This window comes from Camellia sinensis, chromosome 11 (assembly GCF_055761805.1).
Source record: "Camellia sinensis isolate YWXY chromosome 11, ASM5576180v1, whole genome shotgun sequence".
NCBI classification, from domain to species: domain Eukaryota; kingdom Viridiplantae; phylum Streptophyta; class Magnoliopsida; order Ericales; family Theaceae; genus Camellia; species Camellia sinensis.
The window spans coordinates 14002910-14074998 of record NC_138971.1 but is presented as its reverse complement, the minus strand read 5'-3'; the positions used below and the strand labels follow the sequence as shown (position 1 = coordinate 14074998).

At 42.9% G+C, this 72089-nt stretch overlaps 1 protein-coding gene across 1 annotated transcript; it reads left to right on the top strand.

Annotated features, from left to right (window-relative positions):
• Positions 1–38293: 38293 nt before the first annotated feature.
• Positions 38294–68114, top strand: LOC145802163 (protein ACCELERATED CELL DEATH 6-like). Its single transcript, XM_082894830.1, has 5 exons — positions 38294–38648; positions 38825–39437; positions 40676–41091; positions 41577–42106; positions 67389–68114. Exons 1-5 carry the CDS (start codon positions 38294–38296, stop codon positions 67713–67715), a joined length of 2241 nt encoding a protein of 746 aa, XP_082750956.1. The 3' UTR covers positions 67716–68114.
• The last annotated feature ends 3975 nt before the right edge of the window (positions 68115–72089 follow it).

Below are 72089 nucleotides of genomic sequence, written 5' to 3'. Positions count from 1 at the left end.
ACTGGTAGCTCTTCAATTCATGGCTCATCACCAATGCCCACTTCCAGCCCCTCTTCACTTGATTTGCTGGTGGCCAAGACCATAGAGGCTGCCAAAGATGCTCCATCCGTTTCTCCCATCCCTATGCAGCCCTTTGTGTCTTCCACCACAACACTCTCTATGCCCTTCATGTCAAGGGATGAGGTAGACATCTTTGAAGGAAGACTAGCTAGTCTCTTTGACATACCTTCTACCTCTCCCACCTCTACTGCTGAAGCTGAGCCATTAGCCTTGGCTGACTCCCTACTGGAAATCTTCAAGAGTTCTTCCTCCTCCAGCAACAAGCCTTTTGCACCTTCAGTAGATTTAGACACATGCTTGCAACTGTTGACTTCTTTTTCAAGGATCCCCTTCGAGGCTTTACAAAGGCCTATCATCAGGAATGGGTTCCTTCAATGCTGTAACATTGCTGAGCAGTCTGCCATGAGTGTCTCAAGTCATCTATCTCAGGCTGCAGCTACTATTGATTTTTATCTCAACATTTGCCATGCTGCTAAGACTGCGGATGAGAAGCTGGCTAAGGACCAGAGTTTTGTTTCTCAAGTGCATACTGAAGTATCAACTCTGAAAGAACAACACTCTTTTGCCTCCCACTTTCGAGTCCAACTTCTGGAGAAGAAAGCTCAGCTTGAAGAGGAGTTAGCCGCAGTAAACCAAGCCTTGGTTCGAACTGATAAGAAACTGCACATCACCAATCAAGGGCTGGCTGATCGAAAAGAAGACCTGGCTGTAGCTATTCAATTATTTCCTTCCCTTAGCAATAGGAAAGCTATTGTACAAAAACAATTAAAGCATTGTAATGATTTTTGGGCCAATTTGTGGCACAATGTACTTGATTCTTTATGAAAGCACAATATTTTGTATATCATTTGAGTAAGCTTGTGTTTTTGCATATGGTGTTCACTCTATCCCTTGTGTTTCCCAAATGGTTGGAAAATAAGGTTTTAAATATCTGCCATTAATCTTTTTGGGATGTACATAACCATTCAAATTTCTTAAATGGTATGCTCCAAAAGGCAGAACCCTATGAATTTGATATGGTCCTTCCCAGTTCGGTGACCATTTGCCAAACTTATGGCTTTTAATCCCAATTGGGAGTATTGTCTTCCATACCAAATCACCTTCATCAAAGCCAATGTGTTTGACTTTCTTATTATAATTCTTGGCTGCTTTCTTCTTTTGGAAAAGAATGCTATTTAATGCCAAAATTCTGGCTTCATCTATGCCTTCTAATTCTAAGCACATACTTTGATGGTATTGTTCAGGATTCAATTGATCTTGACATCTTACTCTCAAAGATTTAACATTAATCTCTACTGGTAAGACTGCATCATGTCCATACACCAAGGCATAGGGAGTGACTCCTGTGCTTGACCTCGGTGAGGTTCTATATGCCCACAGAACATCCAATAATAGGTTATGCCAATCCCTGGGATTGTCATCCACAACCTTTTGTATTCCTTTTTTCAAAGACTTATTGGATGACTCAGCTTGACCATTAGCTTGTACATAATAGGGTGTGGAATTAACAAGACTAATTCCAAATTCTGCCACAAAAGATTTCACCATCTTCCCATCAAACACAGTTCCATTATCAACTGTTATGGTTTGCGGGATGCCAAATCTATGGATCAAATCTTTAATAAAACCAATAACCTCTGTTTGGTCTACAGCCTTGTATGGCTTAGCTTCGACCCATTTAGTGAAGTAGTCAGTGGCCACTAGAATGAAACAATGATGTTTCGAAGAAGGTGGGTGTATTTTTCCCATCATATCCATGGCCCATCCTCTGAATGGCCAAGGCTTCACTACTGCATGTAGGTCAGTTATGGGCACGTGCCTTATTGTGCCATACTTTTGACATGCCTGACACCCCTTTGCATATTCTATGCAGTCTTTAACGATGGTTGGCCAATAATAGGAATGCCTTCGAAGCAACCACCTCATTTTTACACCAGGTTGATGAGCACCACAGATGCCTTCATGAACCTCAGCCATGGCTGTTAATGCTTCTTTCGGGCCTAGACATTCTAACAATAAGCCATCTTCCCCCCTTTTGTAGAGAGCATTACCATATATCATATATTGCATAGACTGCAATTTGACTTTTCTACTGGCCTTCGAAGATGGACCAGCCAAGTACTGCATTATTGGATGCCTCCAATCTTGTTCTTGTAAGTCATTATGATTGACTTCCAAGATCACATTCCTTTTATTCAAAGGTTGTATTAATCTCTGATGTGTTGTTTGGCTTATGTCCCTTTGGGTATTATCCCTTCTCTTGAAGTTCGAAGCTTTCTGAGCCACATCATTGGCTTTATTGTTCAAGAATCTTGGAACATGGGTTACATTTGCTATTTGAAACTGAGAAAGCAAATGTAATGCAACAACATAATATGGCAAGATACTTATGCTTTGACACTTGAAAATTCCTTTCACTTGGTTAACCACCAATTGAGAATCTCCGAATATGTCAACTGCATGTACTTGTAATCCAATAAGAATCTCTAGTCCCGCAATTAAGGCTTCATATTCAGCTTGGTTATTGGAACAGGTAGCTTCATCTACTCTGAAACCATGTGTGGTTTCTACCCCTTGTGGAGATCTTATTACAACACCAATTCCAATTAAACCATTGGCTTTCGACCCATCAAACCACATCTGCCATGGCTCAACATTAGCCATACCAAGCTCCATTATCTCCTGGCTCTCTGTGTGAGATGGATGATCTGCCAAAAAATTGGCTAAAACCTGCCCTTTTACTGCCCTTTGAGGGACATATTCTAGATGAAATTCTGACAAGGCAAGTATCCACTTGCCAATTCTTCTCCTCAACATTGGTCTAGATAACATATATTTAACCAAATCTGTGGTTGCAATTACCAAAACAGTTGTAGGCAAAAGATAATATCTTAATTTTATTGCAGCAAAATACAAAGCAAGACATAGCTTTTCAACAGCTGAATATTTACATTCACAAGAATTTAAAAACCTACTAAGGTAATAAATAGCTTGCTCCTTGCCTTCTTCGTTGTCTTGGGCCAAGAAAGCTCCCAATGAATCCTCTGCTGCAGCTATGTACAACTTCAAGGGCTTGTTCCCCTTTGGTGGCATCAGCACTGGAGGGTTAGCCAAGTAGGCTTTGATACCTTCGAAAGCAATTTGATGCTCTGCTGACCACACGAATTCTTCTTCAGCTTTCAGCCTTAACAAGGAAGAAAATACTTTAGTTTTTCCTGCAGTGTTAGAAATAAACCTTCGAAGAAAGTTAACCTGTCCAAGGAACTTCTGCAATTCTTTCTTACTTGATGGAGGCCTGGCTGCAATGATAGCTTTGGCTTTGTTCTGGTCAATCTGTATTCCTTTCTTGTGTACCACATAACCCAAGAAGTTTCCAGATGATACGCCAAAGGCACATTTAAGAGGGTTGAGCTTTAATTTGAACCTTCTCATTCTTTCAAAGGCTGCTTCTAAGTGAAACAGGTGCTCTTCCATGGATTGGGATTTAACCACAATGTCATCAATATAACATTCTAAATACCCTCCAATGAGGTCATGAAAGATAGTGTTCATGGCTCTTTGATATGTAGCTCCAGCATTCTTTAGACCAAATGGCATTTTAACCCATTCAAAGGTGCCAATATTCCCAAGACATCTGAATGCTATCTTGTGGATATCTTCCTCTGCAATGCAGATTTGGTTATAGCCGGAATGCCCATTCATCATTGACAAGACTTGGTGACCTGCTGAACTATCTACCAGCAAGTCCACTATAGGCATAGGGTACTCATCTTTGGGAGTTGCCAGATTTAAGTTTCTGAAATCGATACATACCCTCATTTTGCCATTCTTCTTGACTATAGGCACAATATTAGATAGCCACTCGACATACCTGGCTGTTCTAATAAAACCTGCCTTGAGGAGTCTAAGGATCTCTTCCTTTACCTTCTGAATTACTTTTGGACTCATCCTCCTTGGTTTCTGCTTGTAAGGCTTGAAATTAGGCTTCATGGGGAGCCTATGTTCCACTAATGACCTATCCAATCCTGGTAGTTCATTATAAGACCATGCAAAGCAATCTTTGTATTTCTTCAGAACAACCAATAGCTGGTTTCTGTCCAGAGCATTCAAACAAGCACTTATATAAGTGGGCTGTTGTACAGAACCTTCCCCTAGATTTACTTCTTCTAAAGGGTCTTGTGCCTGAGGACTTACCAAATCTTCTTCCTTGATTTCTTCAACCTTCGAAGTAGCCTTCTTGCTTTGTTCTGCTCCTAGGTTCTTTAGTTCAACATCCTTGCCCTCCTCCTCATAGACAAAATCTGTCCATAAGGCATCCTCCTCCTGTATCTCCTGGACTTTTGTCTCAATGTCCAATGCACAATATTTCTCAAGGGTCAAAATTCTGACCTGTTGCTGTTTCTGCTTGCAGCCGAGTATCATGGCCTCCCTTTCTTGCTCCTGTACTCTCTGGACTATAGCTTCTACATCCAATGTTGAGAATTTAATCAGAGCCAAGGATGTGGCTTCTTGCTTTTCACTTTTTTGCCTATAACCAGGCATCATTGTCATCCTTTAGAACGACCTCTTCACCAGCACTTTCTTGGACTAAGTGCTTCAAGTGTGTCACTTCCTCATCAGCCGTCACTTCGGCTAAACCGTCATCTTTCATCAGTATACTGAGCGGTGTCACTCCCTCAATATACAATTTAGCCTCCGCAATGTCTGCACAGGCTATGAAGGGTTGAGGATCTGCATCGATTTCCTCTGTCTCTCCATTGCCTAAAGCCATCATGATTTTCTGATGGAGAGAAGAAGGCACACATTTGTTAGTGTGGATCCAATCCCTTCCAAGTAAAGCATTATATTTAGCATTACTATCGATTACGAAGAATGCTGTCATGCAATCCCTGGTCCCCACACTTAAATTAATGGGTAGAATCCCCTGAGCCATTTGCTTATCTCCAGCAAAACCAGCGATGGTTGTGCTGGTTGGGATCAACCTGGGATTCTTTTTTCCCAGTTTCTTCAAAGAAGATTTTGGCAACAAGTTTACTGCTGCCCCATTGTCTATTAGGACTCGATTCAGTTGTATCCCATCGAAGAAAGCCTTGATGTACAAAGGCTTAACATATTGTGTCATGGAATTCGAGGGATACTCGAATGGATACGATAGGTTGATGCTTACCACTTCCTCACTCTCATATTCATCTTCCATCGGGGTAACCATTTCGAAATTATCTTGCACCATACTTGCTTGTGAGTCTTCACTAGAGATCTGAACTGGATTAGCTTCCTGCCCCTCTTGATTCTCATCTCCAGCTTGGAATTCCTGTGGTAGTATGTGTACCATGTTCACTGATACTGGGGGAAACGAGCCAAACTGGATTGCTGGCTGTACCTGCTTCCCCTCTTGGTCACTTTGATCCACTTCCTCAGAAACATCCTGCATGATGCATTCTGGTATTTCATTGCTAACTGATCCCTTCGAAGGATCTTTCTCAACTGGCTCTTTAGTCAGAAACGTTTGTTCAGCCATGAAGGCTTCGAACATCTCTTCTTCCATCATTTCTTTCTTTTGGCTTGTGCCAATCTCTTCTTCTGTCTCACTATCACTCTCCATCAGAGCCTTCTCCAATCCAGCTAAATTAGCCTTTTCTCTGGCTGTTAGTTCGGCATGAACCTTAGCCAATTGTTCTCGGCTGCAAACCACTTTGCTCTGTGGAATCGGTTTTGGAGCATGGTCTGACTTTGGGTTCTTCCTTCCTTCCGTTTTGACTGGTGAAGAATTTCCTCCACTTTCCTTCAGATCTTTCTGGTACTGGGTGTACCTGCGCTGAATTTTTCTCCTCTGTGATCTTGAGATGACTGGGACCATGTCTGGTTCCCTCGTCTTTGGGTGTTTAAGCAACACCCAGTTATTCGGAGCCACCATAAGAGGCTTGATCATCCTGCCTTGGTTTACAGCATCTCCATAAGCAAGCACTCCCCTAGGTTTGTTTTGCATTACAAACCAGTCTGGGACTCCAGGCACCCACGAACCTACTGATCCAGATGTGGAACTGTTTCTTTCTACCTTCGAAACCGCCTTCGAAACTGGTTGTGAAGGTAGATGCTTGTTCCTGACTTCATGTCTCGAGTCTGTTTCTGGCCTTTGATGAAAGGGGCCACTTTCAGTTCTGCGTGAGGTTAGTCTAGGAGGCCAATCCCTGGCTGTAATCCCGTAACCTGAACTCTTCCCCAATCTTCTTTCAGAATGGTTGCTTTCTACTCTGTAGTAGTTAGGTGGTCTAGACTCATACAAGGACCTCTTGCCTTTAGCATGCATTCTGTCCACTGCAGGTTCAACCATTGATGGTCGCTGCCTATCACTACCCGGATACGGCCTTTTGTTGTAAGCATTGGTTGGCTTAGAATGTCTTTGAACATCTCTGTAGTATTGCTTTCCATCAATTGGAAGTCCCCTCAACCATTTATGATTCAGTCTGCACCTGGGACACATCCTCTGCATCACAGCTGCTTCCAAGGAATTGTCATCTAGTGCTTCTTCGTCAGATTGCTCCTTCTGATGTGAGAAACCTTGTCCAATAGCTGGTGGGTTTCTAGTCTCCTTCTTAGCAGTTGTCTGGTTGGCAGTATGCATTTGCACGTTGACCTCTTCCAACTCCTGCAGAGATAGATTCTGGAAGTTTGGTACAACCACATTAACTGTGCCTTCTCCAACTTCTGGAAACGGGTTACTATCAATCCCCATGATCTTTTCTGTTTTGGTTGGGAATTTCAGACTTCCTTTCCGAATCTGCTCCTGGATCCTGTCTCGAAAAACAATGCAGTTTTTAGTCAAGTGAGACCAAGAGTTATGCCATTTACAATATATTTTCCCTTTAAGTTCATCTGGAGATGGCAATTTTACTCCCTTTGGTAACTTAAGGAAATTGGCTGCAAGCAGATGGTCAAAAATGTCATCTGCTTTTGCCAGATCGAAAGAATACTTTCTGTGGAAATCTTTCTTTTTAAACTGCTGGTCGATGGTGGTGTCTTTATGAATCAATGCTTCACAAATTACAGGTTCTTTGCCCACAATCTCTGCTGCATCGATTTCATAATTGGGATCTCTATAATATGTCTTATACAAGGCATTATTTCGATCTTGTTCTTCTTCTAATAATGCTTCATATCTAGACACCTTATAGGTTAATTCGACCAAATCCCTGAACTCAGTTGAATCAAACTTCTTTCGAAGCCTAAACTCTAAACCGTTTTGAGCCAATCTTACAAACTCTGGCTCTGGGAGAATGACTCTACATTTATTACGAGCCCTTTTAAATCTGGCAATAAACTGAGTAACCTTTTCCTCAGGCCTTTGACTCAATCTAGCCAAGTCTGCCATGGAAACTTCTGGCTCTGATTGGAAGAATTGGGCATGGAATGCCTCTTCCATCTGTTGCCAATTTTGAATGGACCCAGGTGTAAGGTTGATATACCATACGAATGCTCCTCCAGTTAGAGAATTTGGAAATAATCTCAATTTCATATAATCATGATTAGTGAATTTACCGCATTGAGCAGCAAATCTAGCAATATGTTCTACAGTTGACTGATTTCCAGTTCCATAAAATAGAGTAAAATCTGGTATTCTGAATCCTCTTGGGTATTCATGTACCCTATCTACCCATTCTGGGTATGGTTTTCTGTATATAGGAGTCTGGACCCCCCGAGCCATTGGTCCACATATCTCCCTAACAATATCAGCAATCTGGTCTCTAGGAACCAAATTTTGTGCCTGCTGAACCACTACTGGAGGGACAAACACAGGATTTGGTGGACAAACTTGTGCTTGTGGTCCTCTTGGTCCATAAGGTGGTAAATTTGGGGCTGGTTGTCCTTGCGGTGCAGGTTGCTGTTGAGGGTATGCGTAACCTCTTTGAGCATGACCTGCGAAAGGACCTGCAAAAGGTGCTGGAACAAGTGTTGTGTCTCTGCCATTTGTAGGAAAACCCTCCAACCCCCCGGGTATAAATTCGAATAAGGGATTAGTGTACCCCCTTGTGCCAGGTATGGCTTCGAACATGGGATTTGTAACCATTCTTATGCCAGTTTCTTGTTGTAGACGCGCCCGTGGGCCTCATGCTACAGTTCGGACTCGATTTGTGTCACAGTTCTTAATCTGAACCAAAGAGTCCAAATCCGGCAAATCGTTTTGAGAAAAACAGATTTTTTTGAAAGAAGTGCCAAACATGGACTGCTTTGCCAGATACAGAGTCGCCACCTAAATATTTTTTATGGGAGAATTTAGGAAACCCTGACTCGGTGCCGAAGGCCACATGTCCGTCATCACCGGAGTTGTCTCGGCTCGGGAGCTTGGGTACGATCGGGGAAGGTCAGCTATGAGCACCTCCTTTCGCCCGGTCCGAAGACCGGCCTCTACTAACCGTGATATCTTGTTTTGAAAACGTTATGTGTTCTTATCCCGATTATTAGCCTAGAATTACTATGTTATGCGCGCAGCAAACAAGTATAGACCAAATTGCCCAAATTGGAACAAAACATTTCATGTTTGTTTTGAAAATGGTTTGCTACTCGCAAGTAGGCTAAAATGCAGATTTTGCCACCCTCAAGTGGGCTTTTAGAAAAGATGATTTTGCCACTATCTAGTGGGCTTAAAACTCACAGTTTTAATGCATTATTCCAATTTAGGTAATTCAACCTCCATCCACAGGCATTCAAGCAGTTATATCACATAAGCAGCTAGCCTCATGGTAATCATACTGTCATGGCAACACTCACAAGCATGCGATATGCTAAAGCACGAAAGCTTACCTAGTACTCCGAGCCAAAACAGAAACTAGTCAGTAATCATATGCATGATCCTAGTTCATGTTAAAAATGGCTAATGCAACACATGCAAAGATGCAATCTAAACAAGCTCGGCTAACCCTAAAATGGCATATGAAATGCTACAAGTAACATGTATTCAATTTGGAATTGAAAAGTACAATGTAGTTTGTATGATGTACCGAGCCCGGTGCATGTCAACAAATGCATGAATGCACGCATGCATAGCATAAGGTATGCTAAAATAAATGTGCCCTAATCTACCATCATAAGCAGGTAAATAAAAGGGAAGAAAGAAGTGGAGGTTGGAAGACATGCACACCACGCACACACACTTATTACAGACACGCCCTCACTCGGAGGGACCAAAATAATAATACAAATTAATTAACTACGCAAGCTAATTAAATATCACAAATTGCTTAATTAATTAACAAATTAACTAAACTAAAGAAAAACAGTAAACCGCCTCGGGGCGAGGGCCAGATGCAACACATGCTCGGGACTGGCTCGGAATCGCACTGCCATGCGTAGTTTGCCTCTATTTTCCCTGCTCTGCTCTTCTGAAAACTGCCAAAGTCTCAGGGATGCCTCTCAGGACACTGGGGGATATCATCGGCTGACCAGAATTTCCACCGGCAGTAGCATTTAGTCACCGGCATAAAATAGATCCACCGGCCATCTATTGACTGCCGGTCGGCACTAAATACTGCCGGCCGGCAATCAATTCCTGCAGAACCTGCAACTCACAGCAGCAGAGGGCAAAATCTTGCATGGCAATGCAATTCAAACAATTTATGCACCAATCACATTCCTTATCATGTTAATGACTCAAAGGAGGATGTGCCCCGATTCTCGGACCACTAATCACGCATTTCCATGCATGATGGCCCAAAGAATCAAGTGTGCAACTTCAATTTCAAAATGCATGCAAGCCAAATAAACACACAAGGAGGCCTAACCTCTATCATACTCATCTCAAGAGGCAAGGTGATGCATGCAAGATGCAATGCAACTTAGGCATACGAGCTAAGGATGCAACATGCCGATACAAGCAAACATGCAAGGTGAGCATGCAAATAAGCAAAGGATGGTCTTAAACATGAATTAGGCAGCTCTAGTTAGGCCCAAAACAGTGGCCAAAATGCTAAGTGCATGGAGGCAAATGACATGCAAACATGCATAGATACATGGTCCAAGACTTAAGCATAATGAAGCGACTTTTCGACGCATTTGAAAGGCACAAACATGGACAATTCGCATGCAAATTTCAGAGGCGATAGGTGATGCAAAACAGCCCTGAAACATAACAAAACAACACTCACCGCATGGAATGAATCCTGAAATGCGAAATTAGGCACATGAAATGGCTTACAGCTATACAAAGCATGCATGGAGTTCCAAAACCAACTTAAAATCATGTTATATCATGGATATATAAGCATGAAAAACAAACCAAACATGCTCATCACACACTCAAGCATAGGCTTCCTTAAGAGGCCAAAACATGCCCTTTTCAAGGACAACAAGGAGAGGGGGTGGCCCTCTCCTTCTTGGGACTTCAAGGCATCATCTTCACCACTGAAATCCCTCAAGATTTCAGTGGTGAAGAGACCCCAACACCAAAATCCCGGAGCTAGCACAAAATGGTCCAAAATGAGGCCTTTCAAGGCCTAAGGGTGGTCAACAACCCTCAAACAACAAAACACTCTTAATAAACAACAAAGAGGGTCTAAGAACAGAAATTTTTTATGTTATACAATAAGCACAAAAACAGCTCTAAGATGGGAATAAAATCAATGCAAAAAAGGGGGAAAATGGGACTAGATTCTCACCCTTGAAGCCTCCTTCACAAATGATGCTCCAATGGCCTCCTTTGGCTCCAAACCAGTCAAGAAACTCAAGAACAAGCCTTTAGAACCCTAGTTTCAAGAGGAAGGTGAAACACTAGGTTCTTGTGTGCAATAGTATGGACTAAAACACACACAAGAGCAAATATAGAGATAGGATATGTATGCAACTCAAACCCTAAAACCAGAGCTTCTCTCTGTGTTTTTCCCTCTCTAAAATGTCTAAAGTCTCTCTCCTTAGCCCCAAAGAGAGAGCCTCTATCTATCCCCCTCACCAAACTTGCAAAACTTACAAGTTAAGCAAAACTAGAGGGCCATCCCTCCATACACGTGTATGGAGGGAAAGTCACTGCAATACAGCTGCCTAAAAATATCTCAAAAAGCAACTGCACAGTAATCGGCCGGCCAAAAATGCCATCTTGGCCAAAAAGAGTGCCGACCGGCACAAAATAGTGCTGACCGGCAACAAATAGTGCCGGCCGGCAATAAACATTGCCGGTGGCAGCAAACACCAGCCGGTGGCCTCTAGCCACTGCCGGTGGTGGGTGGGGATGGTCTACAAGCCTCACCCTACCTCTCAAAGGCAAAATACAAGTGTTTGGTGCAAAACCAGACACTAAACGGTCGAGTTCGGGGATCCTGAGGCAAGGCGCGCGAGCCGAGGCCTCCGAGAACTCCAAACGAACACAAACATGGATAATCACCGAGTGTTCAAACGGTGACGTCCAAGTCTTGAGGACGGTCAAAAATGGGGTGTCTACAGTTGCCCCTCTTTGACAGAACTCGAAAGTCATAACAATGACGGGAGTGAATGTCAAAGCCCAGAGACGACCCATTTTTGACAAGGCCGAAGACTTAGACAAACATGCAAGACAATCAAGATATGCGCCCGAAGGCAGGGGCAAAATGCAAGACAATGCAGAGAGCCGGACATAACTTTTGATCATGCAAAGAAAGTTGTAATGAAGCAAACATGCGACAGTTTTAAGCTAGCATACCAAACTACACTACAATGCAGAAAGGATGTAAGAGAATTATGGAATTCTCAATACGTCTCACTCGGAGGATACAATACCTGTGCGGCTTGTCTGGTTGCACCAGCCTCAAATGAACCGTACATACAATATTGTGCCTGAAAAGAAAACATACTTAACAGGTACAATATCGTTAGCAACATGTATAGTAGTATACTCGAAATGCGTGACAGCGCAAAGCAAGTGGGGAGCATAACAATGTTGTGGGAATACAAACATGTAAGTGGAGCATGCGGTCTACGCCGGCAACGAAATTGATCATAAGCATGCGGTCTACGCAGGTAATGAAATCAACAAATTATGCGGTCTACACAAGCAATACATGCGGTTTACGCAAGCAATGAAATTAATATGGGGTCTACCCAAACAAAACATGCGGTCTACACAGGTAATGATATTAAACAATCATGCGGTCTACGCAAGCAAAACATGCGGTCTACGCAAGTAATGAAATTGAACAATGATGCGGTCTACGCAATCAAAGCATGCGGTCTACGCAAGTAAAGAAATTGATCAATTATGCGGTCTACGCAAGCAATACATGCGGTCTACGCAGGTAATGAAATTAATAAAGATGCGGTCTACGTAATCAAAACATGCGGTCTACGCAGGTAATGAAAATAATGCGGTCTACGCAATCAAAACATGCAGTCTACGCAAGTAATGAAATTGAACAATTATGCGGTCTACGCAAGCAATACATGCGGTCTACGCAGGTAATGAAATTAATAAAGATGCGGTCTACGCAATCAAAACATGCGGTCTACGCAGGTAATGAAAATAGTAATGCGGTCTACGCAATCAAAACATGCGGTCTACGCAGGTAATGAAAATAGTAATGCGGTGTACGCAATCAAAACATGCGGTCTACGCAGGTAATGAAATTGAACAATTATGCGGTCTACGCAAGCAATACATGTGGTCTACGCAGGTAATGAAATTAATAAAGATGCGGTCTACGCAATCAAAACATGCGGTCTACGCAGGTAATGAAAATAGTAATGCGGTCTACGCAATCAAAACATGCGGTCTACGCAGGTAATGAAATTGAGCAATTATGCGGTCTACGCAGGTAATGAAATTAATAAAGATGCGGTCTACGCAATCAAAACATGCGGTCTACGCAGGTAATGAAAATAGTAATGCGGTCTACGCAATCAAAACATGCGGTCTACGCAGGTAATGAATTGAACAATTATGCGGTCTACGCAAGCAATGTAATTAACATGCGGTCTACGCAAGTAAAGAATGATTACAAACATGCGGTCTACGCAAGTATTGAAATTAAACATGCGGTCTACGCAATCAAAACATGCGGTCTACGCAGGTAATGAAAATAGTAATGCGGTCTACGCAATCAAAACATGCGGTCTACGCAAGTAATGAAATTAAACATGCGGTCTACGCGATCAAAACATGCGGTCTACGCAGGTAATGAAATTGAACAATTATGCGGTCTACGCAAGCAATACATGCGGTCTACGCAGGTAAAGAAATTGAATGATAAATATGCGGTCTACGCAAGGAAAGAAATTGAACAATTATGCGGTCTACGCAAGCAATACATGCGGTCTACGCAGGTAAAGAAATTGAATAATAAATATGCGGTCTACGCAAGGAAAGAATTTGAACAATTATGCGGTCTACGCAAGCAATACATGCGGTCTACGCAGGTATTGAAATTAAACATGCGGTCTACGCAGGTAAAGAATGATTACAAACATGCGGTCTACGCAAGTATTGAAATTAGCATGCGGTCTACGCAAGGAAAGAAATGATTACAAACATGCGGTCTACGCAAGGAAAGAAATGATTACAAACATGCGGTCTACGCAGGTAATGTAATTAACATGCGGTCTACGCAAGGAAAGAAATGATTACAAACATGCGGTCTACGCAGGTAATGTAATTAACATGCGGTCTATGCAAGGAAAGAAATGATTACAAACATGCGGTCTACGCAGGTAATGTAATTAACATGCGGTCTACGCAAGGAAAGAAATGATTACAAACATGCGGTCTACGCAGGTAATGTAATTAACATGCGTTCTACGCAAGGAAAGAAATGATTACAAACATGCGGTCTACGCAGGTAATGTAATTAACATGCGGTCTACGCAAGGAAAGAAATGATTACAAACATGCGGTCTACGCAGGTAATGTAATGAGATGCACAAAACCGCGCAACGGAATGCAATGCACAAAACAGCGTGACGGTTTTAAATGCACAAAACAGTGCGATGGTTTGAAATGCACAAAACAGTGCGACGACAAGTGTGACACGCATGCCACACAGAATGTAAACGGGCTTAAATGCGCAACAACGCACGTATTCCAGAATGCATGACAATGCGTGGAATGGAAATGCAATGATGATGCATGAGAAATGTGCACGACAATGCAGAGGGGTGCGCGTTGTAATGCGTGTAACACGTGCATAACAATGCAAATGTGTGGCGCATGACAGCGCGATGTAATGCACCGAAGTAGTATGGTGAACTCGTGCAACACACATGGGGCAACTTCGAATTTAAAAGGATACAAAAAGGATACACCTTGCACGAATTCGAGCGCCACACACTGAAGCCATGGTCTGCGGTCAGAACGGAGGCTGGTTGAGCGTCGGAGATGCACTTTCTTGCACTTTCTTGAGCTATGAAGACCCAAAACAACTCAAATGGCCTAAACAAGGCTGTGGGAACCCCACCGGCCGAAAGGGGAGGCCACCGGCCGGCCATCGGCATAAAAACAATTCTATCGGCACAAAAAAAAGTGCCGGCCGGCACAAAACATTGCCGACCGGCAAACAATTGCTGATGCGGGGCAGTTTTGACTTTTCACCTTGGGTGTTTTAAAATAGGGCTTCAAGCCCTATTTCTTCACTTCTCCACCGCCGAAATCCCTTGCTCTCTCTCTCTAGAGTGTTTCTCTCTCATTTTTCGCCCGTTTCTTCGCGTTCTACGCTCGTTTCGTCGTCGGATTCACGATTTCCTTCGCGTTTCGAACATTTTCCACCGATCGCATTTTCGTTTCGGTGTCTCGTTTGGCATTCCCGTCTTTTCGGGGTTTGTTCCCCTCACTTTCCTCTTCATTCCCGTGCCTTTTCACATTCCGGCCTTCCCAGCCATTTCCGACCCTCTCAGGAGTTGACTTTCCGGTTGACTCTTCGTATTCCGGTCCGATTTTCCTTTTCCGGGCCATTTTCACATCATTCTCTACATGGCGGACGACATTCCACGTGGCGGGACTCCTCCGGACCACGAGATGGATCCCGGGGTCGAGCTCTTACCACTGAGCGAGCGCCCGTTCGACCCGGCGACCTACCGGCCGGCGATCCATGTTCTGCCCCCCGACGGCCTGCGTCAGTTCCGGAGCTTCGAGAGGCATGTGGCGCCTGAGCTACTGCTGCGTGAGCCTACCTCCCACCTTTCATTCGGCACTTCTGAGGTAATTCTCTGTCTTCTGTTTTACTTTTCGCAATGTAGGATACAAAAACTGTCATAGTTAGTTGTACTCTTTAACTGCTCGAATCTGATATACCGTAGACCGTAGTTGACTGTAAACATACATACAACTGATATCTGCTTGAGACTGACACATGCACATACACTGCACTAGCCCTGAATCATTCAAACACACTGCACTCACTGTATTCTACTGCATACACACTGGCAACCAGTATTTGTCTGAATCTGTTAAATTTGCACACAATGCTATATCTGTTCTGAAACACCCAAACACGCTGACACATCACACGCATTTCATTGTAAGCACACCGGCACCCGGTATTTGCCTGAATCTGACAAACTTGCATACATGCTATTTCTGTCCTTTCAAAACTGTATTTTGAATGTTGTCTTGCAATTGTTATTTTCTGTTTACAGGAGGGTTCCCATACCATTCGCGGGTATGGGAATACTGGTGCACGGGAGTGGTATGATGAGCTCCCTGATGCGGTCCGACGCATCGTGGACCGAGCGGGCTTCGGCACCTTCTGCCGAGGGCTCTCCAGGTTGTCCACATGCAGACCTCTCTTGGCCGCTCTGGCGGAGAGGTGGTGGGACACCACTGATTCTTTCCATTTTTCTGCTGTAGGGGACATGACGATGACCCCTCATGACTTCTCGATGCTCACAGGCATCGGGGTAGGGGGGATCCGATCCCTTTTGACACAGACATGGATAAGTGGACCGCCGCTCAAGTCCATCTACTGGGGAGGCGCCACCCCTAGCTCGCCCAGGTTTCGTCCGATACTCCTGGTTCGAGGTCCAGTTTCGAGTCCAGCCCGTGTTGGAGGAGGAGGCGCGGATGACCCCGGAGGACGAGGAAAGGTATGCTCGCGGCTTCCTCATGTTCTTGTTCGGGACTACCATCTTCGCCGACCGGGCGAACACCGTGCCTCTTTGTCTTCTCAGCGCACTGGTGGACGTCCGGGATATTCTGCACTACGATTGGGGCGGCGCTGCTCTGGCCACCCTCTATGGATACATGAGCTCGGCTTCTCGCGGCAGCGGCCAGCTACTCGGAGGCTACTGGCGGGCTTGGGAGGTACACTTCTTCTCCGCTTTTTTGCATTTCTGTCTCGTACTTTCTGTACTCTGTACACTGCACACACTGTAGTCTGCTTTACACTTGTTGTATACTGTACACACGGCACACACATACATTCTGCTTTACACTGACTGTACACTGCTCACACTGTACACTGTAAACAATACACTACACAACACACGGCTCTGCTATTTCTGCTTTATCTGACGGTCATACTGACATCTGTTTTGCAGTTGTGGGTTTACGCCTACTTTCCTAGGCTTGCCCCCGTGCCAGTTGCGGAGACTCCCCTGGCTGTCCCCTTTTCGAGTCGCTTCGACGGGAGATGCACCCGGCAACCACGAGAGACATTCGGCTTCTTCCGCCAATATTTCGACACCATCACCCCCGCGGAGGTATGCTGTACTTTCAGTTCATTTAAGCTTCGTTTTTCAACTGTATATTTCAATAACAGTAGATAACAAACTGTCTGTCATTTTCAGATCACATGGCGGCCGTGGGCTCCTATGCCGGCGGCGATGCGGGGTCGGTTCCCTGGTGCGGAGGAGACCTCGCGTTTCCGGATTTTGCTTGAGGGCCCAGTCTGTCGGGCTTGGTACCTGGGGGAGCGTTTTCTACGCCAGACCCTAGGGTTACCTAAGCAGATAGTCCCGGTTCCCCCTCCTGCAGACATGAGGGAGACCGAGGGGCTCACTACTGAGCAGCTGGATGATTACTCCATCGGCTGGGAGGAGGCCGGCTTCCGAGGCACTGGAGACTATCAAGAGTACGTGCGGACGTACCTGATGCGCCCTCTGAGCGGCCGTCGAGCAGAGGAGGCCAGGCCTGTGGCATCGGCGACTGGGGCCGGAGCGGGAGCAGGGGCTGGATCTTCGAGGACGGCCCGGGTCCGTGGTAGGGGCAGAGTGCAGGGAGGACGAGGAGCTGGCTGGCCTGCCCTGCCCGCTGTACTGACTTTCCAGGGGCAGGGTGGGTCGACCTATCAGATCCCCTTCGCCCCTCCACCGGCTGGTCACGAGTTCATTGATGTCCCCGATTTACCTCTGGTATGTATCACTGCATTTTTGTATAGTCATTCATCTCAGTTTACTTGATATTCCACAGAATATTGATGCATCTGATACTTTTGCAAGCTTCTTCTGGGTACACCCGTCAGTCGTTGGCGATGAATGCCTCGATGATGGGGATGCTCCAGCGGACATTTGATCTCCTAGCCCTCTACAGCATACCGGTATGTTCTTCTGACATTGGCCTCAAACCATTCATACACTGCTTTACATAATCTGATTCGTGGCACCACACCTGATACACTGATCTCACAGTATCTGAACACTGCATACACTGCATTCTGCACTGTTAAACTGCCCACGACATTCATACACTGTACTCACACACTGCATTTTGCACTGATAGACTGCTCACGGCATTCTCACACTGTACTCATACACTGTATTCTGTACTGATAAACTGTCTACAGTATACTGATGCGTTTTCCTTTTGTGTGCTTTTTCAGCCTCCTTTCCAGATTCCCACGGCAGGAGGTGCTCCAGCTGGGCCTTCTGTCCCTGCCCGGGGGAGAGATGAGGAGGGCCGGATATTTCCCCGTACCAGGGGAGGGCGTACTCACGTCGGGAGCAGCTCGCGAGCTCTAGTCCCGGATGATGACGACGACGAGGAGTCAGAGGCGGAGGCAGAGGCGGAGTCCGAGTCATCGGAGGAGGAGACCGGAGACGGTTCTAGCTCGGGCTTTGACGACGATGCTGATGATGCTCCTGGACCCTCGTCCAGGAAGAGGACTAGGACGGACTGACGACCCCCCGGAGTCGCTGGACATAGATGCAGATTTTTGCTATCTTTTCTTTCTTTCTTGTACTTTTCTTTTTGTTGGTAGATAGATTACCTTGTACTTCCGCGGGCAGATTTTGTTTCCAAAACTTGTACATTTGAAAAGATAATGAAATGAAACGGACTTTTCATCTGAAAAAGTGTTTACATTTACACATTTCATGCATTGTATCACATCTCATCGTGTTACACCTCAATGTAAATTAAATTGATTGGTTGTTTGAAAATTAAACACTCGCACTGTAACAATCAGATAACTTAAAACAGCCAACGGCGAAATAACCCAAGCAATCCACTGCCTGATTCTTGGACACACAGCCCTTACTCTACTGGGGATTAATCTGCATACAGCCCATAACACAGCATTCGGTTCATCCTGCACACAGCAAATTCTGAACAAACGGCCCAATCTAACAGGACGGACCTCAAAGATGGAACCGGTTGGAGTCGAAACACGCTCAAATGTAGAGAATGGCACAGCATTCTTGAGCATAAATGATTTTTGAAATCAAATGAGGGTTTTTCAAACCAGGATGTCGAGCCTACAACTGAACACAGCGGGGCGGACTCAAATATAGGTGCACGACCTAAACACAACGAGACACGCTCGGGAAAGACCTAAAACAAAGGTTGAGGTAAACAAAACCAAAGACACGACATACAGACGCGTTAGCGAAGATGGGGGACCTTGGACCACGAGGAGCCAGTTTCTCTAGGCATTGTTTCCCACCTTTTCTGATTTGTGATTCTCACATCACTCGGCTCTCGAGCTCGGATTTTTTTCTCAAAAACCCTTTTCCTCACTTTTCTCTCAACTTACACCTCTCTATTCTTCAATCTCTCATTTTCCATCCCTCCCCGGGGTGATTGATGGATAAATAGAACGGTGTGGGTTCATGCTCAATACCGTTAGCTCACAGCTATTTCTTCTGGCGGGCAGAGCGCTTTTCTGGCAAGTACGTCGATGACGGGGGAAAGACAGAACGCCTGGCTCGACTGTGCCCCTAGTTCATCATTTTAACCATTCTTTGTTTTTGCTTTCTACTAAAACAATTTTGATCAAAATGAGAGTCGGATTAACGTACTTGTTCGATTTTTGATTTGAAAAGCATGCAAGTCAGGCAGCAAGCACTGAAAATTTTCCTTTTTGGGTCCAAGACAATGGTCCAGTTTTGGAAAATGAAATAGTTTACGAGAAAATAGTCAACCTCAGTAAAAATTTTCAAAAACTATTTTTCAAACAGCTGATGCTCAACAAGCATGGAACTTACTCTTTGAGATGCGCAACCTCGGATCGGAGGCAATGGAAAATTGCCCCTGGTTTGAAGGGAGTGGGAGGCAACGGAAAGTTGCCCCTGGTTTGAATGGCGGCTCATGGCGGCTCGTGGCAACGGAAAGTTGCCCCTTGTTTGGGTGGTGCCGCAGCAATCCGCAGACAGTCTTCATTGGCGGCAGTCGAGCTCTTGGACACAGCGATGACGAAGACGGTCACAACACATATATGGACACAATCACCTTGAAGGGTGTCGGCCACTGGACTTCGAGATGAAATCGAAACCATTGTATGGACTGAGACGCTATGAAAGCGTTGGGGGCTGGACTTCATGATGAAGTTGCCTACGTATCCCAAACATGGGAATCAAGCCTTACGTAGTTCCGGTTAAGGTACACTCGGGTATTTTAACCTTCACTTTTTAGGCTTTCACTTTTGCCAAGGTGCCCGATGCGGGTTTTCGACCTTGCGAGCTTCTTTCATTTTCTATTTCTTTTTTCTTTCTTTTTTTGCTCTTCTTTTTTTCTTTTTTTTTTCATTTCTTTTCTTTTCTTCTTTTTTGTATTTTTCTCTTGCTCTAACTTTTGCCTGGGTCGCCCTTCCGGGTTTTCGGCCCAGCGAGCCTCTCAAGGGTAAAAGTGTAGCAAGTCCATGCCAAATGGTTCCTGAAATTGAAGCCCCTCTGTGTCTAGGAGAACGGTTGTTGCACTGATTTGCGGAGAATCTATCTCGGTTACTCCACAAGCTTCTTCCGGCGAGATACACTCCTTCTGATTTGGCTTTGGCGCCTCTTGCTCGAGGGCTGCTTCAAAACTGGCCACACGGGCCTCCTCCAACGGTTGACTGTTGAATGTTCCGGATGAGTTCGAGGTTCAAGACAACAGGTCGAATCTTGAGGCTGAGAGCGATCATAGGCTGCGCAGTCTCAAGAGCAATTCCACACAGGTCTTCGCAGGGCTGCGTAAAACATTTGTTTTTGAAAGTTTTTAAGAAAGCGACAAATCGCTCGCGCCGAAGATAGTGTGGAACCAATCTGGATTAGGCCAGGATCCTTCTCAGTACTCACGCCGACAAGCATGATTTCATTCATAAAAAGGCTTAGCACGCCTTTCCTTCTCTCAAAATGATCAAAATTTTGCAAAACCCGAGGAATTCCTTCCTCTTCGTTTTCATCACCGCAGTGTTTAAAAAGTTTGTTTTTGGAAAACTTAGGTTAATGCAATGGGTTTGGCGCGCAGGAGAGCAGGCGAGATGTACTGTCAGCCCAATCAAATTCTCTGGTCCTTATGCTGGAAGCAAGCATGAAGTTGAGATAGCAACAGCTGTTTCAATCAGCTCTGTTGGTGCAACTGGCCCCTTGGCAGAAACAGACTCAAAACAAAAACAGATAATAACAAAACGGCGTTCGGGACAACAACCCCAGAATCACCTGGTATTATATACAACGGGGACTGACTCGATACAACCAGACAGACCCTCAAGCAAAAAAAGACTGACTCAAGACAAAGAGACAGACTCAAAAACAAAAGACTGACTCGACATCCAAGCCAGGATTTACAAAACTCGGTCTCACCGATGCTCAAAAATGCGTGCCAGACGCTTCAAAAATACACCAAATGTTGCCCGCAGGTGGTTCACTTTACATACTCGCAGTATCTGAGCCCTCGAAATCCAACAACTGAGTGGTGATGGGCTTGCCTGAGGTGGGTGGTAGGATAACCTTGTTATCAATCAAATCCTGCACTTCATGACGAAGGCGGGAACATCCATCGGTACTGTGACTGGACTGTTGATGGTACGCGCAGTACAAGGTAGCATCATGGGTGGCGGGGAGATTCTTCGGGAGTGGCCGGGGCTCCAAAGGCTTAAGATGCCCATTCTTCGCCAATATTAGCAATGTCCTAGACAAAGGCATGTGGAGGTCGTGAAAAACCCTGCGCCCTCGGGCAGGTACTTTGCAGTTTGAGGATTCTTGCCAGATGCGCTGGCGAAATGATCGGCTGGCACTGCCTTGGCTTTTTGAACCTTTCTCGGTGCAGGGTTGGGAACTACAGGAATTGTCTGGGCATGACGGGGCCCATCCCGGTTTTCTGTCTGGCTTGAACTGCCTTTGATCGGAGTGGGGAAAGCATCATCCACAGCTTTGATCACGATTGTAGATGTTTGTTGCTTGTTCATCCCTCTGACTTTCAGAGCCTCGACTGCCCACAGCAGTTACTCAATAGGATCGGCGTCTACCTTTGGCTTGTCTTTTCCTCTGGCCTCAGCCTGATCAAGGGTCTGGGTTGGCACTGGCATACCGTGGCTATAGCCGGAAGCCACCTCTGGCTGGCTGAGCTCTATCACAATCCGCCCCAGTAGCGGGGGCTCCTGTGGTACGAAATTCCCGGCGTATGGCGCCGCTGGCGGTGAAGCCAACATTCCATAGGCGAGGTCCGCCACAGACCTTTGGAGATCGCCTATCATCCCCATCAATTCAAAGGTGGTGGGCTCACGAGCCTGGTATAACTGGGGAGCCCAGACCGGGTGCACAACGGGCGACCTGGGCGGGTATGACATACTGATGCTGGCCTCACTCTGCGGAGCGGTTCCCTGCTCCAATGCAGCCGTCATGGCCACAATTTCTTCTGAATTTTGTGCCGCCATAAATCCTGCCTCAGCAAGGGGGAGACACTGGCTATTCTGTATCAACTCTGCAACTCTCTGAACTGAAAGAAAAAACAGACAGCGTTTCAGCCCAAACTGATCGGATACGGGCGTAGCCAAACAACTGTACCCTACTGCTGATCACTGTTCCCAAATTTCTGTTCCCAAAATACTGAATCTGATACCCGCGGATAACTGATTCCTGATAACTGATTCTCAACAATACTGATTCTGGTGCCCTCGGGCCCGATACTCAAACTCGCAAACTGGTATATGCGTTCCTGTAGAGATACACTCTAAAAGCACATAGCAAATAAGAGAGAGCCAAAACACCCCTATGTTGGGGTAGGGTTTCCCTGTCCTATTTCGTCAGGAACTAGGGTTTCACTACGCACACAGCGGTTTTCAAACAACCTAACATCGGGTAAGCAACCTGTCCTAACTTGGAATGGTCACTATGGATCCGAATATGCACTAGGTCGAATGGTCAAAAAGGGTGCCCCGGTAAAACCGGGGTTTGTGTTCCCATGCTGTCAGAGCCCATAGCCGGTCAGCCTTATGGACATGTCTTGACAAGACAAGCCTCCGGCAAACCGTTCAGGAATGGCAGATGGCAAACACTGTGTTCCTAGGCGCACCAATGCATATGCAATGCAAAGAAACATATAAATGAAATCAAAACGGGATATCACGAGTTCGAGTCAAGCTCTCTAAAATTCCCCAGCAGAGTCGCCAAAAACTGTAGACGCGCTCGTGGGCCTCATGCTACAGTTCGGACTCGATTTGTGTCATGGTTCTTAATCTGAACCAAAGAGTCCAAATCCGGCAAATCGTTTTGAGAAAAACAGATTTTTTTGAAAGAAGTGCCAAACATGGACTGCTTTTCCAGATACAGAGTCGCCACCTAAATATTTTTTATGGGAGAATTTAGGAAACCCTGACTCGGTGCCGAAGGCCACATGTCCGTCATCACCGGAGTTGTCTCGGCTCGGGAGCTTGGGTACGATCGGGGAAGGTCAGCTATGAGCACCCCCTTTCGCCCGGTCCGAAGACCGGCCTCTACTAACCGTGATATCTTGTTTAGAAAACGTTATGTGTTCTTATCCCGATTATTAGCCTAGAATTACTATGTTATGCGCGCAGCAAACAAGTATAGACCAAATCGCCCAAATTGGAACAAAACATTTCATGTTTGTTTTGAAAATGGTTTGCTACTCGCAAGTAGGCTAAAATGCAGATTTTGCCACCCTCAAGTGGGCTTTTAGAAAAGATAATTTTGCCACTATCTAGTGGGCTTAAAACTCACAGTTTTAATGCATTATTCCAATTTAGGTAATTCAACCTCCATCCACAGGCATTCAAGCAGTTATATCACATAAGCAGCTAGCCTCATGGTAATCATACTATCATGGCAACACTCACACGCATGCGATATGCTAAAGCACGAAAGCTTACCTAGTACTCCGAGCCAAAACAGAAACTAGTCAGTAATCATATGCATGATCCTAGTTCATGTTAAAAATGGCTAATGCAACACATGCAAAGATGCAATCTAAACAGGCTCGGCTAACCCTAAAATGGCATATGAAATGCTACAAGTAACATGTATTCAATTTGGAATTGAAAAGTACAATGTAGTTTGTATGATGTACCGAGCCCGGTGCATGTCAACAAATGCATGAATGCACGCATGCATAGCATAAGGTATGCTAAAATAAATGTGCCCTAATCTACCATCATAAGCAGGTAAATAAAAGGGAAGAAAGAAGTGGAGGTTGGAAGACATGCACACCACGCACACACACTTATTATAGACACGCCCTCACTCGGAGGGACCAAAATAATAATACAAATTAATTAACTACGCAAGCTAATTAAATATCACAAATTGCTTAATTAATTAACAAATTAACTAAACTAAAGAAAAACAGTAAACCGCCTCGGGGCGAGGGCCAAATGCAACACATGCTCGGGACTGGCTCGGAATCGCACTGCCATGCGTAGTTTGCCTCTGTTTTCCCTGCTCTGCTCTTCTGAAAACTGCCAAAGTCTCAGGGATGCCTCTCAGGACACTGGGGGATATCATCGGCTGACCAGAATTTCCACCGGCAGTAGCATTTAGTCACCGGCATAAAATAGATCCACCGGCCATCTATTGACTGCTGGTCGGCACTAAATACTGCCGGCCGGCAATCAATTCCTGCAGAACCTGCAACTCACAGCAGCAGAGGGCAAAATCTTGCATGGCAATGCAATTCAAACAATTTATGCACCAATCACATTCCTTATCATGTTAATGACTCAAAGGAGGATGTGCCCCGATTCTCGAACCACCAATCATGCATTTCCATGCATGATGGCCCAAAGAATCAAGTGTGCAACTTCAATTTCAAAATGCATGCAAGCCAAATAAACACACAAGGAGGCCTAACCTCTATCATACTCATCTCAAGAGGCAAGGTGATGCATGCAAGATGCAATGCAACTTAGGCATACGAGCTAAGGATGCAACATGCCGATACAAGCAAACATGCAAGGTGAGCATGCAAATAAGCAAAGGATGGTCTTAAACATGAATTAGGTAGCTCTAGTTAGGCCCAAAACAGTGGCCAAAATGCTAAGTGCATGGAGGCAGATGTTTGACTGTTTGATCTTTCTGAACGGATTCAAGGTTTGAAACAGATGGGTTGAATCTTGAGGCTGAGAGCGATCCTAGGCTACGCAATCTCAAGAGCGATTCCACACAGGGCCGCGTAAAACATTTATTTTTGAAAGTTTTTAAGAAAGCGACAAATCGCTCGCGCCGAAGATAGTGTGGAACCAATCTGGATCAGGCCAGGATCCTTCTCAGTACTCACGCCGACAAGCATGGTTTCATTCATAAAAAGGCTTAGCATGCTTCTCTTTCTCTCGAAATGATTAAAATTTTGCAAAACCCGAGGAATTCCTTCCTCTTCGTTTTCATCACCGCAGTGTTCAAAAGGTTTTTTTTTTTTGAAAAACTTAGGTTAATGCAATGAGTTTGGCGCGCAGGAGAGCAGGCGAGATGTACTGTCAGCCCAATCAAATTCTCTGGCACTTATGCTGAAAGCAAGCATGAAGTTGAGATAGCAACAGCTGTTTCATTCAGATTTGTTGGTGTAACTGGCCCCTTGGCAGAAACAGACTCAAAAACAACAAAAACAGGTAATTACAAGACAAAACGGTGTTCGGGACAACAACCCCAGAATTACCTGGTATTATATACAAAGGGGACTGACTCGATACAACAAGACAGACCCTTAAGCAAAAAGACTGACTCGAGACAAAGAGACAGACTCAAAACAAAAGACCGACTCGATACCCAAGCCAGGATTTACAAAGTTAGCGTTCACAGCCACTCAAAAATACGTGCCAGACGCTACATTCAAAACATATCCAGATGCTGCCCGCAGGTGGTTTACTTTCTGATTACATACTTGTAGTATCCTCAAAGTCCAACAGCTCGGTAGTAACAGACTTCGCTGAGGTGGGTGGGTGGATAACCTCATTGTCAATCAAATCTTGCACCTCATGATAGAGGCGGAAGCAATTGTCGGTAGCATGGCCTGTCTGCTGGTGGTACGCACAGTACTGAGCAGCATCATGCGTTGCAGGGAGATTCTTCGGAAGAGGCCGAGGCTCCAAGGGTTTAAGGTGTCGCTTCTCGGCAAGGATCTGAAGCGCCTTGGACAGAGGCATGTAGAGAGCGTGAAAGGTCCTGCGCCCCCGGGGCAGGTATTTTGGAGTCTGAGCGCTCTTACTAGCTGCACAGGCGAAAGGGTCGGCAGGCGCCACCTTAGCTTTCTGATCTTTCCCGGGTGCAGGGGCGGGAATAGGAGGAACTGCCTTGGCATGACGGGGCCTCTCCCGATTTTCTGACTGGCTTGAACTACCCTCAGATGGAGTGGGGAAAGCATCCTCCACAGTCTTTGCCACAGCTGCGGATATATGTTGCTTGTTCATCCCCCCCGGCTTTCAAAGCCTCGACTGCCCACAGCAGTTGTTCAATAGGATCGACATCTGCCTTCATTTTGTCTTTTCCTCCGGCCTCAGCCTGGTCAAGGGTTTGGGTTGCTACTTCAAAACGAAGCCCGGTTGTTGCTGACATGTCGTGGCTGTAACCGGAAGCCACCTCTGGCTGGCTGAGCTCTATCACAATCCGCCCCAGCAGCGGAGGCTCCTGTGGTATGAAATTCCCGGCATACGGTGCCGCTGGGGGTGAAGCTGACATTCCGTAAGCGAGATCCGCCACAGACCTCTGGAGATCACCTATCATCCCCATCAGTTCGAATGTAGTAGGCTCGCGAGCCTGATATAACTGGGGTGCCCAGACCGGGTGCACAATAGGTGACCTGGGTGGATGTGACACATCAGTGCTGGCCTCACTTTGCAGAGTGATCCCTTGTTCTAATGCGGCTGTCATAACTACGATCTCTTCTGAATTCTGCGTCATCACAAACCCTGTCGCGGCAAGGGGGGCGCTGGCTATTCTGTACCGGCTCTGGACACTCTGAACTGAAAGGAGAAACAAACAGCATTTCAGCCCCAAACGGATCAAACACAGGTGTAGCCGAACAACTGTATTCCACTACTGATCACTATTCCCAGAAATCACTGTTCCCGAAAACTGAACCCTGATACCCGCAGATAACTGATTCTTATAACTGACACTGATACTGGTGTCCTCAGATCTGATACTCAAACTTGCAAACTGATATATACTTTCCCTGTAGAAATACATTCTAAAAGCACATAGCAAGTAAAGAGAACCAAAACACCCCTATGTTGGGGTAGGGTTTCCCTGTCCTATTTTGTTAGGAGCTAGGGTTCTACTATGCACACAGCAGTTCTCAAACAACCTAACATCGGGTAAGCAACCTGTCCTAACTTGGAATGGTCACTATGGATCCGAATATGCACTAGGTCGAATGGTTGAAAAGGGTGCCCCGGTAAAAACCAGGGTTTGTGTTCCCATACTGTCAGAGCCCATAGCCGGTCAGCCTTATGGTCATGCCTTGACAAGACAAGCCTCCGGCAAACCGTTCAGGAATGGCAGATGGCAAACACTGTGTTCCTAGGCGCACCAATGCACATGCAATGCAAAGAAAACCATAAATGAAATCAAAACAGGATATCACGAGTTCGAGTCAAGCTCTCTAAAATCCCCAGCGGAGTCGCCAGAAACTGTAACAAGTCCGCGAGGGGACCCCGCTACAGTTCGGACTCTCGATTTTGCTGTCGCGGTTCTTAATCTTGAACCAAAGAGTCCAAATCTGGCAAATCGTTTTGAGAAACAGATTTTTGAAAAAGTAGTGCCAAACATGGACTGCTTTGCCAGATACAGAGTCGCCACCTAAATATTTTAAATTGGGGGAATTTAGGAAACCCTGACTCGGTGCCGAAGGCCACATGTCCGTCATCACCGGAGTTGTCTCAGCTCGGGAGCTTGGGTACGATCGGGGAAGGTCAGCTATGAGCACCCCCTTTCGCCCAATCCGAAGATCGGCCTCTACTAACCATGATATCCGATTTTGAAAACGTTTATGTGTTCTTATTCCACTTATTAACCTAGAATTACTATGTTATGCGCGCAGCAAACAAGTATAGACTAGATTGCCTAATTCGGAAATAAGCATTGCATATCCGTTTGTTTTGGAAAATGTTTTGGATTTGCTACTCGCAAGTAGGCTAACATGCGGATTTCAACGAGTTTTTCCAACTCAAACAACCCAACCTCCACCCACAGGCATCCAAGCAGTTTAACACATAAGCATTTAGCCGCATGGCAAGCGTACTGTCATGGCAACACTCACACGCATGCGGGATGCTAAAGCGTGAATACTTACATCGTACTCCGTGCCAAAATAATAAACTAGTTAGCAAACATGCGTGTCCTAGTTCATGTTAAATTGTCTAATGCAACACATACAGGATGCAATTAGATAGGCTCGGCTAATCCTAAATATGGCATGTGAAATACGATTAATCGATGCACGTATTCAAATTGGAATTGAAGTACAAATACAGTTAGCATGATGTACCGAGCCTAATGTATGCAATACAAATGCATGGATGCACGCATGCATAGCATAAGGTATGCTAAATTTAAACATGCCCTAGTACTAACCATCAAAGCGGATAAGTAAAAGGGAAGAAAGACGTGAGGTTGGAAGACATACACACCACTCACGCACACTTATTACAGATTTGCCCTCACTCGGAGGGACCAAATAAATAATACAAATTAATTAACTACGCAAGCTAATTAAATATTACAAATTCCCTAATCAACTAAGCAAATTAACTTAAGCTAAGAAAACAGGGAATCGCCTCGGGAAATGCACCGCCATGCATAGGCTGCCTCTGTTTTCCTTCCTTCACTCCTCTGGAGGCTGCCAAAACCTCAGGACTGCTTCCTTGGATACTGGGAGACATCACCGGCTACATGGAATTGCCACCGGCAGTGGGATGTGGCCACCGGAACAAAATGAAGCTATCGGCAGAGAAATGATTGCCGGTCGGCACTTTACACTGCCGGTCGGCAGGGTGTTCCTGCAGAATCTGCAATTGACAGCAACAGAGGGCAAGGCAAAGCATGGCAGCACAATTCAAGGCATATATGCACCAATCATGTCCCTTATCATGGTAATGACTCAAAGGGGCATGTGTCTCGATTCTCGGACCACCAATCACGCATTTCCATGCATGATGGCCCAAGGGACCAAGTATGCAACTTTCATGTCAAATGAAATGCAAATCAATCAAACAAACTAAGGCCCAATTCCTATCATCAAGTCAAGGAATAAGGCATGCATGCAAGATGCAATGCAACCTAGACATACAAGCTAAGGATGCAACATGGCATGGCAAGGCACTTATGCAAGCATACAAGCAAACATGAGGCGATGCTAATGGATGCAAAGGTGGTCCTAAACATGATTTGGGCAGCTCTAAATAGGCCCAAAACGGTGGCCAAAATGACTAAAATAAAGGACCAAAACACATGCACACATGCACATTATTAAGAGCCAACACTTAGGCACAAAAGAGGGACTCTCAAGCATACTTGAAAAAGGATGGCATGGGCTAATTAGTATGCAACATAAGCTCTGAAAATCATGTTGTAAATGGTGCCACACCAAGTAAACAAAACAAGCAAAGCATGTATAAAAGCTTGGAATTAACCCAAGGACTTGAACCATGACCATATGGCGCATGAAGCAATTGATCAAGGTGAATCAAAACAGTCCCAAATCATGCAAAACAAGCCTCAAGAATCACTTAGATGGCATCTAGGCAACCTAATCCTAGAGGTATACATCATGGCACAAATATGAAGCATGGAGCATCAACTCTTGAAGCAACAAAAGGGCCACAAAATGCAAACATTTAGGTATGCTAAAAGGACTGAAATAACATGTAGGGTGGTTCCAAACCACCGAAATGATGCAAGCAACGCATACTACACATCCGCATACTTGAGGCCAACAAGCCCGAATACAAAGGAGCTATACTAAGCATGCCAAGATCAACCCAAACACTTATGGACAGACCTAAAACATGTCAAGATAAGCACAAAATCTTCACAAATGTAAGCCTAAAACATGCTAGAAACAAAGGCACACAACCTAAGACATGTTAAGGGATCACAAGGCATTACATGGCAACTATGCTAAGCATGCATGGAGTACCAAAACCAATTTAAAATCATGTTATATCATGGAAATATAAGCATGAAAAACAGTCTATACATGCTCAACACACACTCAAACATAGGCTCCCTTTAGAGGCCAAAACATGCCCTTTTTAAGGACAACAAGGAGAGGGGGTGGCCCTCCCCTTTTGGAGACTTCAAGGCACCATCTCCACCACTGAAATCCCTCAAGATTTCAGTGGTGAAGAGGCCCAAACACCAAAGTCCCGAAACTAGCACAAAATGAGGCCTTTCAAGGCCTAAGAGGGGTCAAACACCTCCAAATCACAAAACACTCTTAATAAACAATCAAGAGGGCCTAAAAACAGAACTTTTTTGTATTATACACTAAGCTCAAAAATGATTTTAAGATAGGCAGAAATACAATGCAAGATTGGGGAATAAAAATGCTAGATTCTTACCCTTGAAGACCCCTTCACAAATGGTGCTCCAATGGCCCTCCTTGGCTTGAATCCAATACCAAAACTTCAAAATCAGTCCCTTAGAACCTCAGTTTCAAGAGGAAGGTGAAACACTAGGTGCTTGTGTGCAATAGTATGGACTAAAACACACACAAGAGTAATATAGAGATAGGATGTGTATGTAACTCAAACCCTAAAACCAGAGCTTGGTCTGTGTTTTTCTCTCCCTAAAATGTCTAAACTCTCTAACCTTCAAGCCAAGAGGCCAAGCTTCTCTTTATAGAAGCTTATTGTCTTGTAAAGCTTACAAGACAAGCTTCCAAGAGAGAGATCCCTCCATACACGTGTATGGAGGGGAGCAAAAGCAAGACAGCTGTCTTAAAATATCTGTAAAAGCAGATGCACAGTAGTCGGCCGGCCAAAAATGCCATCTTGGCCAAAAGAAGTGCCGACCGGCACTAAATAGTGCTGACCGGCAACAAATAGTGCCGACCGGCAATAAAAAGTGCCGATGGAAGCAAAAATCAGCCGGTGGCCTCTAGCCACTGCCGGTGGTGGGTGGGGATGGTCTACAAGCCCTACCCTGCCTCTCGAAGGCAAGATGTCAGTGTTCGGTGCAAAACCAGACACTAAACAGTCAAGTTAGGAGATCCTGAGGCAAGGCGCGCGAGCCGAGACCTCCGGGAACTCCAAACGAACACAAACATGGATAATCACCGAGTGTTCAAACGGTGACGTCCAAGTCTTGAGGACGGTCAAAAATGGGGTGTCTACAAGGATCAAGCCGAAGCTACAATTAAAGATCAGAATAATGCCGAATAGAAGGCTGAGGCTGCTGAGGCTATCAGAAAGGTGGCTGAATCTCAAAGAAGAGAGGCCGACGAAAAGATGGCCCAAGCTGAGAAAGAGCTTCAGGAGGCCCTGGCCACCAAAGAAGCTGAAATTAAAGAAGCCGACGAAAAGGCATATTCACAGGGTATGGCCGACGTCACTTAGGCCTATGAAAAACAAGTGAAGGAGGCATGCAACAAGGGTTTCACCATTGGTTGGATGTCCCTTCTTAAAAAGCTTAATATTCCTGATGACTCTCCGTTGCGGAAGGCCGACGCCATTCCCTTGCGATTTCCTCCAGTCCCAACTCCAAGTGAAGATGTCGGCGAATCTGATGTTGAGGATGAGGCCGAGGAGGAAGAGGACGAGGCTTTGATAAGAAAATCAAAAGATGCTGATGGGGCCAAGTCCCCTCCTCAGAATGAGCAAGTCCTTGACTTGACTCAGGATGAGGAAGGTGATGAGGTTATCCAAGAAGCTGTTCCCGACATTGTACCAGCCGACATCCCTTCTGAGGTTAAGACTGTTGAAGAAACTATTCAAGAAATTGACGCCGAAATAGCGGCAGAGAAGGAGGCCGAGGTGGTATCTGATCTTCAAATTCAACAATCTGGAGGGGAGGAGCCTTAGTTCTAAGTCTTCTTTTTACTTGTATCTTCTTGCTTCTTTATCTTAGGGAAGGATGTATGTTCTTTGTATGGCCGATGTGCCCCCCTTTTTACTTTGAATGTTAATACAACTTTTTTCTTTTATTGAATGCTTGTACTCCTGTCTTTTCTTCTTTGTCTTCGTATGATTCTATAGTTAGAATATTCTGCATATATCGTATGTACTCTTTCTTCTTTGTGCAATCTTCTCGGGGTAACACACCTCGGTTATGCCACCCGATAATTTATCTCGGCAAGTATTTGTCCTGTAAATTGCTTATAAGCTTCAACAAGGATAAACATTTAAAGGTTATAAATTTTTCTCAAGTTGTAACAAGTGCTAAGCAATATATGGGTTTAACTTCAACTTGTAAATTGCTACAATTTCCACAAGTGAAGATAAACAATTATCTCGGCTTAACTTCAACTTGTACATTGCTACAAATTTCAACAAGTGAAGATAAACAATTATCTCGGCTTAACTTCAACTTGTAAATTGCTATAAATTTCAACAAGTGAAGATAAACAATTATCTCGGCTTAACTTCAACTTGTAAATTGCTACAAATTTCAACAAGCGTTAAGCATTACTTCGGTTTAACTTCAACTTGTAAATTGCTACAAATTTCAACAAGTGAAGATAAACAATTATCTCGACTTAACTTCAACTTGTAAATTGTTACAAATTTCAACAAGCGTTAAGCATTACTTCGGTTTAACTTCAATTTGTAAATTGCTACAAATTTCAACAAGTGAAGATAAACAATTATCTCGGCTTAACTTCAACTTGTAAATTGCTACAAATTTCAACAAGTGTTAAGCATTACTGTCTTCTCTCTGCCCCCCAATGTGAACCTGAGTTCTACTTGGGTTTTCAGAAACAATCATCATGCATTTCTTGTCAATTTACAAGTCTTTGGAGAACTCTGCTAAAATTTTATTGATGATGCCGGTAAAAAATAACAAGGAACATTTAATGTTAAAAAGATTTCAAATTACAAGTGTTCCAGGGCCTTGGCAATGCTTTGCCCTCATTATCTTCAAGCCGGTATGCTCCATTGCCTAATACCGAAGTAATTCTGTAGGGACCTTCCTAGTTTGGGCCAAGCTTTCCCTCTCTGGGATCCTTTTTGTTGCCAACAACTTTTCATATGACTAGGTCGCCGACCTGAAAATCCCTTGGATTAACCTTCTTGTTGTAAGCTCTAGCAAGTTGTTGCTGGTATGCTGCGAGCTAAATTGCAGCTTTCTCCCTTCTTTCTTCTAAGAGATCCAGATCTCGGCCTAGAAGTATATCATTGGTGCCATTCTCTACCCCTTGGGTTCTGATCCCTGGGATGCCGATCTCCAGTGGGATGACTGCTTCTGTACCGTAAGCCATGGCAAAGGGGGTTTCCCCTGTTGATCTTCTCGGCATAGTCCGATATGCCCAGAGTACAAAGGGAAAATTGAAGGTAGACCAGTCTGATCTCTCTCTTCATCTACCTAAAGCTGGTAAGATCAACAAAAAAGAGGTAAAATCGGTTTTTATTTGTCATCACTGTGGTAGGTATGGCCACATTCGTCCTTATTGCTATGAATTGTTTGGTAAGGTGTCTCAAAAGGGTAGAAATTCAAATACTTTTTGGGCTAGGAGACAACCTTACATGTCTAGGCGGAATACCAAGACTAAAAAGATTTGGGTAAGAAAAGATGATTTGACTTGTTTAGTTGTTCACACTGCTCTAAAAGCACGTGATTCACACATGTGGTATCTTGATAGTGGGTGTTCTCGTCATATGTCCGGTAACAAATCCTACTTTACCTCCCTTGAAAAATATGAAGGAGGAATTGTTACCTTTGGAGATGGCGGCACTTCGAGAGTCATTGGTAAGGGCTCTATAAGTGTTGCTGGTCTTCCCAAGCTAGATAATGTTCTACTAGTTGATGGTCTTAAAGCAAATCTTTTGAGCATTAGTCAAATGTGTGATTCCCATCATGAAGTATTGTTTTCAAAAAATAAATGTGAAATTTTGGATAAAAAGGGAAATACTGTCTTACATGGGGTTCGCACATCTGATAACTGCTATGGGATTGTTACTACTAATGATCTCACTTGTCACTCTGCCATCATTAGTAACATTGACCTGTGGCATCAAAGATTAGGTCACATGAATTTCAAAGACCTAACTAAGATAGCCAACAAAGAGCTTGTGAGGGGAATACCTAAACTAGGTAAGAATTTGAGCCATATGTGTGGACCGTGTCAACTTGGAAAGCAAATCCGTGCCCCTCATAAAAAGGTGAACAGCTTTACAACCAAACGTCCTCTTGAATTGGTTCACATGGATTTAATGGGTCCTACTCGCACTGAAAGCATCGGAGGTAAAAGATACATTTTTTTAACTGTTGATGATTTTACTCGATTTTCTTGGGTAAATTTTTTGAAGGAAAAATCTGATACATTTGATGCTTTCCAGGCCCTAGTCTTTAAAATCCAAAATGAACAGGGTGTTTCCATTAGGCGTATCATAAGAATCCGAACTGATCATGGTCGTGAGTTTGAAAATAGTTCATTTTCGGATTTTTGTGATATGCATGGAATCAAGCATGAATTTTCTGCTCCTATTACTCCACAACAAAATGGAGTTGTTGAGAGGAAGAACAGGGTTGTTCAAGAAATGGCTAGGGTCATGCTCCTTAGCAAGAAACTTCCTCATAAGTTTTGGGCTGAAGCCTTAAATACTGCTGTTTATGTCATAAATCGCGTGTATTTAAGGCCCAGCACTTTACAAACTCCATATGAATTGTGGAAGGGTTTGAAACCTAATGTAAAATACTTCAAAACTTTTGGGAGTAAGTGTTACATCTTCAAAGATAGAGAGCCTTTGGTCAAATTTGACTCCCGAAGTGATGAAAGTATTTTTCTAGGGTATTCAACCACTAGTAGGGCTTTTAGAGTCTATGACCTGCGAACTTCATCTTTAATGGAATCTATCAATGTGGTTATAGATGACACAGGTGCACCTACTCCAGCAACAAATGAGGATGATAATGATGAGTCTCCAACCTTGGATACGGAATCACAAAATCAAGGAGAAGGTGCGGACCAATCACAAGAAATGGTTATAGAACCATCCTCACAGGTAAGGTCAAGTCCAAAGAGTGCTCCTAGGGACATCACTCCTATTGCTTCTGTCACCGCAAGTCCTGAGCTTAAGCCATCAGCAAGGGTAAAACTGAATCATCCAGCTCAACAGGTGATTGGAAGTGTCTCGGATCGAATGAAACCCCGAAGACAGATTCGGGATGAGGTATCACATATGTGTTATGTTTCACTAATTGAACCTAAGAATTTTAAAGAGGCCTTGTTAGATGATAGTTGGGTCAATGCTATGCATGAAGAATTAGGTCAATTTGAACGTAACAAAGTTTGGACTCTAGTTCCCAGACCTAGAGACATGAATGTGATAGGTACCAAGTGGATCTTTAAAAATAAATCTGATGAGAATGGTACAGTTGTTAGGAATAAAGCTAGGTTGGTTGCTCAAGGCTACACACAAGTAGAGGGTGTTGACTATGATGAGACGTTTGCCCCAGTTGCACGTCTCGAATCTATTCGTATTTTGCTTGGTGTTGCATGTTTTCTTGGCTTTAAATTGTTTCAAATGGATGTGAAAAGTGCCTTTCTGAATGGGTACTTGAGAGAAGAGGCTTATGTTGAGCAACCAAAAGGGTTTGAGGACCCTAAATGTCCTAATCATGTCTATAAGTTAGACAAGGCTTTGTATGGATTGAAACAAGCCCCTCGAGCTTGGTATGATAGGCTTACTACTTTTCTTCTTGATAATGATTTTCAAAGGGGTAGTGTAGATAAGACTTTATTTGTGAAACATACTAAGTCTCATATTCTTGTTGCTCAGATTTATGTTGATGATATTGTGTTTGGATCCACTGCTGAACATCTTGTGAAATATTTTTCGGATTGCATGACACATGAATTTGAGATGAGCATGATGGGAGAGTTGTCTTATTTTTTGGGTCTTCAAATCAAACAGTCTCCTTCAGGTATTTTTGTTTCTCAGTCTAAGTATGCGAAAAATCTAGTGTCTAAGTTTGGTCTTGAGTCTGCCAAACATGCACGCACTCCCATGAGCACCAGTCTTCACCTCTCCAAAGATTCCTCTGGTATTGATGTTGATCCTACCCTTTATAGGAGTATGATAGGGAGTCTTTTGTACCTCACAGCCAGTCGTCCTGATATTGCTTTCAGTGTAGGTGTTTGTGCCCGTTACCAAGCTAGTCCTAAAGAGTCTCATCTACTTGCTGTCAAACGCATCATTAAATATGTTAATGGGACTTTGGGGTATGGGGTTTGGTTTTCTACTGATACTATAGTTGAGATTACTGGTTTTTCTGATGCCGACTGGGCAGGGTGTGCTGATGATAGGAAAAGTACATCCGGGGGGTGTTTTTACCTTGGGAACAATCTGGTCTCCTGGCATAGTAAAAAGCAAAATGCCATTTCTCTTTCGACTGCTGAGGCTGAGTACATTGCTGCAGGGAGTTGTTGTGCACAAATGTTGTGGATGAAGCAAATGCTTCATGACTATGGGATAGAACAGAACACTCTTACTCTTTTCTGTGATAACACAAGTGCCATAAACATTTCAAAAAATCCTGTCCAACACTCTCGCACCAAACACATTGACATTCGTCATCATTTTATTCGAGAGTTAGTGGAAGAGGGCCATGTTGTTCTTGAGCATATTCCCACTGAGCATCAAAAAGCTGATATTTTTACAAAACCCCTTGATCTTCTTCGGTTTGAGTTCCTTAGAAAGACCTTGGGTGTCATGCTCGATCACTAGAGTGTTACTTGTTACTTGAGTAGGTGAAAGTGTTTTTGCCTTATGTATGCTTGGATGTTATAATCTCATTTTCATTGATATCTGTTGTACTTGCATCCAACTTTTTATACACGCTACTCATGCTGCTTACAAGATCTCATTGATCATTGGTCATAGCTCATTTTGAATGCCCATGCTCATTAACCTCATGATCTCATTCTGTACACATCCTTGAGATTAATTGTTGTAGGGGTTTCCGCACATGTGATCAAAGTTCTCTATGGACCACTAACAGTGTTTCTTGTACTTTTACAGTGGAATTGACCAAGACTAGCATATCATGGGTGATGTTGAGTCTCTTAACCATCTACTATCTGTTTTTCACTTCCATGGCTTCTCCATCAGTTCCTTGAAGTCCGGGCATTAGGAAAAGGCTACCTCAGAGGCACCAACCAGGCCATCCTTTATGATTTCATTCTTCTCTGGTTTGGTTTCCATACTCTTGAGAGTGAAAGCCACCAGTGAGTGCCCATAAGAAAAATAAATAAATAAAAATATAAAAAAATGGGACTCATTGATTGAGGGGGAGCCTTCGCATTTACTCAACAAATACCCCGTGATTCCTAGTGGTTTGACTTTTCTCTGTATTGTTGAGTTACTCTTGATGGAGGTCCAGCCATCCGATCACTACTAGGATTAACTCTAGCTCAGTGACCTCTCATGGATTGCACACACACACATTTTTTTGTGAGCTCTCGTGTTGGATTTTGAGTTGTACATTCTCATGTAGCTTATGATCATTGATTATCTTTTATCTGCTTTGCTCATGATGTTCAGTGTCATTTTTTTAAACAACTGCAAGTTTCCAGCCTTCATGAATTGCGGATTATCTCCTCTTAGTATTCCATTCTGGCTGAATGTGCTCATCTACTTGTGTTTCGGGTCTCACCTCTTGTTATTGAGTATTTTGTTTTTATTAAAAAAAAAAAAAGTTTTTTTTCCCCGCTCGAGCGGCACTTTTTACGCTCGAGCGTAGTTTTGAGCCTTGCAGTAGTTTGCTCTCTGTCTTACAGTTCTGAGAGGGGTGATTTGAGGCTCGAGCGTATGTTTTCCTGCTCGAGCTGGTCTCTGCGTGTTTTGTCTCACGCTCGAGCGTCAAATCGTACGCTCGAACTGCCTAGTTTTGTATATATTTCCCTCCTTTGTCCTTTCAGTTCATTTTTTTCCAGTGCTCTCTCTCTCCTAGGTTTTGTTTTCTCTTGCGCTTCCGTTCTCTGCTCTTCCGTGGGGTCTTGGTGTTTTCGTGTGTTACCACATCTCAGGTTTGTCTATTCTCTCTTCTCCTTTGCTTGTGTCGGATCTCTGTTCTTTGATATATTCGTCTCTGTTTTTTTTTTTTTTCCAGTATATAGATGGGTCTGTTATGCGTTTGTTCATCTTGTTGACGGTCCTTCATTGTTGCTTTTGATTAGTTAATAATGTTGTACTATCCATATCTTGCATCTAGGGTTAGTCTTTTGGGCTCTTTGCTTGTTTTTGATTAGTTTTGAAATTGGGGATTTTCGTCTACCTCTATTATCATGTGTTACTTGATTTTTTTATTTATTTATTTATTTTTGCATAAGTCCTCACCATGCTGCATACATTTTTGCATTCTCGATTTTTTATTTTTTTTCCTCATGTTGCTATATCATTGTGTTACTAATGTTTCTGTTGTTTCTCTTGTCCTTATTGGTGTTTGGTTATATTGGGTTGGGGTTTGTTTGTCCTGTTTAGTCATGTCCACCTTCAAAAGACGTAAGTCTACAGCCACTCGCCCTACATATAACACTGACCGCTTCCCGTCGGCTGAAAAAGCCAAGTTATACCGCGAATCCTACTCCTCCCGCTCCATCCACCTTGAACGTAATGTTCAAACCTCCACTTTTGAGTCCATTTCTATCCGATCTTTCTTTGATTCTTTGGGTGGGGATCATGTACTTTTGTTCTCTGGGTCACAAAATCTTACTTGGGTTCGGGAATTTTATTGCAATATGGAAGGTCTTAATGATATTGGCACATCTTTTAAGACCTGGGTTCGGTCCAAGGAAATCACTATTACCACTGACCTTATCCGCGAGCTTTTAGGGATTCGTGAGAGATTTCCTTTTTTTACCCTTTTCCAGTGCGCCCTACGTGTGATTTTGATGAGGTTGCCCAGTTTCTTTGTGGCTGTCCTCGCTCTTGGCCTTCCGGTTCCTTGATCAAACAGCATGAACTTCTTCCACAATTTAGGTTACTCAACCTAATTGTGTGTGCCAATATCATAGTTACCACTCACTGCTCTGAGATTAACCAGGATCAAGGCTTTGTTCTTCAGTGTATAGCCCACAACCGTCCCATTGATCTTGCCACTCTTATCATTCAAAAGATGTTTGCTCCTTTTGAGCGCAGCAATCTTGGCTTACCCCATGGCTGTCTCATTAACCGACTTTTAGCCAAGTTGAAGGTCCCTGCTTTTGATGAGGATGAATTTGCTTCTCCTTCCCGTCCGTTTACCAAAAAGACTGTCTCCCAGAGTCAGTCTCACATTCGGGGGGTTCCTTCTGGTTCAGGTCGTTCTGGTGCAGGTCCCAGTACTGCTGCGGCCATGGCAAAGGAGGCCGAGTATGATGCTGCTGCTGCTGGAGATCTTGGTGAGGGGGAACAGCACCCTCCAGTTCGTACCGTTCGTGGTCAGCTTCAGTCCCTCGAGCGCTCTGTTGGTTCCCATTTTGACCATCTTGAGGCGCGGATGGATATATTTGAGGCCAGACTCACAAATCTTGAGACCACTACCGATGCTCGTTTCAGTGCCTTGGAGGCTTCTTCCCAGCGGATTGAGGATTCTGTGGCACAGTCTTCATCCCAGTTGGCTCAGATCTTGACCTTGCTTCAGATGCAGTCTCCCTCTCCGGCTTCGTGATCTTTGCTCTTTGCTACTTTGTTTTGTTTCTCTTTCTTTTGTTCCCTCCCGGACAAAAAGGGGGAGTGTATTGGTGTTTTGGTGATGTTTTGGATAATTTTATTTTTGGTACAGTTGATGTTGGTACAGTTGCTTTTGTTTTATTCATCTAATCCAGTTCCACATATTTTTGGTTGGCTTGTGTGTGGTTGTTTTCTTTCAGGATTGTTGTTCACAAGCATGGATTTGAGCTTTGGTTGTAACTGTTGGATCGTTGTTGGTGGTGTTGTTTTTTATTTATGTTGAAACATTGTTTTTTAGACTAGTTTGGCATTTTGTTTGAGTTCTTTTGTGATTTTTGTTAGGATAACTGTTTTAGAATGGTTTTGTCCGGGATTTGACAAAGGGGAGATTGTTAGGACCCTTTGTTGTCAAAATCCATGGATCAAAACCAAGGTTGTTACAGGTTTCAGTTTTCCAGTTTTTCAAATTCTGGTCTCCCCGCTCGAGCGGGGATTGGAAGCTCTCAGCATCTCTGCAGTCGCCTGAAAAAGTACTGGATGGTGTGATTCGACGCTCGAGCGTGGAAACTGCCGCTTGAGCGTGGAGCCTGTATGAAATCACAGAAGTTGAAGTCTCCGCTCGAGCGGGAAGACCCACGCTCGAGCGGACCGCGCGATCCCAGATTTTATAAATTCGCTTGTTGGGTCTGTTTCAGATTTACTTTTCCTAGATCTTATTCAAGAGTCCTAGGGTTTTGTTCATAAGTTTATTCTGGGTTGTTTTGTGAGTTTTTCCTTGATGTTTTGAGAAGAGTTCTTCACTCATGATCTAAAATACATACATCAAGGAGTTGGTTACTTTATCTTCAAGAGAGAGTTCTCTTTGGTGGATTCCGAAGATTCAAGCATATAGTTTCAAAAGGCGTTTGATTCTATACATAAGTGAGGTTGTGGAATCAACTTCAGGATTGATCAGTTCCGAGACGAAGTCGTGGAGAAAGAGTTACAGAAGATTCGAAGACAAATTGACTGAGTTGGGTAATTTGTATGATATCTTTGTAATCTTTTTTACTTCAGTAGTGGATTGATTAGTGGCGTTTCGCCCGTGATTTTTTAATCACAGTTGGAGGTGTTCAATTGTGGTTTTTTCCACGTAAAAATCGTTTGTGTCGATTTATTAATTATTCTGAAAAACAAACAATCTAAATCACTTTCGTAAGTGCTTGTTGATTTAGATTGTGCGTTTTGGATTTCTGGGATTTGGAATATTTTAATCTTGATCTAATCACGAATCACTTAGGATTTTCAGCACTCATAGAATGTGCAAAAGGACTAGATCATGAAGAAGTTGAAAGTGGGAGTGGAGCAGCCAAAGAGATGTTAAGGGCCCCAAATAAGGACAATGACACTGCCTTGCACATGGCCGTGCGAAATCCTCGTAACTTAGATATGGTAGGATGGTTAACTAAAGAAGATCCTGAGTTTATACATCCACCCAATAATGCCAAGGAAACTCCACTATACCTAGCCGCTGAGAGACAGCACAATGACATGGTGTCTATGATTTTGAAAAATTGCACATCGCCAGCTTATGGTGGCCCAAAGGGTCAGACGGCATTGCATGCTGCAGCAAGTCACAGTTGGAAAACAGGTTTGGTGCTACTTCAATTTCTTCAACCAATTTAATTACATGTACAATTCTAGAGAGAGAAAAAAAAGGGGTAGAGCATTGGATTACAGAAATAAATATTCTTCTAGGCATACATACCCCTGGTCTGTTCATTTATTAGTTACAATAATCATTTACATTTCATCATACTAATAGCATCAAAAATATCTTTCAAAAAAATTGAAGTTATATGTATAGTAGATAAGAGATTAAAATTGGAAAAGAGGGTGTACTTCTAATCAAACGTGAAACAATGATTCAAATTGAAGCACATGTCTAGCTTAGTAGGTCTTTTGAAATGAGAGAACAAATGTGCAGTGAGGAACTGATATATAAGGACTTCCAAAGGAAATTGTTAACAAAATTAATTTCAAAAAAAGAAGAAAAAAAAAAGTTGAAGCATTTTCTATTGTTGAGGTATGTATTAAATCGTATTTAACACTTTTTCTCTGATTCTTCTGTTTTAGAAAGTACAATACGTTTATTGGAAGAGAACCCAGATCTAATTAAGGAAACAGATGAGTACGGGTGGATACCACTTCATTATGCTGCACGTTATGGTAATGTAATTGGAGTTAGTAAAATACTAAAAATAGATAAATCAGTGGCGTACATTACAACAGACGAGAAGGATGATGAAAAGACGGCTCTTCATATAGCTGCTGCTCAAGGAAATGTATGTGTAATGGAAGAGCTTTTATCACAGTGTCCAGATTGTTGGGAGATGGTCAATAGTAAAGGACAAAATATTCTTCACGTTGCTGTGGATATGGAGCAGAAAAAGGTGATTGAATTTATTTTAGAAAAGTCATGGATTATCCATCTTATAAATCAGAAAGACATTGAAGGAAACACACCACTCCATCTGTTTGCTACTGTTTTCTGGGACAACATGCTAGTGCAGAAGTGGAAGCTCTGGGACCACTTTAGTGGAGATCAGAAAGCTCCAAACAACAAAAACGAGACCCCAAAAGACATACAGTTGTCTCATAAGAAGGTAAGAATGCTAACTTTGACCGCATATGAAATGTTTTCTCATGGCATGCATCATACATACCATAATGTTGAGAACCAAACCTTTAAGTCATCCTTTGCGCACATCACACGCCATAATGTATTACAAATTTTGCAGAAACTAACCCAAAAAAAAAAAAAAAGAAAAAAAAAAAGAAATTTAAGTGAACAATTTTTATACCATTTTGACCACCCTTAAGACTTGGGCACCTCGCTTTGAACACTCGATAATGAAATGCTGCGTAGTGCAATCGTTCGAAACTTCAGCTAAATGATTCGGTTTCAAGCTTTAAAACCTAAACCTTGTGCCCCCATTGAACCAAAACCTTATTTTTTCTAGCCTGACCACTCAGAGAGGAGCTGGCCAACAAGTGGTCGGCAGGCCATTTTCATGTGGCCGGCCGTATCTCTTCATGGCTGACCGGCCATGTTTCTCGACAGCAGATATTTTGTAACAGCTAGCTGTTCCCATGTGCATGCTTTGCACCAGCTATCTCTTTACAAATATTTCTAACGTGAGATGTTGTTTTTCTATAAATACAAGACTCCCCTCATGGTTTGGGGTTACAAAAATTTTCCAAAAAACCATAGCTTGTCCAATACACTTCCCTCCTCTCTTGCAATATACATACACTATACACACGCCTTCTAAGCTTGAACTTGAAGCTTTTTTTGAGGTTCTTGAACCTAACTTTAGCTCCTTGAGAATGCTTGGTTTCTGGTTTGTTAACTAAGAAGCCTCTCCTCTCTTTCAAGAGGTAAACTTTGAGCTCTTTTTCCATCTTTTCTCTCTCTTTTCTTTACCTTTTCATGTTGATTTTAGAGCTATTTTAAGCTTAAAAATGTGATTTAAAGTCACAAAAAGAGGAGGGGTTAGCCACCCTTTCTTAGGCCTTGTTCCATAGCTTGTTGCTTTGCTTTTTTTTACTTTGTTTCTTTTGGTTTTGGCCACTGTTATTTTGGAGTTTAGGGGTTGTTTAATGTGTTTATTTAATTTATGCTTTGAATATTATAGTTGTATTGTTGTAAGTCCTCGTGGATTTGGTGTATAGGCCATAACTTCCAATCCATTTGAGTTGATAGTCTTTTCTTTTTCCTTTTTTTATAGCTTTCATGTATATGTTCACACCATTGCAACCATCCACCTTTCATTCATACTCTGCAACCTCCTTCCTTTCTTTGTTTCTTTTGATTGAGGGTTGTATCAACCAATATTTTTTCACTTATGGTCTAAGAAAGAGGTTCCACATGCTAAATGGTTTAACCTCTTCGGAGGTTTATTATCAGGGTATCACGTCTTTCTTATGCTAAGTGAAATCTCTTGTTCGATACCTCCCTTAATCGCTGGTGCATTACTTCTAAGGGACTAATTTTCTAGTTATAGCCTTGGAAATCATAAATGAAAGATTCATTATAGCTCATTATTGGGTTTGGATTTGAAGTCATTATCGCTCGTTTTGGGTTTGATTCCGCATTCATTATCGCTTGTAAATGGGTTCGATTCTTCCTTTGCAATTTCTCTCGTAGAAAAGGCTCGAAGAGCTCATTTCTCGGGTCATGTCATGCTTGTTATTCTTTACTGCTTTGGACTTAGTGGACGTAATTATCACCTTTGGACAAAAAGGAAGAAAAGATTAAAAAAAAAATGGAAAGGTAAAGTAGAAAAGGCTAATAAAATTGGAGTAAAAAAGGGTACAAAGATAATAAAATTTAGTTAGGTTCAGTCGAACGTCACACTGAACCTATTGTGTCTTGAATTATCGCATACTATTTCAGTGATGTTCGATGATTCATGAAGCAAGTCTACCCCCTCCCTTGAGGTAACTCCATGATAGAAATGAGGTATTGTTTGTCTTTTGTTGCATTTATTAAGCTTTTGTCATTTCTAAGATCATAAAGCAACAAATTTGCAATGATTGATGATTTGAGAATCGAATCTACTCCTCCCTTGATCATCTTCATGATAGGGAAGGGCAGAGAGGGTAAAAATCTCTTGGAAACACTCTGTCTTGCTCTGTTTCAGCTCTGTTGCAGCAAGGTATTCCATAGAAACAGTGCCCACCCAGCCATCATTCTGTACGGCCGACCACTCTTTCAGGCCGGCCGGCCACCTAGTGGCATTTTTACAGCAAAATAGAACAGATCCTAAGACCAAAACAGAACAATTTTCTGACTGTAAATAGAGCAGGTTCTGGCAAAAAACAGAGTGGTTTCCGGAGGATGTTCTCGGTTGCACACATGCGGTTTCTTACCTCCCGTTCAAGTCCATTAGATTAGTAGCTTTAATATTCATATTTGTAATAAGTTGTAATTAATTAGTTTCTTTCTTTCATTTGAATTTGCATTAGTTAATTAATTAATTGATTCAATTGTGTTTGTGGGGAAGTGGTTTTGGAAATACTCTTTCGATCCAATGGGGCACTGGAGATCCTCAGCTGGTAACCTGAAAAAGAATGAACACTTCGGTCGGGGGTGCCGGAATTAGCACTCCGACGGACAAGTCAGTATTTACTCTCTTCATTACTTGTATTTTAAATTAAGCGTACTAATTCTCACATACCTCTTTCTGGCTGATGTTCTTCTATTTATATTTTTTCTTTCTTGGGCCTCGGGGCTGGGCCCACTTTCAATTCGCCGTATAACTATTTACTCGGCTCCTTTTGTTGCAAACCGCTTTCCACTCGGCCCCTTACTCAACCGGCTATTTGGTCGAATAGGGTAGGATTTAAATGTGTAAAACGGGGCCTAATGCGATGTACATATTTCAACTCTCCAGGTCCAATTATTCGGCCTCTTTACATCTCCCATTATTCGGTCCCCACAATTGCCCCCCAAGCACTCCACTAATGACAGTTAGCTGGAGTGTTTGGTTTCGAACTCGAAAAGTCAGAGCTGAAATTCGGCGGCTAACCTCATTCCAACGCGGATGTCAGAGCACATGCCTCTCGGTTATCATTTCAACTTCCCACCCCTTCGTACGCTTCCATTCATTGTGATTTAAAATCTTGTCGTCTTTTCGGACACACATTTTTTGATGCTTAGAGTTTTTGGACTGCCTTCCGACTGTCCTCTGCAACTTCCATTCATCCTTCATTGTGCTCTCCGTCTCTTGTAAGTTCTCTTCCTCTCTGCTTTGAATCCCTTTTCCTGGTTTACCTTTAGTTTAGTACGCTCCTATAGGCTGACCGAAATCGCAAAGCATCTGAAAGACCTCCTCTCCGCAGACCGAATCTCTGGCTTTTGACGCCATTTTTCTATCCCTGATGATGTCCATCTGTCGCTTGTGACAGACGGCACCCTCTACATGGAGAGGGTTGATGAAAGCACAATCGTCTTCCCTCTCTTATCAATTGCAGAGGGCGGAATCCGTTTCCTGCTTCACCCATTTCTTAGGGTTGTCCTTCGCCATTGGGGTCTAATCCCCTCCCAACCCAATGTCAACTTTTTTAGAATCGTAATGGGGATTATAGAGCTAAACCGTCGCCTTAGGATTAACCTCGGCATACCTGCTATTCGGTATTATTATGCCTTGGCCAAGTTTAGACACCCCATTTTTGACCGACCTTAAGACTCAGACGTCATCATCTGTGCACTCGGTGATTGTGCATGTTTGTGCTCATTTTGAGTTTTCGGAGCCTTTGGTTAAGCGCCTTGTCTCAAGACCTCTTAACTTTCTCCTCTTGGCCTAGTTTTTGGACCATGCCTTGATGCCTTTGCCTAGAGGGAAACAAAGGCCGGTAGGCCACTTTTTATAGCCGTAGGCTTCCTTTCCCTCTCGTAGGCCACTTGTCGTGGCCCGTAGACTAGTTCTCAGGGCTTCCGGCTGAGTGCCTTGTCTTGCGAACTCTTGTCTTTCTTTCTTTTTGGTTTGTTTTTGAACCAAACCTTGTTACCCTTTTCCTGGAGGGTGGAACAGGGGTGTAGACCAGTTTTCCCCCCTGTAGACCACTTTTCTTCCCTAGAGACCACTTTTTGTGGTTGGTCAGCTAGGGTGGGTGGTCGGTCGACTAGCCTAAGTGGTCTATAGCCTACCACCACCTTCTCCTTTCTTTTTAGACCACTTTTCTCCCCTGCCAACCAATTTTCTCCCCTGTAGACCACTTTTTGTGGTCGATCGACTAGTGGGGGTGGTCGGTCGACCACTTTAAGTGGTCTACAGCCTTTTTTCTGCTTTTACAGATATTTTGGGTGCCAGCTGTGCTAGCTGCTGGGCACAAAATGCATCCTCCATACACATGTATGGAGGGATTGGAACAAGCTCTAAGCTTGTCAAGCAAGCTTCTCCTTGCTTTGCTTATATAAAGGGAGGTCCCTCCCCCTTATGGAGGGTTCAGAAAATATTAGGGCTAAACATATCCCTCTCTCTATATATTTGTGCTTGAAAGTGTTGTTTCTTCACACTTTTGGACACAAACACCTACTCAAACACCACAATCTTGTTGCTAAGGTACCTGAGGGTCTTGCTTGGACTCAAAAGCTAGTTTTGGCTCAGAAAAGTTGCTATCTTGCTGCGGTTCTTCAAGGGTAAGCATATACCCCTTTTTAGGCTTGTTTTTGTATTAGTTTAGGCCACCTTTGCATGCTTATTTTGGCCTAGTTGTCAACTAAAAAAAGCTTCATTTTTAAGTATTAAAAGTGTTTGTTTGAGGCCTTGTTTGAGTTAGGGGTTGTCTACCCCCTTTTGTGCCTTATTTTGCTTTGTTTTGAGCTATCCTTTAAGGCCTTTGAGATCATCTTTATTTGGCCTTCTCACCACTGAATTCCAGAGGAATTTTAGTGGTGGAAAGTGTGTTTTGAGACCTAAAATGGATGGGGGCGGTCCCCCTCCTTTTGTGCTTTGTTTGCATGTGTTGCTGGCTTAACACTTTGGCATACTTTTCTACCTTCTTAAGGCTCTATCTTAGCATGTTTTAGGCCTTATTCTAACATGATATAGCTCTATCTTGGGTCAGTTGATTGCCTCTTGCATGCTTCATACCCTTGTAGTGCAATCCTCCCTACAGCCTTAATATGCATCATGCTTTGGACCACCATTTTAGCATATTTTTTGCTCCACTCCAGCAAGCTTTTACTCATGTTTTTCCATGCTTAAGCTATGTTTTAAGTGGTTTTGGTCATGCATGCCTTGCTTTGTATAGCCATAGTGCAATCTTGCTCACTAGCTTTGAGTTTCAAAGTCTCTATCATGCATTACTTGAGTTGTTTGCATGCTTTGGCCTCATTTCTAACATGATTTCAGTATGTATAGTGTGGTCATACTCTCTCATGCTTCACTCTTTCAATGCTTTTGGAGAATTATGCTTTATGCCTTGATCATGGCCTAACTTGTATGCATGCATGCCTAAGCTTTTGGGCTACCATCTCAGCATATTTTTGGTCTTATTTTGCCATGTTGCAACTCTGATTTTTGTTGGTGGAGTCACCTCTTGCTTGCTTTTGGTATGTGTAGTGTAATCCCACTCTTTGGTCTTGCATGCTTAGTGTTTTGGCTTACCATTCTAGCTTGTTTTGGCTACATTTCATCATGTTTCTAGCACTGTGTTGGCCTATCTTAGGACTATTTGAAGTGATCTTGATCCTTCGGGACTTGCTTGATATGGCTATGGTGCAAGTTCCTTAGCTAGTCTTGAGTTTTTAACCCTCTTTGATGCCTTATTTGTGATGTTTGGATGATTTGGCATCATTAAACACTTGATTTCAGAGCATATAGCATTGACATATTCTCATGTTTGTCACTCTCTAATTGTGTTTGAGAGTTGAGCATTGTGCCTTATTTGCGGCCCAACATCTATGCATATTTGTCTAGTCCTTTGAGCTTCAATTCCAACATGTTAAGGCGTTTATTTTGGCATGCATGAGGTCTGTTTGGGGCTGGTCTAGTCCATTGAGCATTGTATTGTATAGTCCTAGTGTTGTGTACCTCACTAGCTTTCATTTTTAAGGACTCTAGTATGCCATACTTGTGTTGCTTGCATGATATGTCATCATTTGGCATATGATTTCAGTGTTTGAACCTTTGTCATGCTCTCATATATGTCACTCTTTCAATGTGTTTGAAAGTTAAGTCTTTTGCCTTGCTTGTGAGCAAATGAATGAGCATGCACATCTTATCTTTTTGTGCCTAAGTCTTAATGTGTTTTTGCCACTGTTTTGAGATGTCTTAAGTCTGTCCATGGCTGGTTTGGCCATTTGAGATTGATAATGCATGCCTCTAGTGTTGTGCCTTCACTAGTTTCAATACTTTTGGCCTTTAAACATACCAAGCATGCATTGCTTGCATGCTAGAATCTTGTACATGCCACTTTAGCATTGATAGATAGGCATGTTGTATGCATTGCATTGTGTTTGGATCGGATGTTAATCCAAACACAAGAAACGAGGGGCGTTTCATACTTGAAGTGATGAAACGCGCTTCATTTCTTGTCGCCGACCCTCTTGATCAAGCATGATAGAGGTGGAGGCCCTTATGTGTTATTTGTGCATTCATTGACATTGATTTGTGCAAACTTGGCTTCTTGGCCATCGTGCGTTGCGATGCTCGGTTGGTGGCCCGAGAGTCAAGTACCGCACTCTCTTGAGCTTGAGAAATGATAGGGAGGGTGGTTGTGCACACATATCTTGCAAATGCACTGTTATGCCCCTTGTTGTTCTCTGTTGCAACAAAACTGGAGCTTGGCAAATTTTTTGGTCGACAGACCACTTTTTTTGGTCTACAACCAGTTTTTCTGGTCGGCAGCCCACCAGGAGGTCTCCATGTTAGAGCAAAAGAATTTTGGAGATTGTGCAATTTTCAGAGATCAAGTCAAATGCAAACAGAGGCAATTATGGGCATAGTATTGGATTTCCGAGGCGGCAATCGAGATATAGCATTGTTCCAATTCATATGCCATCTTAGATAGCCGAGCCTACTTAGTTGCATTTTGCATGTGTTGCATTAGGCATTTCAAACATAGCTAGGGTCATGCATTGATTTCTAACATAGCTTCTGTTTTGGCTCGGAGTACACTGTAAGTGTTTACGCTTTAGCATATTGCATGAGTGTAAGTGCTGCCATGATAGCATGTTTGCCATGAGGCTATGTGCTTACTTGTTAAACTACATAAATGCCTGTGGATGAAGGTTTCATTGCTTGAATTGGAACAATTCATCAAAATGTGTGTTTTGAGCCCACTTGAGAGTGGCAAATCATGTTTCTAAGCCCACTTGAGGGTGGCAAATCCGCGTCTTAGCCTACTTGAGGGTAGTATCTTTCAAACCATTTTCGAAAAACAAACATGAGTTGTTTTGTTCCAATTCTCGTGATTGAGTCTACACTTGTGTGTTGTGCGCATCACATAGTAAGTTAGCTAATAAATCAGAATAAGAACACATGTGTTTTTTCAAAAGTAACATATCATGTTAGTAGAGGCCGATCTTTGATCGGGCGAGCGGTGGTGCTCATTTCAGGACCTTCCCCTCTCGTATCCAAGTTCCCGAGCCAAGGAAACTTTGGTGATGACGGACACGTGGCCTTAGGCACAAGTCAGGGTTTCCTAAATTTCTCAAAATAAAATATTTAGGTGGCAACTCTGAAATCTGGCAAAGCAGTCCATGTTTGGCGCTTTTTGATTAAAATCGATTTTTCAAACGATTTGCCGGATTTGGACTCTTTGGTGATTTATCAGTCTTACATTGCACTTCGTGAGATTAGATTCAGAACCGTGACAGGAGTCCGAACTGTAGTAGCATGAACCCAAATCTGAGCCGTCGCCAAAAAGGGGGGCATGCGGAGCGAGTTCGGGCGGTCTACACCAAGTCTTCTGGTCGGCATGGACACTATTTCCTTAGGGCCAAGGACACCGATCATCAATTAGTGACTATGTTTTCCAGCTCTGGCAAGCGAGTCGATGATGTTATGGTCGTTGTCCGAGGTAATTGGGAATTCGGCGAAGGCAAGGATCGCCTTGATCCTATTCCTAGACGGAGGGGCGAACCAGGTGGCCGTATAGCTTCTTGCGTTTATTTTTCTTATAATTACAAAGCTTCATTGTTGAGATCTCATGGTTTTGCTTGTGCAGGAAACGATTTGAAGAAAGTCTTGACTTCAACCGACGACGCCGTTCTTTCGGAAATTAAAGTCGCACTCAAATATTTCGGCCGTCTGAGTCTTTAGAAAGAAGGGAGGGTAGCCCACATTCTCCTTCGGTACGAGCCGACATATACGACATTTTCGGCGGTAGAAAACATCCCAATTCCAAGGGGTGAAGAGTTTCTTACGGCTCTTGTTTTGACCGACTTCAAAAACTTGCGGCAAGTTGGTTTTGAGGGATCCGATTTGGAGCGGGCAGAAGTAGCTGAGGTCGCTGAGTCAGATCAGTCCGAAGCCGAAGTAGAAGAGGCTTTGAAGTTGGCCTTTGAGGAAGCCGGCCTCAATTCAGCCAACCCTCTGTCCATTTCGGGCCGAGGAGACCTTCCGTTTGATGACATTTTTACCGGTTTAGAAGACCTTCCTGACGCATACCCCGAAAACATGGCTGGGTTAAACCTCACACAACTCGCCAAAAAGAAAAACGCAGAAAGAATGGTCGCACGGCGAAGAGCAGGTCAATCAAGAGGCTAAGCAAAGGGTAGAGAAGCATCCTGTCGAGGTCAAGGCCGGCTCTGAAGAAAACTATGCTGACAAACGGCCGTGTTTAGAGGAGTCGAATGTGATTGTGCCTTTTGTCATTCAACCAAAGAGTAAAAAACATGTCGATCTCCTCTGATGCGTCAGCTATTAAAGACCCAGCCGTGGCGTTGAGCATGGTTACGTCTGTCTCATTGCCAGCTGACAAGGCGACTTTCCGGGCGGAGTCGGATCTGCTGGCAATAGCATTAGCCGCTCAGTCAGCTCTTCTGGTATATACCTTGACCTTGTCTTTCCCTTTTACGCAAATATTGTTTTGGTTTTAATTTTCTATTTTGCAGATGGTCAGAAGGATAGCCGAGATAGGCCGTCGCCAACATGACGTCGTCGAACGACTTGGCCATTTACAATCGGAAGTTGAAGGCCAGAGGAGTAGGGCCGAGTTCAAAGCGTCGAGGACGAAGATGTAAGGCGCGAGGACCGAGACCGAGATGGAGAGGGCGAGAAATTTGGACCAGCTCAGATTGGCCGCCGAGAAGAGGGCAAACGCGAGCGAAGATGCACTAAAGTTAGCCCAAGAGGCTATTGCCAAACTGGAAGCTGAATTGGAAGAATTGAAGAAGGCGAAGGAATCAGCCGACTTCGAGGCTTCTAAGGCGTATGAGGCCGGGCAAAGCGATGCTCTCGCAAATTATATGGAAGAAGTCCCCAAATTTGAAAATCGGGGATTCAAACACTGCTAGCTCAAAGCCCTTGTTGCTGTTGATGTGACATTGGCTATGCCGATTCCATACGAGCAGGTGGATGTTGAGCTGCTGGAGTCTGACTCTAAGGATTGATTAGGGCGACACTTTAGTTGTTTTTGTTTAAGGATTTTGAATGTATTGTTGCAGTTTTTCATTTAGTAGTTTTTATATGTAAAATGACTACAGTTTTTAAGTTTTTGCTAGGCATTTCCATGCGAACTTGTAGCTTTTTGTTTAGTAGCTTTCATATATAAAATGGCTACAGTTTGTGCCCAATTTACTAATTAAAATTTCCTTTGCACTTTGTTATTATTTGTGCTTGATTTTGCTACTGATGAATGGTATTGCTTTTCGCTATATTGGATAAAACATTCGTGAACACTTGCCGATTAGATAACTTTGTAATTTATCCTCGCCGAATAGCCGATCAGATTAATAAATCTGATCTTGCCAAATATTATTAGTTCATGGAGTGGCCGCAGCATAAATCTATCGGCATCAGGCTTAGATATTTGGCCGATCAAATTAATAAATCTGCCTTTGCCCCAGCCAATGTATGAACTCCGAAAGCCGAATATCATTAGTTCATGGAGTGGTTGCGGCATAAATCGATCGGCATCGGGCTTAGATATTTGGCCGATCAGATTAATAAATATGCTCTTGCCCCAACCAATGCATGAACTCCAAAAAGTCGAATATTATTAATTCATGGAGTGGCTGCGGCACAGATCGATCGGTATTAGGCTTAGATATTTGGCCGATCAGATTAATAAATCTGCCCTTGCCCCAGCCAATGCATGAGCTCCGAAAGCCGAGTACTATTAGTTCATGGACTGGCTGCGGCATAAATCGATCGGCATCGGGCTTGGATATTTGGCCGATCAGATTAATAAATCTGCCCTTGCCCCAGCCAATGCATGAACTCAAAAAAGTCGAATATTATTAGTTCAGGGAGTGGCTACAGCACAAATCGATTGGCATCGGGCTTAGATATTTGGCTGATCAGATTAATAAATCTGCCATTGCCCTAGCCAATGCATGAGCTCTGAAAGCCGAATACTGTTAGTTCATGAAGTGGCTGCGGCGCACGTCGATCGGCATCGGGCTTTTGGAGTTTAGCATTAATGAAATCGCATCGGGGGCGCTGTATGCATTAGGAATAAATAGGGTGGGTTCATCGCACCAATGATTCCACTTATCGTGTTCAGACTCAATTTAAACCAGTTTATTGCGGAAGGTTAGATAAGTGCGAATGTCAAATAGACTGTTCTTCAACAGCAGAGGAGAAGGGCGAACATTGGCTGAGCTTGACACCGAAATGAATCGCAGTAGCGAGCCCACATGCACGGGAGGTAGGACGTCCAGGGAACGGGAAAAACATCAGCCCCCAAGTCATCGAAGCAGATCACCCCGAAAGGAAAAATAGTAACGGGGAAGCTCCTCGCGACCGCGACCGAGAAATGAGCCTGACGTGACGCCACGACCGTTGAGTTTTGCAGTTTTTGTGGGGAACAAACCAATGACAAAGGCGGATTCTATTGTTAACGACCCAGGTGTAGCAGTCGAGTTCGCTCGACAGATTTTTCCACCGGAAGTCCAGCAATCGATGGTTGGTCAATAGGATTTTGAAGTATTTCAAGAGGGCATCCACGGAGCAGTGAGAGGGCTGTATACAGCCTATGAAGTCGGCATAAGTCTGCGCGCCGCGCGACGGGAGATAGAGAAGAAGGACGAACGAATTTGAAACTTGGAGGCTCGTGCGAAGAAGGCCAAGCGCGAGCTAAGGAAGGCCCAAACTGTCGAGCCGCATACTGTAGACACGCCCGTGAGGGGGGGCCTCGCTGTTACAGTTCGGACTCGATTTTGTGTCATGGTTCTTAATCTAAATCAAAGAGTCCAAATCTGGCAAATCGTTTTGAGAAACGGATTTTTTGAAAAGAAGTGCCAAACATGGACTGCTTTACCAGATATAGAGTCGCCACCTAAATATTTTTTATAGGGGAATTTAGGAAACCCTGACTCGGTGCCGAAGGCCACATGTCCGTCATCACCAGAGTTGCCTCGGCTCGGGAGCTAGGGTACGATTGGGGAAGGTCAGCTATGAGCACCCCCTCTCGCCCGATCCGAAGATCGGCCTCTACTAACCGTGATATCCGTTTTTGAAAATATTATGTGTTCTTATTCCATTTATTAGCCTAGATTTACTATGTTGTGCGCACAGCAAACAGGTATAGACCAAATCGCCTAAATTGGAGCAAAACATTTCATGCTTGTTTTGAAGATGGTTTGCTACTCGCAAGTAGGCTAAAATGCAGGTTTTGCCACCCTCGAGTGGGCTTTTAGAAAAGATGGTTTTGCCACTATCTAGTGGGCTTAAAACTCACAGTTTTAATGCATTTTTCCAATTCAGGTAATTCAACCTCCATCCACAGGCATTCAAGCAGTTATATCACATAAGCAGCTAGCCTCATGGTAATCATGCTGTTATGGCAACACTCACACACATGCGGTATGCTAAAGCATAAATGCTTACCGAGTACTCCGAGCCAAAACAAAAACTATTTAGTAATCATATGCATGATCCTAGTTCATGTTAAGATGGCTAATGCAACACATGCAAAGTGCAACTAAGATAGGCTCGGCTAATCTACAATGACATGTGAAATGCTGCAACTAATAAATACTCAACTTAGAATTGAAATACGAGTGCAGTTAGCATGATGTACCGAGCCTGGTGCATGCAAGACAAATGTATGAATGCACGCATGCATAGCATAAGGTATGCTAATTTAAATATGCCCTAGTCTACCATCATAAGCGGGTAAATAAAAGGGAAGAAAGACGTGGGGTTGGAAGACATGCACACACGCACCCACACTTATAACATAATTGCCCTCACTCGGAGGGTCCAAATAAATATTACAGTCCGAATAACAAACGCATAAATTATTACAGAATTTCTAATTAATTAACAGAATGAATACAAAAAGAAAGGTGGCCACAGCCCCCGCCTTGGGATGCGCGAATGATGCATGCTCGAACCCGGCTCGCCCGGAAAGTCCGTACCATACCACTGTCGCCTCTGTTTACACTGCCCTGTCTTTCTGAAAATTGCCAAAGTCCCGGGACAGGTTCCTTGCATGCTGCAGAACACCACCGGCTGGAGGAAATGCCCACCGGCCAAATTTAATTTCCACCGGCTGCTGGTAGAGTTAACGGCCATTCACAAATGGCCGGTCAGCATTGGATGCTGCCGGTCGGCAGAAACTTCCTGCAGAAGACAGTTTTGACAGCAACAGAGGACAAACAGTATATGGCATGGGATTTCAGGCACATGTGAGCATGTTCATGTTTCCCATCATGCTTTGAACTCAGGGAAGCATGGCCCTCGATCCTCGAGCCATCAATTGTGTATGATAGCCTAAGTGATCAAGCTTGCCATTTGATGTAAAAATGCATGCAACACACAAATGAGGACCAAGACCCTATCACGTCTAAGTCAAGGGCCTCAGTGACCGAGAGTTAAGGTGCATTATATCACTTATAGTATGAATGCTCCTTAACTCTCACACTTGGTTTGACACCCCAAACCAAGTAATGCAATGCATGTTATGCAAACATGACTCAAAAATGCAACATGAGATTTAAGATGCAAGGCATGCCAAATGCTATGCAACTACCATGGCAAGTATGCAATGCTGGGCATGCAAGATGCAAATGCAATGCAAACATGGATGGTTTAAGCAATAGGATCATCATGTTACAACACCCTATGAAGCAATTATGCAACAAACATGAGACAAGCATGCAAGGGTGGCCTTAAACCACAAAGGGGCAGACCTTAATCCACCCCAAAACAGTGGCCAAAAGTGCCCAAAATGGTGGACAAACACTCATGCCAACATGCAAGCCAAGGGTCCTAAGGCTAAAGCAGAAAAAGGGAACACTTTACTTCCACTAACATGACCATTCATGGCATGAATTAGACAAGCAAAAACAGAAACTTAGCATGCAAAATGGACTCCAAACCCACTGATATGGTATCTTAAAAGGCTCCAATGAGATGTATGCACCAAAGCTCATTTCTAGGCATAAAAGGGCACACCTTCAAAACACGAAAGAGGTCACATATGCAAACATACAAACATGATTTATGGACTGAAACATGATCCTAAATGATGCCAAATCATGAGAAAAGTCTAAGCTATGCATGCTAGAGGCCAATATACTCAAAGCTTACAAGCCAAAACACGAAGAGATGACACCAAACATGGAAAACATGACTGAAACAGATGGCCAACAGGCCTTAAACATGATAAAGTAATGCCAATACCTCCATGAAATTAGGCTAACACATGCAAGAATCATGGCCTAAACACAAGGTGCATTTCTAGGCCAAATAGAAGAATGTAAAGCAAGTATGTTAACCATGCAAAAGGGCACAAATCTGACCAAAAACAGAGGTTACATGTGACCTAAAAACACCCAAAAACCTCTGAAAAAGGACCAAAATCAATCAAGCATGCATGTTACCCTTTAAGCCAAAAAGCAAGGAAATGAGGCAATGAAGGGAGGGGGGTGTCCCTCCCCTATATAGGACTTCAAACCACCTTCCTCACCACTGAAAATCCACTGGTTTTCAGTGGTGAGAAGACTAAAACACTCAAGCAAACAAGGCCTCACAAAGGAAGCACCAAAAGGGCCAAATAAGGCCTAAGAGGGTGAGTTTGAACTCAAACCATAAAACAACCTTAATGAAAGTTCTTAAGCATGGAAATATAAGCCTTTTTTATGTTATGCACAAAGCCTAAATCAGCAAGCAAGATAGGTAAAAAACTAGTTCAAGTTTGGGGAATCTAAAGCAAAGTGATTACCCTTGAAGAACCTTTGAAGAACAGATGATCCAGCCACCTTCTATTGACCAAAACCAGCCCAAAACCTCAACAAACAACCCTCAAAGTGCCTCAAATTCGAAGCAAGGTGTGTTAGTGTGTGTGTTAGTGCAAAACTAAGGTAGAAATACACTTTAGGGCCACCAAACACACACAAAGGAGGAGAGAGGGGGAAATATAGAGAGAGAGTGTATGTATATGTATAAGCTCTGGTTTTCTCTTCAAACTTGCTAACCAAGAACAAGGACAAGAGCTCTCCTCTTATAGAAGTCCCTCTTGCAAAACTTACACAACAAGCTTGCTTAGAGGGAAATCCCTCCATACACGTGTATGGAGGGGAACAGAGTTGGTGCCAACTATCACAGTTGGCACAAAATATCTACATAAAGTAGATGAACAGTAGTCGGCTGCTCAAAAATGCCATTTTGACAAAATTGAGTGCCGACCGGCAATATAGATTGCCGATGGCAACAAAACACCAGCCGGTGGCCTCTGGCCATGGCCGGTGATGTGTGTGGGTGCCTCACAAGGCATTCCTTGCCCCTCCAAGGCAAAACACAAGTATTTGGTGCAAAGCCAGACACTAAACAATCGATTTCAGAGATCCTGAGGCAAGGCGCGTAGCCGAGACCTCCGGGAACTTCAAATGAACACAAACAAGGGTAATCACCAAGTGTTCCAATGGTGACGTCCAAGTCTTGAGGACGGTCAAAAATGGGGTGTCTACACATACGGCCGGACAATCCAACCCGGTTGTGGATGAAAGAGTGACCCAACAGCTATTAAGCCATGCGATTGCCGATCGAGATACGGCAAGTATGTTCGCAATAGAGAATGCGAAGGCCGCGGCCTATGAACGAGGCTTCACGAAGGCCGAAAAGTTGGGATAGAGAAGACCAAGGAGAAACTCGCAGAGGAGGTATGCTGATGCGAGAATCGGGGCTTTAGACACAGGTGGATTAAGGCTCTCCAAGCCGTAGAGGCACTCTAAGGAGCAGGAGTTAAATCGGCATCGCCATTATATCAACGTCATCACTTTCCTTTTGGCACTTTCGAAATTAAGAAGAGCAATGACGAGGGTGATGCTGAATAGAATTGAATATATTGTGAACACTCCAACACAAATTGGGCGTCAGCTATGTATCTATTGGTCAACTCAATAAAATGCTTTGTTTTAAATGTTTGCGTTTCATTTTGAATGTTTGCATGCTTAATTAAGCATCTCATTTTGAATGTTTGCATGTTTTAATTTGTTTATGCGGTTTGCGCTGGCTCAACTTAATTAAGCATTTCACTTTGAATATTTGTATGCTTTAACTTTCATCGTGTAGGGCATTCTGAATCCGGAGTCTTATTCGGTCCAAACATGTTATGCACGGCTGGGGCTCCGAATTCAGAGGCTTTTTGTCTTGGCCAATCGTGATATCTACGAAGGGCACTCCGAATCCGGAGTCTTATTTGGCCCATAATTGTCATGCACGAATGGGGCTCCAAATCCGGAGACTTGGCTTGGCCAATCGTGATATCCACGAAGGGCGCTCCGAATTCGGAGGCTTAATCGGCCCAAAGGTGTCATGCACCAATGGGGCTCCGAATCCAGAGGCTTGGCTTGGCCAATCGTGATATCCACGAAGGGTGCTCCAAATCCGGAGGCTTAATCGGCCCAAATGTGTCATGCACCAATGGAGCTCTGAATCCGGAGACTTGGCTTGGCCAATCGTGATATCCACGAAGGGCGTTCCGAATCCGAAGGCTTAATCGGCCCAAAGGTGTTATGCACCAATGGGGCTCCGAATCCGGAGGTTTGGCATGGCCAATCATGATATCCACAAAGGGCGCTCCGAATCTGGAGGCTTAATCGGCCCAAAGGTGTCATGCATCAATGGGGCTCTGAATCCGAAGACATGGCTTGGCCAATCATGATATCCACGAAGGGCGCTCCGAATCCGGAGGGTTAATCGGCCCAAAGGTGTCATGCACCGATGGGCTCCGAATCCGGAGACTTGACTTGGCCAATCGTGATATCCACAAAGGGCGCTCTGAATCCAGAGGCTTAATCGGCCCAAAGGTGTCATGCACCGATGGGGCTCCGAATCCGGAGACTTGACTTGGCCAATCGTGATATCCACGAAGGGCGCTCCGAATCCAGGGCTTCAAATCCGGAGACTTGACTTGGCCAATCGTGATATCCATGAAGGGCGTTCCGAATCCAGAGGCTTTTGAAATGAATTGCGCGATGAGGAAACAAGAAACTTTGCATTGCAAAAGTGAAATATGTACAAGTATCAAGCCCTACAAGTCGGGTCAATGATAGACTTTACGTAAATGTGTGGAATTCCAAGGCTGTGGCAGACTTCTCCTAGACATGTCTTTGAGCCGATACGCCCCTACTCCCGCGACTGAGTCAATCGGATAAGGGCCGTCCCAGTTAGGACCCAATTTTCCGTCAGCCGAATTCTTGGTAGTTGGAAGCACTTTCTTCAGGACCAACTCTCCTGGTGTGTAGCGGAGCAGTTGAACACGCTGATTATATGACTTAGCAAGCTGCTGCTGGTATCGTGCCATAGATGCAAGGGCACAGTCTCTCCGCTCTTCAATCAGAATCAAATCCAATGCCAACATCATGTCGTTTCGGCCCAAATCAAAAACTGTTGATATCAAAGTTGGGAGGCTGATCTCCAAGGGGATGATTGCCTGCGTTCCAAAGCACAAAACGAATGGCGTCTCCCCAGTGGACTGCCTCGGAGTAGTGCGATGAGCCCATAATACACTTGGCAACTCTTCAACCTATCTTCCTTTGGCTTTCTCCAGCCTCTTCTTGATGCCGTCTAAAATAGATTTGTTAGAGGTTTCAGCTTGGCCGTTACTCTGTGGATAAGCCGGGGAGGAATAGTAGGGCCGAATACCATACTTGCTGCACAGTTCCCTATAGACACTGCAATTAAACTGGTTGCCGTTGTCTGAAATAAGTGCTCTTGGAATGCCGAATCGTGTTATGAAATTTCTCCATACAAAACGCTTCACGTCGGTATCTCGGATGTGTGTTAGTGCTTCTGCTTCTACACATTTTGTGAAATAATCTGTCGCGACAATCAAAAATTGCTTGTTACCCGAGGCACGAGACAGTAGTCCGACGATGTCAAGTCCCCATTGGGTGAACAGCCAAGGACTGGTTATAGAGCTTAACTCTTCAGCAGGCATGTGGGTCAAATGAGAGAACTTCTGGCACTGTTCACACGTTTTCACGTAACATTCGGCATTGACTCTCATTGTCGGCTAGTAATACCCCTGTGTCACAGCTCGATGAGCCAAAGAGCGCCTGCCAGAATGGGTGCCATAACTGCCTTCATGTATTTCGGTCAAAAGTGATTCCACATTGTCCGGATGAACGCATTCTAGGTATGGACCAGAAAGGGATTTTTTATAAAGCTTTCCTTGCGGATCTGAGTAGTATCGCAGGGCTTTGTTTCGCAGCTTGTGCGCTTCTTTCTTGTCCGCTGGGAGCTGTTCAGAAGACAGGAATGTAGCAATGGAGTCCATCCAACTCGGTCCTAACTCTATGGCATTGACCTAGACTTCCTCAGAAGGACCAATGCTCGGTTCTAGGATGAAACCAAATTCAATGGTCCGTTTAATCTCTGAGTTAATGGCGGAGGCCAGGCAAGCAAGGGCATCTGCATGTGTGTTCTGGTCACGGGTTATTTGGTTCAATTCATGATGGTCAAATTTTGCCAGCAAGGAATTTTGCGTTTTCATGTAAGCAGCCATATGATCATTTTTGGTTGCGTACTCCCCCTTTAGCTGATTGATCACCAATTTTGAAACGAAAAATATAAGCAGACGCCGAGCACCTAGGAGATATGCATTCCATAAGTCAGTTAGCAAGGCCTCATATTCGGCCTCGTTATTTGATGCTTCAAAGCCGAGTTTGACAGCCTGCTCAATTATTGCCCCGTCGGGAGCCATTATCACTACTCCGGCCCCGCTGCCTCGTTGATTGGATGATCCATCAGAGTACAACTTCCAAATGTCCATAACATAAATTTTCCAGTTTAGCTTAGGTTGAATTTCATCAGACTTGAAGTCGGCAAGACCCCTAGTGAATTTGGCCACAAAGTCGGCAAGCACCTGTCCTTTGATTGAGGTTCTAGGCAAAAACTGAATATCGTACTGGCCGAGTTCAAGAGCCCACTTTGAAACGCGCCCTGATGCTTATGCACTACAGAGTACCGACCGGAGGGGGTGGTCCGTTAGTACCCCGATGGTATGCCCCTAAAAGTAATGCATCAGCTTTCTTGCTACCATGACGAGGGCCAGAATGAGTTTTTTCAACGGAAGGTAGCGTGTTTCAGCATCAACCATTGCCTTGCTCACATAATGCACTGGCCGCTGCTCCCCCAGCTCTTCCTTTATTAGTACAGCACTGACGGCCCGGTCGGAAACCGCCAGATACAAAATAAGCGGGTCACCTGCCGAAGGTGTTGTCAAGAGTGGAACTGATCGAAGGTAGGTCTTGAGGTTGTTGAAAGCGGTTTCGCACTCGGAGGTCCATTCAAAAGCCTTGCCCTACCGTAGAGCATGAAAGAATTGTCAGCAGCAATCTGTGGACCGACTGATGAACCTGTTGAGTGCGGCGGCCATCCCCATCAACTTTTGAACCTCTTTCACTAAACGAGGGGGGCCGAGCTCGAAGATTGCTGCAATTTGCCTCGTGTTGGCTTCGAATCCTCGGTGGTTGACAATATAACCCAAGAATTTGCCAGAGCCGATCCCAAACGCACATTTGGAAGCGTTCAACTTCATTTTGTACTTGCGTGAAATGCCGAATGTCTCTTCCAGATCGGCTAGATGAGTTTTCTCTTCTTTGAACTTGACCACCATATCGTCAATGTACATTTTCATCGTGTGGCTGAGCTACTCCTTGAATATGGCAGTGACTAGTCTTTGGTAAGTTGCCCCTGTATTCTTTAGCCCAAAAGGCAAAACCTTATAGCAACAGGTTCCTCTTGGGGTGAGGAATGCAGTTTTGTCTTGGTCCTCCGAATGCATGGCAATTTGATGGTAGCCTCTGTAAGCATCGAGGAAGCTCATACGCTCATGGCGTGCCGTCGCATCTGCAAGTTGGTCTATTCTGGGGAGGGGAAAACAATCCTTGGGGTAGGCTTTGTTTAGGTCCGTGAAATCAATGCACACTCGCCAAGTCCCATTTTTCTTCTTCACAACCACAGTATTAGAGAGCCATGTAGGGTAGGTCACTTCCCTGATTGCCCTGGTGTCAAGCGGCAATGTGCTTTGCGGCTAACCGCCAGCTTTTTTGAATAATCGGCTTACATTTAGGGTCAACATTTAAACGGTGCAGCGAAACAGACGAATCTACACCTGGCATCTCATATGGAGTCTACGCAAATACATCAAGGTTGCCGAGCATGAACTGCTGCCTGTCGGCTTGATTCAGGGAGGCGCCGACCATGAACAACCTATCTGGGTTTCCGTCAATTTCAACTCGATTTAGGATTTTCGTGGCCTTTTCACTTGGGAGCCGCCCAAAATTGTTGAGGCTCTCTCGATCCGGTACCTCAATAGAATTCACTTGCAACTCTTTTGGCGTCTTTCCAGCAAGGAGATAACATGCTTGTGCCGATTTCTGGGAGCCACAGATTTGCTCAATGCCGCGTTCTGTGGGAAGCATAGAAACTGATGATAGGTGCTTGGCACGGCCTGCATAGTATGCAACCAAGTTCGCCCCATGATGAGATTATACGGCGATGGCAGCTTGACGACCATGAATTTCACATCCACTGTTTGGGAGCCCGCTCGAACGGGTAGTGTGATTTTCTCCAACGGGTATTCTGGATTGGCGTTGAAGCCGAATAATGGATAAGGAGCTGGAGAAAGGTCTGATTCGGAGAAGCCGAGTTTGGTGAATGTCTTGTAATACATAACTTTCGATATGCTCCCCGGATCAATGAGTACAAGCTCAAGGGTGAATCGGTTTACACGCAACTCGATTACTAAGGGATCAATATGGAGAAGTGTCACTCCGGCCAAATCTGAATCATCGAAAGCAATGCTCGCAGCTTCATGGGGCCGTTTAGCCAGAGTGAGTTGATTTTGAGGGTCGAGATTCGACTGAATCGTATACACCGCGGATGACATTGGCAGGCTGTATATCATGTGGACCATGCCAAGTGAAGGTGAATCCTGTCGTAAGGCTATTGTTTTGGTTGAGTTTTCTTTTTTGGACGTACTGTTGTAGCCAACCATCTTGTACTAATTCCTCAAGGTGGTCCTTTAATGCATAACAACTCTCAGTTTCATGGTCGTGATCCTTGTGATATTCGCACCGCCTATCCCGTCTTCTCGTGTCGGGAGGTCCCACCATTTTGGACGGCCATTTGAAGAACGGAAGGTGTTGGACTTTGGACATAACCGCGCTTATCGGCACTGACAATTTAGTATATTTCTTGTCTGTGCGCCTTGTGCGCTTGCTATCAACTTACAGTTGTTCATTTGCTCGGTGGGAGCATTGGCCGCTTGATCGGTGAGAATCCCATCTCTTGTCTCATTTAGCCCGATGTCGTGGTTCAGGGCTCTGAGGTGGTACAGAATTTAACGGCTGAGCAATTTCAGAAGGGGCCGTCTTGTTGGCCATGTTTCCGGCTTTAACCCGCAAGGCGTCGTCTTCCACTTTGCAGTATTCCTCAACTTTCTTCATCAATGACCAGACTGTTTTGGGGGGTTTTCTAGTCAAGGAACTGAGGAGAGCACTATCAGGATGCAAACCCATTTTAAAGGCAGTAATGGCCATGGAGTCGTTACAAGCATCATTGACAAGATTAAAGCATTCCCAATAACGCGCTGAATACGCTCGTAAGGTTTCTCCCGACTGGATCTGCATTGCCCAGAGAGAGTCGGCTTGCTTTGATTGGACCTTGTTGGTGATGAACCTTGCCCTGAAGGATTTTTGGAGTTGGTGGAAGCTCTTGATCGAAGCCGGCTCCAGTTTATAATACCACATGACAGCTAGTGGTCCGAAAACTGCTCAGAAATATTCGACACATGAGGGCCTCGTCGTCTGCATGGAGCGTCATGGCTTGCCTGTAATAGCGGATGTGATCGATGGGATCTGACTTACCGTTGTACAAGATGAATGACGGTGCCTTGAACTTTTTGGGTAGCACTGCCCTTGCAATCCGTCGTACAAAGGGATCGTGCTGGTTTTCTTCGTTTGAACTGTTTCTTCTTCACTTATGCCTTATACGTGGACTCTCTTCAGAGGAACTGGTAGTTTCGAGTCGACCCTTCTTTTTGGGCTCTGGGGATAATGGATCAGAGTTGCTGTCACTAACTCTGACTTGTCTTTGAGCTCGAGGTCTTCGACCATCCGCTCTCAGCGGTCATCCCGGATCTGGGCGTGTAACTTGTTTTGACTTTGCCACTTCCAAAGCCAAATCCTGTCGAAGGCTCTCGTTCTCAGCCATCATGTTTTCCAACCTTTGTTCGTTTTTCTTTGCTTGCTCCATAATCGCATGCATTGTCTCATGAGCGGATGTCGAGGGTGAATCGAAGTTCAGGAACCTTCTTGCGGTAATATTCTCTGGCCCAAGCATGTTGCTTGGAGTGGTTTCGTCTTGTGGCGTAGGGTCACCAACGACTACTAGAAGATCTTCCGTCGCACCCGCCATGGATGTGCTTGAGTATTCCCACAGACGACGCCAATTGTGGAGAAGTGGTTTTGGAAATACTCTTTCGATCCAATGGGGCACTGGAGATCCTTAGCTGGTAACCTGAAAAAGAATGAACACTCCGGTCGGGGGTGCCGGAATTAGCACTCCGACGGACAAGTCAGTACCTACTCTCTTCATTACTTGTATTTTAAGTTAAGCATACTAATTCTCGCATACCTCTTTCTGGCTGATATTCTTCTATTTATATTTTTTCTTTCTTGGGCCTCGGGGCTGAGCCCACTTTCAATTCGCCGTATAACTATTTACTCGGCTCCTTTTGTTGCAAACCGCTTTCCACTTGGCTCCTTACTCAACCAGCTATTTGGCCAAATAGGGTAGGATTTAAATGTGTAAGACGGGGCCGAATGCAATGTACATATTTCGACTCTCCAGGTCCAATTATTCGGCCTCTTTACGTCTCCCATTATTCGGCCCCTACAATGCTGTAATAATTAATTAGTTAGGACATTCATTCGGACCCTCTTATGCGAGGGCAAACTTGTAATATTTGTATGTCTTCCAACCCCCGTTTCTTTCTCCTTTTTATTTACTTGCTTACCGTGGTTGTATGTAGTATCATGTTTTCATTTTATATCATTGTCATGCTATGTATCCATTTTTGCATGCATAAGTTCAATTCATCATTCTTGAATATCATTGTCATTTCCTACTTATTTGAATATGTGCATTACCTCATGCTTTGAGTTGATCCATATGACATGTTAAATAGCCGAACTTAGTAGTTGTATTTTCGTATGTGTTGCATTAGTCACTTTGCATATTAGGAGCATCCATTTTTCTAATTATTTTCTTTTTTGTGGCTTGTCTCGGTTGAGTATTAGGTGAGCATTTTTGCTTGAGCATTTTTGCTTGAGCATATTGCATGTGTGTTTGTGTTACCTGTCAAGCATACTACCATGAGGCTACGTGCTTACTCGAAATGACCTGCCTGAATGCCTATGGATGAAGGTTATTTTATTTGCATTAGGGATGATCTTGATCAAATGTATGTACGAGCTTATTACTTTCCTTTCGAGTTGTGTGCACTCAAAACTCTTTCAAAAATCACATAAAATCAAGTCATTTCCAAAACAAACAAAATAGTCTATACTTGTGTACCTCACATAATAAGTTAGCATAATAAATCAGAACAAGAGCATATAATGTTGATAAAATCCACATCATGATTAGTAGAGGTCAATCTTTGATCAGGTGAGTGGGGTGCTCAATTCATGACCTTCCTCTCTTATACCTAAGTTCCCTAGCCGAGACACTTTGGTTAAGACGGACAAGTGGCCTTTGGCACGAGCCACAAGTTTTCTAAATTTTCCAAAAATATTTTGGTAGCGACTCTGAAATCTAACAATGCAGTCCATTTTTGGCATCTCTGATGATTAATAGATTTTCTAAGATTTGCAAGATTTGGACTCTCATTCGTTTTTTTGTTTCACATTGCACTTATGAAACCAGATTCAGAACCACGAGAGTTTGAACTGTAGGGCTATCGTAACCAATGAGGCTAAACTCTTCTGAGGAGCGCGAAAAACCAGCTACACATATAGGTGTAGTGATGATGGGATCAATAGTATCAAGAGGTTCAAGTACTAAAAAAAAGTTTAAACAAGTTTTCTTTTTTAAATAATAGATTGTGTAGTATAATAAAAATTCATTTGCTTGAAATTAATTGACTCATAATATTTAGTTTACTTTCCTTGTTCTTTCAAGAATAGTGGTACTTGAACTGAAAAATTAGATTCACTTTTCAAAATAAATGATGCGGTAGTATATTACAATATTTAAAACAGCTAGCTCTCTCTCTCTCTCTCTCTCTCTCTCTCTCTCTCTCTTATGTTTTCTTTAATCATTAATCATCTTTTTTATACATTATTAAATATAAAAAATGAATCTAAGTATATAATTTTCTTTCTCTCAACTACGCCGTACCCTTATTTGGTTGAATTTATAGATAATATCGTAACATTAGCATTTAGCACCTTCACCATATCTTCCAAGTATTTTTGTCAAGTGAGGAAATTATGCTATGATACTCAAATCTAATTACTTTTCATTTAATTATAAAAATTTTAATATTGCAAAGGACTTTAGCTTTTTTTGAACATGCATTTAGGACGTCAAAACAATGTCGTTTTGACTCGCAACAGTTACTGTTGCGGATCCCTCACAACAGAATTCTCGAACCCTAATATTTATAAGATTCGGGCCCACTTTGACATTTTCGAAACTTAAAGTGAAATTTTAATATGGAACCTTTCATACATTAAGAAACAAAAATGTGACTAAAAGATTATGTATTTTTTCATTTGACAGTGCTTATCAAAACTTTACTTAGATATATAACTATCAAAATTTACTTAAATATATAATAAAGTTTATAATAAGAAAAACCAAAATAATCCAAGTTCAAACATCAAATAAAAAATGAACAAACTATAGCAAAATATTAATTAAACATCACCCTTCTTGTATTTTTAGATGCAAAATGGCTATTTGAAATTGAATAATCCAACTTATCGACAAAATCCTTTTTAATTCATAAAAATATTAATTTATTTAATTTTTCTTGTGACTATTTTTTTCCCCCTTTTTTAGTTTACTGGATGTAAGGTTTAATCAACTTTAAATTTTGAAAGTTTCATTCCCCAAAAAAAAATTATAACTGATATAATTAATCGTATTTTAGACACATGAATTTTAAAAAATGATTTTTAGTTAAAGGTCTTTGATATTAAATTCTATAAGCTGAATGATATACAATATTTTATAGTAGTTAAAGTCTCTCAATATTTTTACAGAGAAATTTTGACACAATGAAATTTTGATTCTTCATTGAGAAATTTCACTTTTTGCAGAGAAATTTCTCTTATATAATAACAGAAAAATTTAATTGAAGGAACTTAGCCAATAAAAAATTCATCACTTTTTTACATTAGGTGAGTCACTTGGTCCATCTTGTGCCTGCCTCCCACTTCAAATGTTGCCACGCGGCTCCCTCTTAAAACTTAAGTTGTAGACTTTCTGCATGAGATCAGGCCTTAGTTTTTTTTTTTTTTTTAAATAATTATTATATATATTTAAATAATTAAGCAAATGAAGTTTTTAGTGGTGGGTCAGTAAACATTGAGATTTATCACAATATTATTTTAAATATTTTTTTTTTGTTTGAACAAATAATATTTTAGATACTTGACTCCTCTTCATAAATGATCAATTAATTAATAAAAAAGCAATATTCTTATTGCGCGTCAAACTGATCAATTAATTAATAAAAAAGCAGGATTCTTTTTACGCGTTAAGGCGGATTAGTGGAAGAAATATAGTCAGGATGGATCGAGACTTCATTCCAAAATTGAAGAAAACACGCAGAGAAAATAGAAGGGTTCAAACACATTTGATAGTGGCAACGCTCATAGCAACAGTCACTTTTGTGGCAGGTTTCACTATGCCGGGTGGATATGATGGCAACCAAGGTCCAGAACAAGGTATGCCAGTTCTACTAAGGACAGCAACTTTCCAAGTATTTGTCATTACCAACACTATAGCTATGATCTGCTCAATTTTGCTGGGTTTCTATATGCATCTGCCTCTTTTTACAATGAAGTGAAAAAGCAGGAGCGCCGCCATTTGATAGCATTCTGGCTTATTTTAGTTGCAATGGGAGCGATGGTGGTGGCGTTCATTATAGGCACTTTCACCATGTTATCACATTCTTTAGGCATTGCAACTACTGTTTGTATTGTTGGCTCCTTCTCCTTTTTCATTTTCATTCCCGAAGTCTTTAAGCTTCATGATTACGAGTATATCACAGATCCAGATTCTGCCATTATTTCGGAAGAAATAAGGATTATGTTCCAAGATACTTAAGTATGTGAACTCAGAAGAGAATAAAGTTGCTTTGCAAATCAAGACGACTGGGCAGATTTTAATTTTTACTTTTTCACTATATTTTGTTCTTTTTCTTAGTGTTTAGGCCAATAAGACGAAAGAAAATGTATCTTTTGATGTTTAGGCCAAGTTTGACATAACCTAAATAATATAAAAAGTCAAAAAGTCACTATTCTATTTAAGTCACATCATCTTATTTAAATCACATCACCTCTCTAAGAGCATCTCCAACCCACTAGGCATATGATGTTTGTTAGTCAAAATGCCTAATATGACTCACTTTTTTTAACTCCAATGCACTAGGCATATGATTAGGCATTTTGGCTCATCTCAAATTCACTAGCTACATGTAGCTAGCCTTCAAGACTAGGCAAAATGTATTTAATCATTGAGATTATTTCCCTCAATCTTTGTTGCTGACGTGGCATTCTATGAAGTTAATAATATTTTGATGAATAGCTAAAATAAAGAGCATGGTTGGAGTAGAAACATGAAAAAATTGACAAGCAAAATAAAAGGTATACTTTATAGTAATATTTAGATAGGTAAAATGCCTACTACCATTGGAGATGCTCTAACACATCACATCAAACCCAACCCATACCCAACCCATATAAGTTAATAAGTCAAAAAGTACACTTTTTTAGAACATCTCAAACCAACCCTTAGTGTTGTTGTGGGATTGCATTTTCTTTATTTTATACAACCATATGTTTATATGAAATACAATCTCCTTGTAGTTTAAAATATGTTGGAAATGGTTATAAAATTCTGGATAAAATCAAAAAAATTTCTAAGTTCGGTCTATTTTTTAGGTGGACCCCGACTGTCGATTTACTAAGGTCAAAGTGGTAACGCGTTCTATGCCGCGTTGTGATTCACGTGGTATATTTCTTGAAACCATTACCGAGTGAATGGGAAATTGAAGCCAAAGTGTGCTCCATGGAAATGGAGTTTTGGTGGAAATTACTTAAGGTGGTAAATTGGCTTGTCCCACATTGATTTGGTGGGAAGTTTTGAAAGGGTTTATAAGGCTTAGGGTGAGATACTTGGGGTGTGCCCCAAGGGGTACCCAAGTGTTTTAGAGGGAGAGGTTATGGGCAAAATGGGCTAGACCCATTGGACCCAAAAATCACCACACGCACGCCGCCCATCCGGTCAGGCAGCTTGGGCTTGGGCGCGTGGTTGGGTTGGGCTTCTAATCTTTTTGGGCCAAAAACATTTGAATTTAATTTTATTTTTTATTAAAATAAAATCTAGAATTCAAATTAAACTGGTTTGGATTTATTGTTCATCCAAACAGGGCCCTTCCCGTTTTCAAATAGAATTAAACTGTTTTGGATTTATTGCTCATCCAAACAGAACCCTTCCCGTTTTCAAACAGAATTAAACTGTTTTGGATTTATTGTTCATCCAAACAGAGCCCTTCCCGTTTCTATCTGTTTGAATAAACAGATTCAAATATGTTTAAATTTGTATCTAACAGGTTTCATACCTGTTCAATTCAAAACCAAAAGCCACCTTTACATCTATAAATAGACTAGCCTCCCATTTGGATTTAATTCCAATTTTCGTACTCCATCTTCTGCAAATTATATTCTTCATCTTGCTGCATTTTATTTCCGAAAGAAAGAGTGTAAACACTTAGTGTGTTCGTAAGGCAAACAATTTGTAGTGCTGCTATTGTTTGTGGTAAAATCATTTCATCCTGGGAGATAGACGTCCAAATTCTGAAAGTACCGTGGAGAGGACGAATCTGTCTTAAAGACACAGTGTTAAACACTGGACTTGATCAGAAAAGTTATTCAAATAAATTAACCAAGTAAGTTGTTTAATTTTATTCTGTTTTTATTATGTTTATTTAATCAGATTTTATTTTTGTTTTTGTAACAAAATAAAATCTGTGGTTTTATTTATTTATTTATTATTTCAAGTTTGATTTTTGTAATCAAACAAATTCTCTCCTTTTCTCTATTTCTTTTATTCTTGTTGTTATTTTGTACACAACAGAATTTAATCTTTTTAAATACAGTGTAGATTGTCCTACAAAATAAAAGGCAAATTAGCCTCTGTCAACTTTAGTGACCATCACTTTCATCCATTTCCTATAAGATAATTTGCAATACTCCCCTCGTGTTGCATTTGAAGTAGAGTAATGTTGTAATAAGCAAATTTTTATAATATGTGGAATAATAAATAGGAAAAATTATTTATAAGTCCTATTAGGGGACTTATGCTACATATGGTCCTATTAAAAAACTTATGTTCTCATAAGTCTTACGAGAAGTTTGTTGATACATATATCCTCATTATTAGTTGTTAATATCATAAATAATAGTAAAACCATATATAGGAAATTGAATGTTACCATAGATCATATCTATATAAACGTAACGTAACATAACACCTACATGAACGTAACGTGACACCTGTACGTAACATGACACTTACATAAACGTAACGTGATGCCTATGATCTATGACAACATTCAACTTCCTATATACGTTACGTATATAGGAATAGGAAATTGAATGTTGCCATAGATCATTTCTACATAAACGTAACGTAACATGGCACCTACATAAACGTAACGTGACACCTATGATCTATGGCAACATTCAATTTCCTATATAGGAAATTGAATGTTACTATAGATCATATTTATATGAAATGTAACGTGACACCAACATAAACCAGCAACATTTTCACATTCAATTTGAAAAAATAAAAACTCATTAAGTGTGCGAAACGTAACGTAACACGTTATGTTACGTTTATGTAGGTGTCACGTTACGTTACGTTTATGTAAGTGTCACGTCACGTTACGTTTATGTAGGATCTTGTGGAATACATTCCTATCTAAATAGGACTTGAAACTCTATAAGAAATTACACAGGACTTAACCTAGCATAAGTGTCTGAAAAAAGACTTATAAATAAGTCTCCCTAATAAATAAATTTGGTATAAAAAATAATTATCTTAATATTACATCCTATTAAAAATATCTTACAGTGATCTACAAATGAAAAATTAAAAAAAAAAAAATCACCAAGTTCTGCAAGACAACGAGACTCTAATTTATGTTAAAAGAATGTTTTAGATGACTGGGTTATGTGAAATTGTAGGGGAAAAAATTCCATATGTCCATAATGATAATGACGGCGATGACCAGTGTATTTATCACCATTGTAATTTTTATGTTGTTAGTGAATTGCTTCTCACTCACCCGTGGTCGTAGATATGTTGCCGAAGCACGAAAATTATTGTGTTGTTTTTCTATGATCATTCTATTTTATTTATTGCTTCCATTGCTTGGATGAGGTTTATTCCCAGCAACATGTACATGTCTAGGCTGTCAGATACGCTGTCAAATATGCTTTACATTGCCAAATGCAAGGAAGCAATGGCTGGAAGTGAAGAGGAGAGCTTCACTAAGAAACATGTCCAAGATGCTTGTCTAACTCTTCCTTCCCCAATCTTGTCCAGTGTTACGGCACAAAATTTTACCAAAAAAAAAAAAATGACAAGACCTTTTGTTGCATTGCCTTTTTCATTGAGAAGTCCTCCAAGAGAATAATAATTTCACCTTGTGATCAGTGTTACCAAACATCAAGCATTGAGCAAATTGAAAAAATGACACGTGGAAACTACAAGATCATTAAAATATATTGCTTAGCACAATAGTTATTACCACTACTCATGATTAAAGAACCATTGCGACACCAATATCAATCAACAACTCAATATACCAAACCAATTAATTTGTCACAAATCAACAACAATAAAAAATAAAAAAACAGCTAAAATTCATATTTTGTACACTCAATGATGTAAGTTTATCTTAGAGCAACCGAACATAAAAATAAAAAATAAAAAAAGGGAAGGAATTTAAGCATTAATGGAACAGAAGGTCGGCTAACAGTTTCCGATCAACATCCTCGTTCCTCATTCAAAGCATTCACACAGATACTGAAGCTTTGGGGTGTCAACAATTGACATTACGTAACATGAAAGACCCAAAATACAAGCTAGTACTTTCTGTAGGACTTACCATTTCTGTTGGGTACAATGCTTAAGCCCTTTTCTAAAACAT

Excerpts from the sequence above, each read along its gene's own strand:
- LOC145802163 (XM_082894830.1), top strand. The coding sequence starts at position 38,294 with ATGTCCACCTTCAAAAGACGTAAGTCTACAGCCACTCGCCCTACATAT. Across the intron at positions 39,438-40,675 it reads TTGACCTTGCTTCAGATGCA|ATTGTGCGTTTTGGATTTCT; the intron begins GTCTCCCTCTCC and ends TTGTTGATTTAG. Across the intron at positions 41,092-41,576 it reads AAGTCACAGTTGGAAAACAG|AAAGTACAATACGTTTATTG; the intron begins GTTTGGTGCTAC and ends CTTCTGTTTTAG.